Source organism: Euprymna scolopes, chromosome 10 (assembly GCF_053919585.1).
Source record: "Euprymna scolopes isolate OS-2025 chromosome 10, ASM5391958v1, whole genome shotgun sequence".
Classification (NCBI taxonomy): Eukaryota; Metazoa; Mollusca; class Cephalopoda; order Sepiida; family Sepiolidae; genus Euprymna; species Euprymna scolopes.
Window position 1 is genome coordinate 4,354,571 of NC_136491.1, and position 72,089 is coordinate 4,426,659.

At 33.5% G+C, this 72,089-nt stretch overlaps 1 pseudogene; it reads left to right on the forward strand.

The window, feature by feature from the left end:
• The first annotated feature begins 31,622 nt into the window (after nucleotides 1–31,622).
• On the forward strand, nucleotides 31,623–31,742 carry LOC145286575 (5S ribosomal RNA; annotated as a pseudogene).
• Nucleotides 31,743–72,089: the final 40,347 nt, after the last annotated feature.

Below are 72,089 nucleotides of genomic sequence, written 5' to 3' on the forward strand. Positions count from 1 at the left end.
ACCCCATTATTCATCTTGGATGATGGGATGCGTGTCCTAGTGGCTTCGGCTGCAGGGAGGCAGGGTAGTAGTACACGTCAAGGACCCGTTCTTGACACTCAGCCCGACAGGTTGAGGGCCGGGAACCGGCCCAGCACCTGTCAGACTGAGGTACACCGCCTGTTTAATACCTAGGAGGTCCACCCTCCCAGGCCTTGCCACTGGCCTTTCCGATGGAGTAAGTTCATTGCTTACTGCCTGGGGCACCCCTACCGGGGAAAGCCGACGCGATTACTCAAGCAAATTTTACAATTACGGGAGTGCCCCTCCTTTAGGGGAGCCTGCTTAGTTCCCCACTTTCCCGGCCTTGTTCAAAATATTGCTGATGGTTAAATAACTACCCCATTATGACTCTCTCATGATGGGGTGTGTCTCCTAGCGGCTTCGGCTGCAGGAAGACAGCGTAGAAGTACTCATCAAGGATTCGTTACTTGATACTCAGCCCGACAGGTGAGGGGCCGGGAACTAGTCCAGCACCTGTCGGACTGAGGTACACCACCTGAGTAATACCTACGAGGTCCACCCTCCCAGGCCTTGCCACTGGGCCTTTCAGTGGAGTAAGTTTATCGCTTACTGCCTGAGGCACCCCGACCGGGAAATGTCGACGGGGTTACTCAGACAATTTTTACAATTGCAGGAGTGCCCCTTCTTTAGGGGAGCCTGCTGGATCCCCACTTTCTGGCCTTGTGCCACATTTTGCTGAGATGGGCAGCAAATGAATCTCTACCCCATTATGAATCAAAAATATTGCAACATTTTAGTAGCAATATATTAGTGTTTTTGATTATATGCTATCTTGAATTCTGTATAGTAACATTATTTTTCGTACATTGAGAGTTTCTGCACGAGCAAAAAAAATCAATAGTTGTTCGTGATTGACTAGGAAGGTGTGTTTACTCGCCTAAAATGTAACAGGATACAGGTATGACACTTTGCATGCAACATATAAAGAATAAAACCGCGACACAGCTGCACTGATTAAATCCATCCCACTCGACAATCAGCCATTTATAGCAACGCGAAAAGCAGAAATTAACCCTGGTTCCCCGCTAACATTAAGGGTGGCGATATGATCTCAATTTCATTAGTGATAATCGCTGGTTCACGCGAGATTAATATCAAGTCACCTGTGCAGGTGAATCATATTTACAGGACTTCGTGAGTGTAGCAAGCTGAAGTAAGCAACGCAGTTAAAATTGTAGCAAGCTCAACGAGTTATAACGAGTTTTTTAAAAATAGTTTTCTTTGATAAATTTCTATTGTTTGATTTGGAGATATTTCGAGATACCATAATATGATTCAATTTGAGAAATACGAGATACCTTCAATAAGTTTCCAGACTTTGTTCTGTATATTCACTTTTATCGATAGCACAAACATAAAACTCTTGTCCACTTCTTCAGCTGCAATAAACTTGTTGTACCGTACCAACAACTTTTGGAAGGTCTCATGAAAGTCTTATTATGTGAGCTTGCCAAAGACCCTCGTCAAAGCATCTTTCATCTCGTCAATTGTCTGATAACGACAGCCTATAAGGGTTTCCTTGAACTTAGAACATAATCAAAAGTCATATAAAGAAAATTATGAACTATAGGGAGGGTGAGAAACTATATAAATGCCCATTTTCGTCATGACAACGTCTTTCCTTTTAAACCTCTAAAAGCAATAGACTCAACATTAATCGCAAGTCACGAGAGCATCAAACAGTGCGGGATATGAAATGATCAACTCGATCCTTGCTGTCATGGCAACGTTTTCCTTTCTGAACTTCTTTGAGCATATTTGTAACAAACTCTTCATCTTCAATTCCTTGCGAATAATTTTTTGTGTAATTTCCACACTGACATCAAACTGTGCATTTATTTTTTCTATAGAAACATAACAGTCGTTTTCCATGTAATTCTTTATTTGGCCAATCAACTCTGGTGTTCTGACTTCCTCACTTCTCTTACACCTCTCACCATTCCTCAATATCCTCCTTTTTTCCTAATCTCTTATGCCACCCAAAACTGACCCTTGATTCAATCAAGGTTGTTCAAAAGCAGTCTAAAAGATGTCATACGTTTCTGTGGCATTTTAAAAAAATCAAAACGGAATTTTATTGCCTTTTATTATTCTGCTATTGAAATTCACCAGTGTTGACAATCAAACTTTAATAGAGTGTATTCCAGTTCTTACTGTAACTGTTTATTTAAACCTTCAATCATAAAATAAGATATATGGCAATGACATACTAAATTTTCAAGAGTTTACGACAATTTGAAATGTGAAAATCTGAAAACTTATTTAAGATCCCTCGCAGTTTGCTTTCATTAATTTTATTCGAGAAAGTATGCCTTCGTTTATCCTGATTAGTGAGATTAGTTTTATTTATTCAATCGATGTCTCCGTTCAGTCTCGAAGTACAAAGGATACTCCCTGTAGGGACAGCTGCGCGTGTAATTGTGGGGCAAGGGTTGCGCAATCTCGCCACGACACTTTTCCTGAATCGGCACAGTTTGGGTCCAGTAGGAAGGAGAAATCCAGAACGACTGGAAACAATGCCGAGAAAAGCGGAGAGTACACACATCACTTTGAAGTTTAATATATTAACTCATCGTGTACTAGCCAGGCTTATCATTTCTTAACTTCGACGATCTGACGGGAACCGGTGTATGAAACGTGATTATGCCGTATATTCAATAGTTTATAAGAATACAGTAAGAAAGGACGAGCTAAGCCCAATAGTATATCATAAACTACTACTATCATCACCATCACCTCCAATTAATATGAATACTTTAAGTAAATGTCTTACCTAGGTACCAGGTGGCGTCTCGGGATGAGCGTAACATAATGGACTCCGCCTCACACAGTCGTGAGCGATTGTCTATGTTGCCTCCAAACTTTTTTCAAATTTGACATTTATTTATGTTACCCCTTCTCTAGCACCGTGTCTTTGATCATTGCATTACACTGATCAAGCTACCTTATTATATGCCCCTATAGTCATCCCCCTTTTTTCTTTTACTGTGATCAACAGATGTTCACAGTGATTCACGTGTTGCTCTATAGCGTTCAGAACAATGCAATTGATAATATTGTTCAGCATTCGAATACAGAGATTCTCTTAAGACAACTGTTTTCGGTTCTATGTATTTTTCACAGTGTTGAACTGTCAGGGTTCGGGATCGGCGATCAGAAACTTGGTTACGATAAGACAAATAAAATCTGTTATTTTTACTTGAAGAAGGAATGCTTAAAAAAAAACAATATTATTAGATTCTAGCGTTGATCGAAAAGCAGGTATGCAAAGGTCCTAACCGAATCGCGAGGATAGTTATTGCGTTCGTCATTGTGATTTGTATAAAACAGAAGCCACAGAACATAAAGCAGGACGGTTCCAGCAAAATAGATAATGGTGACTTATAATAGATAATGATGACTTAAAATAGATAATGATGACTTATAATAGATAATGATGACTTATAATAGATAATGGTGACTTATAATAGATAATGATGACTTAAAATAGATAATGATGACTTATAATAGATAATGATGACTTATAATAGATAATGATGACTTAAAATAGATAATGATGACTTATAATAGATAATGATGACTTATAATAGATAATGATGACTTATAATAGATAATGGTGACTTATAATAGATAATGATGACTTAAAATAGATAATGATGACTTATAATGGCAATGAAAGTGAGAAATGGAAATTTGCTGCGTTTTTTAGTTTTTTTTGTTGATCCAACGAAACCAACAATTGCAGAAAGACACGTGTTTCCATTAATTGCATGTAAGATGAAATCGTAAACGTACTATTTCGTTTCCTATCACATAAAACTGAAGAATAAAACAACGTACCATCTAATCACTTGAGGAACTTTACAGGCTTTCATATATGGTCGTAACAATGTAAGTTAGAATGTAATGCATTAAAAATGTCTTTGTAAGTTCAGCTGCACGTATAAAAAAATTGAACTTTCATTCAATCATGGACAATAATTCTCTTTGAAATTCATCGTGTTTTGATTGTCATCTTATAGTTAAATCTTAGGAGATTTATAAAGAATAAGAATCGGTAATTGTATTGGTATCGGAAAAATATCGGAATCGTCCCATCACTAATATTAATCTTTGTTTTTATGCATTGACTTTTATGCCATATTGAGAAATCATTCGCTTAGAGTTGTTTAATTGAAGTTTGAGTTTTTCGCTTCTAACCGGGTCTTCGATATTATCAGTTAGTCCTACCTAACTACAAACGCGGAGAATGTGTGAAAGGTTTTTAAAATGAATAATAGCAGGTATTTCAACGTTTAAAAACCAGCTATCTCAGCGTATTAAATCACAGTATGTTTGGAATTTTAGGAGGCTCTTTAATTTTGACAGCTTAATTTTTGACAACTAGATAGTATAACCACGAAAAAGAGAATGGCAATAATTGTGGTAAATGTGTACACAATTTTAAACAAGCATAAATATGCTTTATAAAATATTTTACAAGTTATACAGTTTCTTCTTAATTATAAGTGCTATATATATATATGTATATATATATATATATATATATAGTTTGGAAAGGAAAATCCCAATTCAAATGGAGAACTGCTTCTCTGTTTGTGCACGGAGTTTGAACTGGCAATTACGAACACTTACATCCAACATTTGGATAACCATTACTACTCCTGGGAACATCCCAGGTCAAAGAGACGCCATCTCTTGGACTTTGTTATCACAAGAAGGAAGGACCTCAAAGATGCCAATAACACAAGAGCTATGCGAGGACCAGATTGCCAAACAGACCACTACCTAATCAAGACTACCTTCAAGTTCTCCATAAAACCTGTGTACAGCAGGGCGACAGCGAAGCGCAAGAAAAGGCTAGACATATCAAAGCTCGGAGATAGAAAATGCCAAGATAGACTACAACTTACAATCAACTCAGCATTAGAACAAACAACTGATGATTCTGATTCACCAGAACAAATGTGGGACTTGCTAAGAAGGCCTGTATTCTCCACTGCGGCAGAGGTAAGCGGAATGCGGACTCGTTGAAGGAGAATGGCCAATAGATTAGAGATGTAATAAATGAAAGAAAACAAGCATTAAAATCAAAGCTAAGCAACCCGACTAGAGCAAACCAGAAGAAGCTGAAACAAGTGAGGGCAGAATTCCAGAAAAAAAAAACTAAGAGAAATGGAAAACACCTGGTGGCTGAAAAAGGCTGAAGATATGCAGAGGCAAGCCAAGGAAAACAATTCTGCAGGTTTCTTCAGATCACTAAAGGAATTGTATGGCCCTAGAGCCCAGATGACTAACATCCTCTTATCAGAAGATGGAAACACCATACTGATCCAACCAAAGCAGATAATTCAAAGATGTCAAGAGCACTTCGGCCACTACTGAATGTACACTCCAATACGGATGAGGAGATCTTAAGCCACAGTCTTCCCCAGCAGATGGACCTGAATGACACACCAACTCTGGGGAAGTAAGAAAAGCAATTGACAAAACTAAAATGAACAAATCTCCAGGAATTGACGGCATACGACCGGAAGTATACAAGTTCTGTGGAGAACAATTCATGAGAAAATTTCACCAAATATTAGCAAAACGCTGACACAAGAATTCAAAGATGTCATGATCATCCCATTCCACAAAAGCAAAGGTGATCACAAAGACTGCAGCAATTACCGAGTTTATCTTTGCTGACCATTGCCGGGAAAATAATGGCTAAAGTGGTGCAAGCATGGTTAACCAGACTGGCGGAAAGGATCCTAACCGAATCACAGTGTGGATTCAGGCATGAAAGATCTACAATAGATATGTGATCTTCAGCTTACGGCAGATTCAAGAAAAAAACGGGAGCTCTATATAGTCTTTGTAGACTTCCGTAAAGCATTTGATACGGTTGACCGAAAAATGCTGTGGAAGGTCCTTAAATTGTTGGGATGCTCCGATCACTGTATTAAACAATTTCACGGAAGAACAAAAGGGAGAGTTATAGTAGAGAATCTAGAAAGTGAACTCTTAGAAGTAAACCACGGCACCAAACAAGGGTGCGTACTGACCCCAACACTGTTCACCCGATTTCTGACAGCCATCCTAATGCTGCTTCATCAAAGCATCGAAGAAGGTGACTTCATCAACACACGCTCTGATGGGAAACTGTTCAACCTTGCAAGATCGAAGACCAAGGTCAAGACCAAGACAAAGAAGTTGCTGATAACAGAACTACTGTTCGCAGACGACACTGCTCTGATAGCTCACAATCAAACTCAAATGCAAAGGATAGTTGATACCTTCTCTCAGTCCAAGGATGGATTACTGTTGCCATATCTGGGCAGGAGCTGCTAAAAAGCCTATCCTGCCTTGACAGAGTACAAAATAGACTCCGTGGCTTAGTGGGGGATGCCCTTTTCTCTACCCTGCAACCTCTCTCCTACAGAAGAGACGTTGCGAGCCTATCCTTGTTGTATCGTTATTTCCATGGCAGGTGCATGTCTGAACTCCAATCTCTTGTCCCCCCTCGCCAATCTTTCACGAAAAACACCCGTCTAGCTGAATCCACTGTGAAAAATTTTCCCCCACTCTATATCTGTGCCTAAATCAAAACGCGGATTCCATAAAAAAGCTTCTTTCTTAGAACTGCACGCCTGTGGAACTCTGTTCCGTCTGCCTGGTTCCCACCGGACTACAACTTGGATGTCTTCAAGTCCAATGTTAACAAATTCCTAATGAACCGCCCCCTTAAGTAAACACTTCATCAAATCTCAACACTAACGTAATGTACTTGCAATAACCCTTATCCCTGAGTGGCTTCCGGGCCTTGATAAGTGGTTATCACTGTGTAAAAAAATAGCCGAGAAGATAAGTCTACAAATCAACATAGAGAAGACTGAAGTTATGTATCAGTCCTCACCAGATAACAACGACCTGCAAGAGCTTATAATAACAATCAACGGCAAGGTGCTAAAAGTTGTGAAAACTTCAAATATCTTGGTAGCGCTCTAAGCACTGATAACCGTGCTGACAAAAAAATAAGCTACCGAATCCAAAGCGCATGTGCCTCCTTTGGCAAGCTAAAAAAGAGGCTCTGGACAAGGGCCGGTATCCGGCTAGAGACGAAGTGCACAGTCTACAAAACCATCGGCCTGCCAGCCCTGCTGTACTCGGCAGAGAACTACACTCCGTATAGAGAACACGTAAGCAGATAGGAGGCCGTCCAACAGAGAAACCTGAGAAGGATCATGAAGATCAAATGGAGTGACTACATACCAAATACCGAAGTTCTCAGGAGAGCAAACCCTGATAGCGTGGAACCTACCTTTGCTACTATGCAACTACGATGTACTAAGCACATTACTAGGATAGAAGAAAACCGAATTCCAAAGATGATCTTCTACGGGGAACTGGAAAATAGAACCCGCAAGGTAGGAGGTCAGAAGCTTTGCTACAAAGATGTAACAAAGGGGCACCTGAAGGCAATGAACATCAATGTCGAGAGTTAGGAGGAACAAGCCAAAGAAAGGAGTGGTTGGCGATACAGTCCCCACAAAGGAAAGAAAGAAATAGAGAGAAAGATTTGAGAAACCTTCGAGCTGAGACACAACCCTGACACCAACGTATGCAGTGCCTGTGACCGGATGTTTCACACAGACAGACGACAATGCCAACACCGAAAGATAAAGCGCTGAGGCTCCGACTAGTCATCGTCAAGACTGACGGACTGCATGATATATATATATATATATATATATATATATATATATATATATATATATATATATCATATATATATCATATATATATATATATATATATATATATATATATATATATATATATATATATATATATATATATATATATATATGATACTTACAGACACTAGTGTTTAATCTTTTCGGGAATCATCAGTGCATAGAGTTACAATTACAAGCGGTCGGGTAATTTGACCCCAGCCTCGAAGCAATCTATGTCTCGATTCCCAATGATCAAACAACACGGACAACGTTAACGGCGGGGAATACAGTTGGAAATTACATTTATATAAATGATGACGATAGTGATTTTATGATAATAACATGATGATATGCACACGTGAGCTTAAGTGACCGACTTTTAATTTCAACTCAGAGTCATCGACAAAAAGAACGAGTTCTTAAAAGAGCTGACATAAATATAACTCTCTCACTCTCTCTCTCTCTCTCTGTATATATATACATATATATATATATATATATATATATATGTATATATGTGTTTAATGATAAAAGTTAATTGTGTAAATCAAAATATATAAAAATATATTTCAGTTAAGAATTTATTGTTTGATACAAGGAATATGTAGAGAAAAATTATGTTTCCTTGTATATTTAAAAATATTTAGCTTTACGTTTTTGTCTAGGATCATCCTGAAAGTATTACCTCAATGTGATATCTGACAGGATAATTCACTAGATCTCTTGTGACCTATCTTCTTATATATATATATATATATATATATATATATATATATATATATATATATACATATATATATATATATATATATAGTAAGTTATAGAATATATATGGCGATTAAGCTACACTGAATATTCCGCGTTTTATCCACTCTAGGACTCTTCAGGCTTTGAAGTAAATACTTAAACTTTACGCATAAATTTATACTTTCCTATATTAATTTTATGTGAGTAAATGAAGTATATATATATATATATATATATATATATATATATATATATATATATATATATATATATATGAATATATGAAGCAGTAATTCTAACCACTTACGTCATTTTCCTAAACCAGAAAGTTTAGAACATGAATGGAAAATCGCAACAACAATTTACGGAACGGTTAACGATTGACTTGACAACAAACACCGTCCCTAGAATAATTCTAATTCTCTGGAATCAAATATGACTTATGTCCGATGTTATATAGGATGAGACGGCACGTGAGCTATGGTATTGGACTTACGAGCATAAACGGAATCGCAAATATTTTATTCATTTATTAAACCTATACGAGAATGCGTTTAACCCGTTTTTGCACCGTATACCTCTCTCCTACGCCGTAAATGCATGGAACGTGCATTAATTCTTTTTTTGTCACTATTTAAAGTTAACATCAGACTTGGCTCTTTCTCATCAAATAAATATCGCAAACAATGTAACCTATCTCCAGGTATTAACTATGATGCCTACTAAGACAGTTTAACGTTTATCGCGATTATTTAATTTTTTATTTTGTAAACAACATTTGCATTCTTTTATTTTATTTTCCAATTGACGTATTTGCGAAAAATCTTTATATTTCCAAATAGCTACTACATTTTATTTTTTGGTTTAAATTCTTCTTGTTACTGAATGGCATAAATTAAGATTTTACCTTTTTACATGGGGGTCACCACTTATCAAGGCCCGAAGGCCACTCAGGGATAAGGGTTATTGCGTGTAAAGTAATCAATGGGATAGTATTGTTGTGATGATTAGTATTGTGGTGATGATTAGTATTGGGGGTTTTGATTGAGTGTCCTTATTAAGGGGGCGGTTTGTCAGGGGTTAGTGTATGCTGAACTTGAAGACGTTCAAGTTGTAGTCAGGAGGGAAACAGGCAAGCGGCAGAGTGTTGCACTGGCGTGCAGTTCTAAGAAAGAAGCTTTGCTTATGGAATCTACGTTTGGATTTAGGCACAGATAAAGAGTGGGGAAAATTATTTACAGTAGTTTCAGCCAGACGGGTGTTTCTCGTAAAAGATTGGCGAGGGAGGACGAGGGATTGGAGCTCAGACGAGCACCTGCCATGAAAATAACGATAAAACAAAGAAAGGCTCGCAACGTCTCTTCTGTGGGAGAGAGGTTGCAGGGAAGAGAAAAGGGCATTCCCCACTAAACCACGAAGTCTATTTTATACTCTATCAAGGCATGATAGGTTGTTTTTAGCAGCTCCTGCCCAGATGTGGCAGCAGTATTCCATCCTTGAACGTACTTGGCTTTTATACAGATAGAGAATTACATCAGTAGTGAAATATCTTCTGGAGCGTTAGAAGGATCCCACCATTTTCCCAGCGTACCTGGCAACAGATTTGATGTACATGTTCCATTTCAGATCAGGAGTAAAGGTCAAACCCAGAAGCTTGTCAAAACATGGAGCCTCCCCAAGACGAGAGCCATCCATTTCAATTGATGCCAGATGGGAGCAGAACGGTGATGATGTAAAGATAGAAGCTTGGTTTTGGATGCATTAAAAGTGACCAGCCACCTCTTCCCCCACTGTACCACGCGCTCTAGATCAGATGAGAGAGAATTAGAGAGAACTTTGTCATTTACGACCTTTGATGTGTTGCCATATATGGTCGTGTCATCAACATAGATATCGACGAATGATTTAAGTATGTGTTTTGGGAGATCATTGATGTAGATAAGAAAGAGAATTGGACCCAGGATGTAGTCCTGGGGGACTCCAGCATTAATACTGTGGGCCTCTGATTTCTGTTCTGAAAGTTAATGTACCCTCGTTAATATAATTCTGTTGTATTACCGATGTTGTTCTAGTATTTGCGCTTGAAAGTAAGTTTTGTTTGTGTTATCGTCAGTCAGGTAACAGCCACTATACGATATCCATCCAGCTTCGCCCAAATCGGAACTGACTAAACATTTTCATCGGCATTTCCTCACGGATTAAGACGCCTTACACGAAAAGCTATAAATTGCCATTCTAGAACAAGTGTAACACTATAGATTACCTTATTTAAACATTTTTTCTTTGTTATATTGTACGAGGTGCTGTTTGGAGGGCATAGTTCCTAAATAATCATGTTTGAAAAAAAGGGCCCATGTGTCTTGTTGTATTGCATAGAATACCTGTCATATGCATCATTGTATTAAATTCATTTATTTAGGAGTGGCATTCTATTGATCCTGACAAGAAAACATGCCAGTTCGGTTAAGAGTTTATTAAACAACGTCATTTACAATCTGTGTTTTTTTACCAATATGATTATACTTGACATACTTTCATTTTTTTTGTACAGAACATTTTTCTTTATTATATGGTTGGTGTTCAGTTCATTAAAGAGAAAAATTTTGAAAATTGTAAATTTATTAAGCGTGTTACTTCATATATATATATTTAGAGGTGAATTCTTTACATCAGTATTAGTGATAGGATGATTCCAATATTCTCCGATTCCGATACAATTAACGATTCTGATTCTTTATAAATCTCTTAAGATTTTGCAATAAAATGACCACGCTGTCTCGATTACTGTAAAATATATCTTAATGTGAATATATTTTCTTAAATGTAAAAACACACTTCTGCGAAGGGGATTTTTACATTTTAGTTTTACTGCAATTTTGAATCAGACATATTGTTTTATTGTTACTACCAGCAGTGGAAGATTGTGCTTTAAAAAATCAAATAAAAATTCCGATACCCCCCATCCCAATTTTCTGAGGCCGGATTTCGATAATTTTCTGAACACTTCAAGTAATAAATCTATCTGTCTATTTATCTATCTATCCACTTCTCTCTCTCTCTCTCTCTCTGTCTATATGTATATAAATATATAGTCAGCCACATACACTACTGTTTCGCAGCATCATCAGTGCGGCTAAACAGGGCTAGACAGGCAACTACCTCAAGTCAGGATTGAAACCAGATTGCCTGTATGACAGTCAAGACTCCTAAACATTACGCTAATCGGCGGCTGCCGTGCGAGTCGTGAATATATATGGTGACCCCCCCAAAAAAACGGGCCGGGCCCCACATCTAATTAGGTCCCGTTTCTTAGTGTTTTGTCTGACTGAAATTTAACAAATTGTATTCTTTGTCCCAGCTTCACGGTCGTTGTTTCTGCCATGTCCTATAAAATAAGGGCAATCGGTGAATAAATAATGGAGATATCACGTTTTTTGGGGGTCACCCTGTATATATATATATATATATATATATATATATATATATATTCTGTATATATATATATATATATATATATATTCTGTATATGTATATGTATATATATACATATATTCTGTATATATATATACATATATATATACTGTATAGTACATATATATATTCATTATATATACACATATATATACTGTATAGTATATATATATATATATATAAATATATATACTATATAGTATATATGTATATATAATGAATATATATATATGTACTATAAAGTATATATGCATATATATATATATATATATACATAATATATATATATATGTACTATAAAGTATATATGCATATATATATATGTATATATATAAAGAATATATATACTATACTGTATATATGTATATATATACAGAATATACAGGGTGACCCCCCCCCGCAAAAAAACAAAATCTAAATGGAGGCCATCTAGAACATATGTTGTCGAACCGAGAAAAAAAAAGGCCAAATACCCTAGTGTTTTGATGTGATGTTTTGAATATAATAAACTAGTTATGACCAAAGTTTCATTTCATTCGGACAAAACACTAGGAAACGGGGCCTAATTAGAGTTGAGACCCATTTTCTTGGGTCATCCTATATATATATATATATATATATATATATATATATATATATATATATATATATATATATAATGAAATAAGTGAAGTTTACCAAAATAATCCAAGATGGTAAAACTAATATATATTATAAATATTAAAGAGTTAATATTTATAAAGTAATCTCAACCAGATGTAAAAGCTCGATAAAATATAATAGGAAAAAGAGCTTTCACATGAAATCACCTTTTTCTTCACGATGTTCCCTCTGCTTTACTATTTGTTACCAAGTAATATCTATGAGTTACTTTGTAGTTTCACCAAATACTTTTGCAAGCAAAATCCGATCCTGCATTTTGCTAAATCCTACCCTCTGATAAGAAGGAAAGTATTTCTCCGAAACTCCGCGTATTAAGGACTATCCACTTATTTTGTGCTTCCTTTTTAAAAATAAATATGTTTTTAACTCTTTTTAAAAGTGTTTTTAACATGTTTTTTTAACTACTTGTTCTTATATATATATATATATATATATATATATATATATATATATATATATTTATATATATATATATAGGACATATACTTGTTCTTTTATATATATATATATATATATATATATAGAGAGAGAGGACATATATATATATATATATATATTGTGTGTATGTGTGTGTGTATAACCATCCGGTTGCTTTGTCTTACAGCTCATCAGTGTGGCTAAACTGTCATCTTTCCTAAGCCGGCGATTAAACTTACAATGATTTTGTAGATAGTCTGCAGTTCTACCTATCGGCCCATGGCATCGGTGCTCGCAAATGCTCTCAAAAAATCTCCATTTAAATAAACGCTTCATAGTCAATTAAGTAACGGGTGAAATAAATTTACGACAGTGCTCTAACCAAAGAGGGGGGCATAAAAAATAGTCATCTACATTCAGTACTGTTTCTTTGTATCATCACTCATTAGTGCAGCTGGATTAGAAAAAAGAGGGGAAGTCCTGGATATGACCTTATGGTGAGACCTATGCTTCCGGGCTTTGGAAAGTGTGGAGTCATCCTTTAATTGGCATTGCTCCCAGGTCCACTCTGACCCAGAGTAGTAGTAACTGTTTGGGTCCCAACTATGGGTTAAATAGAAACCGACTTGAAAAAAAATATTCTTTTAAAAAAATTTTCGTCAAAATCACTGGATTCAGCATTAAATAACCTGATAATGTTGATATCTCGTAAAACAAAAACAACCAACCAGAGAGGGGAAGAAAATTCATATTGAAATCTATCTCATTAAATATCTATTGAGTTTCTAATGGTTCCCCTAAAAAGTTTTATTATTTTATTATTTGCACGTTGCATGCAAAAAATTAAATAAAACTGTTAATAGTTTGAGATTAAAATGTATGTTTTGAATTGAAAATAATCGTTACATTAATGATATGTAAACGATTTACTTGCGTACATTAATACGACGACTAAACAATGTTTAAATTTGTAAAAAAAAAAGTCAAGAAACTTATTCAGTTATCGACTTTTGATCGTTATCTTGTTGCTTCATATAAATACTGTTTCCTGTGATGGATTAACAAAACCCCGCCTAACCACTTCATCGTGGTTTGATAGAAAAACAAGATATAAAAATACAACAGCTTTGAGTTCTGTAATATTTTTACGGAGAGCGACAACAATAGTAGCAGTGTCAATATCACACAGTGTTTGTGGTGACAATTCCCTTGTAACTTTATTGTACGGTAAGTAAGCACACGTGTGAATCGATTACTGGGATTAAACATCCTGACCAGTATACAAAAACATAAACTACGACAGGACGACGGTTTAGCTGGTCGCCCCGGAAAAAGTGCACGAAACATCCGAAACATGGATATGAGTTACTCTAGTTGCAACAGCAGTGAGATCGAAGAAAGTGTTCCTTTTCAAGTAAAACTTTTCGATGTCTTCAGCACCGTTAATTCTGGTCACTATTCCAAAAAATTAACTGTTTTTTTAGTCGATTTTGACCGCTTCCCAAAACTTTTGAAAATATGGATATCTCAGCAACCACATGACCTGGTAGGTACATCATTTATATTATTTTACCAAAATTAAATTATGCAATGCATTACATCTATAACATAGATAACTGTCTGTCGGTATGTCGGTCTGCTGTCTGTCTGCCTGTCAGTTTCTCTGTCTGTCAGTCTGTTTGTCGGTTTATCTGTCTGTCTTCATATTTTAAAACTCTATCACCTCCTAAACTAAAAATCACAGAGCAGCGCCATGAATCTCAATTGATTAAATTTTTTACGGACCGTTCTTTTATAGGGATCTAGACGGTAAAATTTGTTCCTAAATAATCCAAATGGGATCACAATTGAAAACATCATTAAAGATTTTATACATTCGTCTTTATTGATTTTTAGTTTTTTACTTCTTAATCACTTTATATATATATATATATATATATATATATATATATATATATATATATATATATATATATATATATATATATATATATATATACGTGTCACGTTGGTAAGGTTAACTGATTTTTGGTCAATTTTGACCGCTTCCCGAAACTTTAAATTCTACAACTTCGATTCTAGCTGATTGCACCTACAGCCTTTTTTCACTTTTGAAATAACGACTCTATAATAAGGCATATAAAATCCGTACACATTAAAATATCATATTTAAGCGCATTTTACGCCCGAGCAAAGCCGGGTGTCCCTATCCCCGCTAGACATAAAAAAGTTATATATCCGTCTGTCTATCAGTCTGTTTATCTCCATTTTTTCAAACTCTACCTTCTCGGAAACAAAAAGTTGCCAAGCGGTGCTAGGGTCCTCAGATTATTGAATTTCTTACGGATCGTTCGTTTATGGGTCTTGAGCCGGTTTACATAGTTTTTAAGGGTCAAAAAAGGGTAAAAATTGAAAAAAAAATCGTTATAAATTTTGTACATTCATCTTAGTTTATTTAAAATCGTATCACGTTGGTATAGAGGTAACGTCACTAGCTTAGAATGTTTCGATTCTGATTCTAACTGATAGCACTTAAATTTCAATTTTTTTTTTAACTTTTGAAATCACAACTCTAAAATAATATTTATGAAATCTAGACGAATTCATCTATTCATTTGTTCATACTTTTCTCAACCACTCATTGATTTTTTTTCACTCATAGTCACCCTTTACAAAGCATATTCCCACTTGGATGTAAGGGCCTACTATTTGGGGCCATGTCTAGAAAAGATTAAGATATTTATTGGTTATATTTAAACTTCTGCATATCAGTACAGCCTGGGAAGCAGGCAGCAGAAAGGGAGTTCCAAGGTCTAGCTGTTCGAGGGAGGAAACTGTTGGAATGGAGGGCTTTCTGGCATTTGGGTACATCACCAGTGAAGAGGTGATATTTTGTTGCTAGGCGGGTTTGTCGGGAATATGTATGTCGAGGGGGTACAAGTGAAACGAGTTCATCAGAACACATTCCATTAAAATATTTGTAAAACAGATACAGTGATGCGACGTTCCGGCGATGGGACGGGGGCTGGGGCTTATTTGATAGAGTGTGACCTATTAAATTAGCAACTCTTTTTTGGACCCTATCTAGTAGGGAGGAACGAGTGGTAGGTGGTAGATGTTTTTGCACAAACGTAAATTCCATGAACAAAGCTTCTTTGAACTGCACGCCTGTGGAATTGTTTTCCTGCTTTACAGCTGACTACAATATGGTTGTCTTCAAGTCTAATGTAAACAAGTTCTTGATGAGCCGTTCCACTCAAGTTAACAAATTTAGCGAATTTCTATTACTAATGATTACTGTATTGACTACTGTACACTCTTAACCCTTATCCTCGAGTGGTCTCTGGGCCTTGATAAGTGATTATACCCATGTAAAAAAAAAAAATTAAAACATCATATTTACGCGTATTTTACGACCGGGCAAAGTCGAGGGTATCGCCCCGCGAAATCTGGATAAATTAAAATATCAGATTAAACCGTATTATATGCCGGGAAATAGGCGGACACCCCCTCCCGGCTAGTATATAACTAAAATTTTATGTATATGGAAATATATTATAAAGATATATCATATATTACGCACATATTTCAACAGTGCTTAATACTTGAGAAGAAAATTGTATTCATATTAGTATGAGAATTATTTACATCATTATTTATACAAAGTTGTAGGCAATTAAATTGACAGGTATTTGCGGGGATTAAGTATAGACGCCTCCGTGAAAATTACTTGTTATATAACTATATTAATACTACAAGTATTAAATCACATACACACACACATCCATATATATATATATATATATATATATATATATATATATATATATAAATACATTTCCAATATCTATACATGCCTTTATGTATATTGATGGTAAAAACTCTACACTCACAGAAGTTTATTTTATTTCAAATTCATATTGTTTTATTCCTAATATGTTACCTCTTACACGTGTTATATTGACAAGTAAAAATCACCAGAGGAATTCGCAGCGACATATATAATTTCCTAGGAAAAATAACACCCCCCCACACCCACACCCACACACACATATATATATATATATATATATATATATATATATATATATATATATATATATATATATATATAGAGAGAGAGAGAGAGAGAGAGAGAGAGAGGAGAGAGAGGGAGAGAGATATTTGTATGTAATGTATTGAGTTCGTGTAATCCAGTAAATTTTCATATACAATTAAGTTTTAAACCAAAAATAGATGACTAAAATGTAAGCTACAAAATTATCATATTTCATAATTGAGCATTAAGATACTGTATAAGCAAAATCAAGACTTCAAAAAAGTGGTTGATAGCAACAGAAAGTGTATTTCATTAGTCGTTCTGGCATGGAAACAATTGTAACGTAAAATGAAATATACTTTTTGTTGCTATCAACCACTTTTTTGAAGTCTTGTTATATGTGTGTGGGGGGGTTGTGTGTGTGGCTGGGTGTGTGTGTATTAGTGTTGGAAGGATTAATCGAAATCGGAATCAGGAATCAGAAAAAAATCAGATATTTTGGGGTATCGGAATCGGTATCCGAAATTTGTGCCTTATGTCTTATTCTTTAAATTCTCTTTTTCTTATTTGAGTTTAAATCTCTCTCTCTCTCTCTCTATATATATATATATATAAATATATATATATATATGTATATATATATATATACATACATACATATATATATATACATATATATATATACATATATATATGTATATATATATAGCTTTACAACTATGAAATATTTACGGCAGTGATCCGTAGCCGAATGGTGAGAGCTGGCGATGCGACGGTTGTAGGTTCAATCCACGGCTGGGGAAAGGCATTTGTTTGTCTAGCCGCACTGACGAGTTGTGATACAACGAAACAATACTGTATGTGGATGAAAATTATATATATATATATATATATATATGTACGTGTGTGTGTGTTATTAACTTGAAACGCAAATCAGTCTGTATATACCAACCGTAATAGACTTTAAAAAAATATATATATGAAGTATTTCCCCTTTATAAATTGCTTAAAAAGAAGACTTTAAACGTTTATGTAAAAGTAAGATTAAAGCTCAATATATGTATTTTCAAAACATATATAGGTGTGATATAATAGCTTTCAACGCTTCAAAACAAGTTTCAACAGTTGGCAGTTTATTGTATTTCAAAGATAAGTATTACAAAATCGTTTCGTTTGCAAGTAACAAGGCAACAAAATTAAGTGTTTGTCGCATTTTTATATAATTTTAGTTGCTCCTCAGATATATTCATTAATAAACAAAGAAAAACATATTTTTGAACAAATTGTATGGTTTATGTAACCGATACACATCGCCAACATTTTTATAGTTATGTTATATATCCTACTGTTGTTTTAATTCGTCCTTTCATACGTCTTACTGTTTCTTTTCCCATATTTGTTTTATAGTCTTTTCTATTGAGTCCGTTGTCTGCATTAATCATGTTTATAGTATTTCCTTGGGCGGTTATTAACCTTTATGTGTAATCCGTTGTCTATTGTTCTAGGGTTTTTTTTGTGTGTTTTTCACTGTTTTTTCATACAAACCACTCCTCTTCCTCACGTAGAGTTTGTCAACATCCCATTTGAGTGTAGTTCATTGTGCATAGTCATAAGTTTCCTGGTCTTCTGTTTTCCTCGGTCCAGTTTATTATCACTCTCGAATAACTGATTTGTAATACTAGCCATGTGTTTATATAGTTTATAAGGTTGCTACTGTATAATTTAGGTTCTAGAATTTTTCTTGTTCTCTAGGGGTATTCTTTTCCAATACTCTTTTCCTCGTAGGTTAGTTTACTTACAACTCTGCTGCTTCTGCTTGCTTGTGATTTTCCTCTGTTTTTTTTTTATTTTACTTCTGTTGCCGTTTCTATATGACTTGTATCCATTTGTCGCTCATGTGTATTCATTTACAGATTCCAGAGATTGCTTTAAGATTTCAACTGGTTTCCTCATTGGCTTTTGTCGAATAAAGTCAGTCTTTACCTTACATAAAATTTTCTTATTTTGTTTTTCAATAATAATAATAATAATAATAATAATAATAATAATAATAATAATAATAATAATAATAATAATAATTATTATTATTATTATTATTATTATTATTATTATTATTGTAGTCACACAGACCATCATCAAAGATTTCCTTTTGAAAGCAACTTGTAGCGTCCTCTTGTGTCTGAGTAAATCTCCCCAGATTCCCAGTATTGCTCACTTTATTCGATAAGCATCGCAGGTAAAATATGCGTTATCGCAACAATTGCTTACCATTGATTTCTTGTTGGCAGTAACAATTAATTTTCACTGTAATTGGGTGGCAAAAAGCCTTTCCAAGGTTCCGGAATTCCTTGCACTCATTCAACGGAGGACTGGCTAGTGCTATATCTCCTTTCCATATTTTTTTACCCTTCTAACTTTTTTAGTGTGGCGTCAGTTTTTAGTGACATACGCAGAAAATAGGGGGACGGGAATGGGGTAATCTAATAATATTTAGCTTCAGTTTTCATGATGTCCAGTTTATGTCATGTGTATTAGTCTCCACATTCAAGGTTGTTTTTATTACTGGAATTTCTTGTATCTTACCAGGCATCTCTTTGATTCCAATCTTTCCCATTCTCTTTTCAAATTATTTTCGGTATTTTCATAGCGCTCCTACTATTAATGGTGTTAACTTTACATTGTTCATCTTCTACATTCCTTTGAACTTTCTTGTCAGTTCAGTGTATTTACTCTCCGTTTTTTTCATCTCCATTCTGCAGTCTGCAAATCTACAGCAAAATCTACAATCTGACAGGTCGTTTCCTTCTTGTTTTCTAGTATGGCATCCGGTCTTTTTGCTGGGAGTGATTTATCCGTATGTATATGCATGCCCCAAAAGATTTGTACTATTTCCGGTTTATGCTTGTACTATTTGTCTTGATTGTGTCTATTCTTATATTCATTTGGGTCTAGTTTGCTGCATTCGCTCTTTGAGAAGTTTATTGTTTCGTCTCCTTGTCCGCATGTCTGCATTTGCTATTTTCCTGTGTATTGTCAATATTTGTATTTTTGTGGTTGATTCTAATCGCGTAGAGCGGTTGTTTTTAGGGATTCAGTTTCTCTGTCTAGGTTTTCTTTTTTATGGCCAGGTTCATGTGTTTTCTTTACTCTCATCTTTTGCATTTTTATCTCTTCACATTTTTATTTTCTCGTCTCATTGGTTTTTCTATTTATTTCTTGTTTGTTTATCAGTGTTTTTTGCTGGAGTAATTCTTCTGTCAGTTGTCTGCATTATGCATTTTTAAAATTCTTTTCTTTTGTCATTTACGCATTCATCAATACACACCAGCTCTCTACCTTCGTCTTTTTCACATAGTCGGTCAGTATAATTCTTCGGATGTCTTGCCTTAATTCTGTTTTAGTCCAACCTACAAATGATCCAGAGTATATTTCTTTTGACACTGCCGGTTTGTTTATACCTTTAATTAGGTGTCTACTATATAGCTTTGTTATTATTATTATTATTATTATTATTATTATTATTATTATTATTATTATTATTAGTAGTAGTAGTAGTAGTAGTAGTAGTGATGTTACATGATAGGGGCTGTCCCCTTTTCATGTAAGCAATAGAGAGATTTAGTTAAAATGAGAATAAAATGAGAGAAAGCAGGAATCGAACCCTGGATATAAGTTTTAAAGAACAATAGGTTTAAATGGAATGTCCAGTAAATTGTTGATTCTGATGAAATAAATAATTAAGAAACTATCATTGTTAGAAAGAATGTGAATAATAAAATATGGGTTAAATGAATTAGATATGTAGGTTGAATTCCTTTGTGAAAACAACAAAGAAAAAATGGGAAATCAGAATGTTCGGAAACGTGCAGGTCGCGCATGTTGATGGCACGTTAATTGTGGTCACGTTGGCCGGACATGCATGGATTTCTCAATATAGGAAGTGAGAGTTAGTTAGTTAGTTAGTTAGTTAGTGAGAAACTCAGAGAGTGTTTGGAATTCGAACGTCTAGAAGCGAGACGGTAACTTTGAAACTTAATATGTGAAGCTTTGAATTCTTGATGATGAAAACCACGGCCCGTCGTGAAGAAATAAACCCTTCATGTGTTTTTATAAAACGTCATCTTGTGTTGTGATTCTACAAAAAGGTAAATTGAATTGTTATTATATGTCTATATGCCTGTGTTATAAAATGTCATGACATACACATCTCATATCTACAATGTTAACTCTACATCTCATATCTACACTAAGACTGTCTGAACACTATCTCCTCACTCGAAGAGTTTCCATATTTCACTTCTAAATAATGAACATTATTAAAATATATGAATCGTTATAAACGAACAATCTCTCTGAGTCTACACAGACTCCCTCTTAATACATCTCTCTCTAGGTCAACGACAAACTCTCTCTAAGACTCTCATTTAATGAAACCCCTATATAACAGCAGCAGCAGTAGTAGTAGTAGTAGTAGTAGTAGTAGTATTTAACTTCATTTTTGAAATTCAATCCGAATACCAATAATACCGTATTTGGCTGTAATAAATACACATTATTTGGGATAATATAATCATGTTAGCAAACATTTACACATGGTTTCAATTAATGAAAGTTGATACTATGTTTTGTAAAATTGCTATAATTAAAAACATGATCAACAAAGAAATTATCACCATATCTTTCTTTATTTTTGTTTTTATTACAGAAGCAGCCAATGAGCTTTCAACAATTGTTTATAATAATAATTTCCTGATTATACAATGAGAAAAAAAAGGAAAAGTCCTATGCTTTGGGGCTGAATTGAAATAGATAATGACATTATAAAAACGATTGGTTCATAAGTCAAAGGAAATAATAAATAAACGAAAGAAAATTATTGATATTAATTGACTTTTGATTTCTCAGGTGATCTTAAAACGATCGAAAACAAAATGGCGTTGAATAATCAGTTAGAAAAAATACGATGCACAACAGACAGAAAGTACTTAAGGGAGGCTTAATTTGTATTCACGTATTAGATTTGTAAACTTTTTAGCGTGACATACTCATCAAAATTAGGTTTATTCTCCCATCTTTCCTACTTTCTTTTTTACTTCTCTTTCCCCTTTGTATGTCTATTTTTCTACTTACTTTTCGCTTTCGGATATTTAATATCTAGGTTATTTCGCGCTGTTTGATTCACCATAAGACTAAATCAAAGTAGAATTATATTATAGAACATTCCTTGAGTATTTCGAGTATTGAGTAAATTTAGATTAAACTTACAAAGTTCCAAGTGGCTTATTGCGTTAATGTACGCACCTGTCAAATATAGGGAATTAAACAGTATTTTATGTAGTATGTACTTCTTGTCAAGTATTTTACTATATTATTATTCATTTATTGCTTCAGCGTTTATTTAAAATTATTGGCCGACCACAAATAACTAAAACACTCTTTAATGCATTTCTTTTTTTTACATCGTTTGTTATCCCTGAACCCATTTGTTTAAAGGCAAAGTTAATTTAACGCATTCCAGTGATAAAGATACTAAGGAAGATTCTGAAGCGCTACTAAAAGCAGTAATAAAAATATGGAGGCTTTAATAGCACTACAAAAACAAAGTTTTGCTCCCTCCTTCTACAAGAGAAATTATATTTTAAAGTGATCAGTGGGAAATAACTAAGGACACCTTTTTTTTACACAGTGATCACCACTTATCAAGGCCCGGAAGCCACTCAGGGATAAGGGTTATTGCAAGTACATTACGTTAGTGTGGATATTTGATGGAGTGTTTACTTAAGGGGGCGGTTCATTAGGAATTTGTTAACATTAGACTTGAAGACATCCAAGAGAGTGTTAAAGAAAACAATACATAATATGCAAGCCTACAATTTACAACTAAAATTAATTTTTAATCTTAACCACACGAATAAATATTTTTAAGTACACAATGAAAAAAATTAGACTCAGGAGGTCTCCAAACACACACACACATGCATGCATACAGTTGCTGTTTTATTTATACAGATTAAAGTATGCCCTTAAATAATGTAACAAAAAAACAGTGTGAAAAGCAGTTTCAGCATAATATAGATTTTTTACTCTCTATTTGTATATACGAGTCTCATACTCTCTCTCTCATCATTGCATTTTACCATATTCTGTTACTATGCAAACAACGCATTCTATGTAATGAATAAAACAAAAACCATCTTATAAGTGAGCAGTGAAAAAAATCTAGGACCTCCATAACACTACAGAACACACTAAATAAAAATTAAGAAAACCTCCACAGCACTGCTGGAAGCAAGTTTATAAGTGTCCTTGTCGCAGTACAGATTTTTAAAGCGAAAAGTGACCATAGATAACAGTCAGGTGCGCTAGTGTAAAGTACTAAATAAAAGTCAGGAGGCGCTAATAAAACCAAGTTTTTAGCACTTATTTCATATTAAATATGTCCCCAAACGCTGTAAACGTCAGACAGACGTAGTATATTAATTAATCACTTTCTGTTGTTTAATGTCTATCCATCACTCTCTTTCTCTCTTTCATCGTCTCCATGTTTCGTTTTACGACCACAGTGCAACTAATTATAAAATAATAAAAATGATTATAAATATGATTACGATATAGAATTTATTACGTTAAGGAACATCTAAAATGTAAAATCGATTAGAAAATGTCAGCTAAATAAGAAAAATAACTAGTAAGGAGTAAATAAATAATTTTAGATTTAACGAAATAAAAAGTTCAAATATAATTTATAAGCTGTAAATGAATTTAGAAAAATCGAATTAACATAGATTGTTTCCCTTTAAATGTTAAGAAACTTTCATGAAAATGGGGAAAATCTACATCTAATACATATTGTAAAAATCAACTGCTTTAACGTAAATAACGCGATATGAAAATTAAAAGCATTAAGAAATGCAACAATTAATCTTATATTTAGAGTCGAAAGTTAAATAGATTTGTTAAATTATTTAATTTAACTATCAAACCAATCCCTTTGTAAAAGTAACAAAAAGAAAATCTAATGAAACCTATTTGACTGTATTAAAAGTATTTAAACAAAATACTAAATTATAAATATATCAAGTAATATAACTTAAAAACAGACACGAAAGTGGTAAAATTAAATGTTAAAAAGATAAAATATAAAATAAAAAGATGATATACAAACAAGTAAAATCTTTAAAAATTAATAATAATAATAATAATAATAATAATAATAATAACAATAATAATAATAACAATAATAATAATAATAATAATAATAATAATGATAATAATAACATTTTTTAATTCAATTTTCACCCAAAACAAGGGACAGTGTCACTTGCAAATAGGGAGCTACTATCGGGGACATAAGTTGAAGGGACATTATGAAAGGAGATGAGTGGCAAGATCTCTGTTCACATTATACTTGAACTTCTGCATGTCAGTACAGTTGGGAAAGTAGAATCCTGGAAGGGAGTTCCAAAGTCTAGCAGTTCTGGGGAAGAACCTATCAGAATAGAAGACTTTCTTACACCTAGGGATTTCTACTGGGATGTGGTGGGATTTAGCTGCTTGTCGGGTTTGTCGGGCCTGTTTACGTTGAGCGGGTACAAGTACTTGCAGTTCGTCAGCACATTCACTATTAAAGTACTTGTAGAACAGGCAGAGGGATGCAACATTTCGTCAATGGGACAGAAGCTGAAACCTAGATGACAGTTCAGGTTGGCGACTTTCTTTTGAGCCCTGTCAAGAAGCGAGAGACAACTAGTAGATGCCCCAACTCAAATGTGACAACAGTACTCCACGCATGAGCGAATCGTGACCTTAAAGAGGTACAGGATACTATCAGGCGTAATTAGTTTTCTAGCACGGTAGAGAGAGCCCACCTTCTTCGCAGCAGCCTTGGGAATGCTCTCAATATACAGGGTGTCCGTAAAGTTACTATACAGTCGAATTACATCCTGTGCATTTTCTGTTTTCCAATATCGCTTCAAAATAAATTTGCGCTCTTCCAAAGTTAGCTTGCGTGACATGCTTGATTAAATAAACCTGTAAAAAAATAAATGTTAACTATTAATACAAATATAATACAATAAAACAAGAAGACTGTATATTAACTTTACGAGCACCCTGTATATATATATATATATATATATATATATATATATAAATATATATATATTCCATTTCATGTTCCCGTAAATGTTAGGCCGAAAATTTTAAAGCAAATACTTTCGGGTAATGTGTTCCTGGCCATTGCTATTGGTGGCAGAAAAGGTTTCTTGTAAGTATTGAAGGAAACAAGATTTGCCCTGGCATCATTGAATGTGGCCCTCCATTTTTGTTCCGATTCCACTACAGATTGGAGGGCATCCTTTAGTGTTTCTGTTATTTCTTTAGATATGTGTTTATTTGTTTTTCCCTCGTGCCTGATATAGAGTGAATATTTCTTATACTTATGAAGGATTTAATTACACTATGTATTCTTCCAGTGATACCATATGATCTAATTTTCCTTAAAAGACCATCGTGCCATACCCTGTCAAAAGCCTCAGATATATCTAGGGTTACCGCTGTACCCTCCCCTGTTTTTTCCAATGAACGGTATGTACTATTTTTTTTATTGGAATTCATTATTGAGATAAGCATTATTTATATTAATACATTTATTGCGGACAATTATTCTCATCTTTATTAGTTGTTGTTTCACGACGTTTCGGCCAACTATTCCATTAGCCGTCGTCAGGTGGTAATCGTGACGGATAGGAACGCCGAATCTCCTAATTGCATTCTCAGCAATCACTGCCATCCGTAGTTGTTGTCGTCTCACCATGTTTGAGCCAAGTCAGCCCGTGGCGCAGTTGATAGAGACGTTGAATCTCTACGGTTTCAGATGAGCATTGTCTGAAAATAGCGGTTTCAATCCTACCTAAAGCCGGCCAGAGGCTGACTTGGCCAAAACTTGGTGATACGATAACAACTACGGATGGCAGTGATTGCTGAGAATGCAGTTAGGAGATTCGGCGTTCCTATCTGTCGCGGTTACCACCTGACGAAAGCCAGAGAAATAGTTGGCTGAAACGTCGTGAAACAACAACTAATAACGGTGAGAATAATAGTCCGCAATAAATAAATTAATATGAACGGTATATACGTTCAGAGATTACAGTTAGGACATCTGCTGTGGGACGGGCTTGCCTAAATCCACATTGATTGTTGGTCAGGAGTTTTGCAGCGGTAAGGCGATGGACTAGAGCTTGAGTAATTATCGACTCAAATATTTTGGCGAAAAGCAGGAGAAGGCTAATGGTGCAATAATTTAATTTCGCCAGAATTCTTGAAAACTGGTACCACAGAAGCGGATTTCCAGCAGTCAGGAAAGCAAGATTTGTTAAGGCATTTATTGTAAAGTTTGGAGAGAACTGGAGCAAACGCAGCGGAGCATTTTTTTAATAGCACAGCCGGGATGAGATCAAGTCCACATGATTTTGAGTTGTCTAGGTTTTTATGATACTATGTACCTGAGAAGGTGTCATTTTCAAATTATCTAGTGTGGCGTCTGTTCGCAAAGAAAAGTTAGAGAAGGAATGACGTGCCAGGTTTAATGTGGAGTTAGAGGCAAACTGACTGGCAAGTAGGTTAGCCTTCTCGCCTGATTGTTTGATAGTGGGAGAATAGTTGACTGCCCATTATTTACTACACTGTCGTAGATTTTCCAAAAATCACGGGTTGTAATTTCTGTACTTCGATGCGTTTTCTGGTGATGTTACTTTATTCTGTCTTAGCTGTCGCTATTTCTCTCTTACAATTACTTCTAGCTTCAATATACTTCTGTCGGTTTGAAGTGAACTTATGTCGGTTGAATCTGCGGTACGCATGCTGCCTTTGATCCATGACAGCTGTACAAGTAGAAATAAAACATTAGGGAGAGTGGGACTTGCTCTAGACTTTCCGTGTGGGAGCATGTGCTTTAGTTGCAGTTTAGAACCATTCAGTGATATCATTTGCGCACTGTTGAGATCCATGGTGGCTTCCCAATCAACCTTTTTTGTAATACCTCGTTGTTTTGAGTTGTGGATCTTCAGTTTTGGGTCGAGAATTTAGGGCGATTACTACAATAATAATAATAATAATAATAATAATAATAATAATAATAATAATAATAATAATAAATATTCACAGAAATACGCAAATATGAAAATATCAATTGAGATAAACACTGTACGATGGTATTTTTTCACAACGAGAAGAATGTTGTCGGTTATATAAACCATGTAAGTTTTACAAAATAAATGTTTTTCTATGCTTATTAAGTAATATATATATATATATATATATATATATATATATATATATATATATATATATATATATATATATATATATATGATGAGTAAACCAGTAAATCGTTTGGAATTATTAGTGGTGAAGGAAACGATATTGTAATAATTTTTCTTTTCGAAATCTTATAAATTACCAATTGAAACTTTAAAAACAATCATACTGAACTATATATACTCACGAATTTATTGAGCTTGGAATTTATTACATATTTATAAACATGGAAACTTTTCTAGTTAAAATTTTTTAAGGGAAATATTTTCTATATAATTTTTTTGGAAATCTATTACGATTGGTATACAAAGTCATTTACGTTTAAAATAAATGTTATATAATAATTTTTATTTTTTTTTAAATAAGAATTTATATGTAACTACACGTTCATGAGATTATGTCAGTCAATTTGTTAAAGTCACTTGAGCTTTCTTCAGGCGATATTACTTTAATAAAAGTCGAGTCTGTAATAGAAATTGGAAGAAGAATTCGAAATTGTATGACAGAAGATGTGATTCCCCAAAACACCTGGGCCTGAATACGAACACGACAAGTACACAGAGAAACTGAATCACTAATAACAACCGCACAAGATACCTTGATTAAATAACAAAGAAAATATCGATAAGACACAAGAAAACATCAAATACAGACTTTGTGGACAGTGAGATGAAACAATAAACCACATAATATATGAATGCATGAACTAGCCGTACAAGAATATAAGAATAGACACGACCATGGGAAGAAGAGAGCATACTAGGGATAACACAAACACTGCATATTTAACCCCCAGTTAACTTGATACAAGCGCAAATCCGTAAAAGTAATTGAATTTCAAACCAATTTATTTGCTGTTTACCCACTAACAATAATCTGAAATAAACTCTGAAGCATCAAATTAATAATAATATAGTAAAATACTTGACACGAAGTACATACTACTAAACCGTGTAAGTACTACACGCTACATTGTTCGTCCGATGGTATTGCCGCGTTCTTTAAAAGAATAACTGCAAGTGCCTGCGTGATTGCCGCTTTTTGGATAAAATGATGATCACGTTTCTGAGGACAATACTTTTAAATGGCTCGCAGAGTTTAAGTTTTAGAGACAGTCAAGTTTGCCCTTTCATTTACGTTCCGATTAATCTCGTCCATTAATAGGAATATTCGCTGCCAAAGTTCGCGCACATCTCCAGAATGAATTAACACGCAGAACGGCATTGCTTTAGAATACAGTTTAACTGGATTAACCTTTTACACAGTGACATATCAGACATTCTAAAGATGATTTCTCTGCGGTAGATCGGATCGAATAAGTTGTTTCAAATGTGTTAATCAAGTATAAATTTAAGTCAATGTAGCAATGTATTATCCAGATATTAGGGAAATAAACGAAAATGTGAAAATTTGAATACTTCATTTTGCTTTAGTTATATGATATGTTTAAGCATTAATTGAATTGTTCAGATCACTGTTCTCATTGTCATTTTCAAAACGTTTCAGTCGTGTCTTATTGAACACTGGAAATTTTCTCTCGAACGGAACTCTTTTTTTACTTCACGGGTGTACCATGCTCTAGTTATGCTAGCAATGACTAAATAAAGGTTCTAAGCATTTCATAATTGTATTTTTTGGTTGCCCACATTGAGAACTGAACCTTAAATCTTTACGAGAATATCACTTTTATAACTGATTTTTTTCAACCACTGCGCCACGGGGTAAAATGTCGTTTTTGCTGAAATATGGGTGACAGCATGTCTCTCTCAGATTCCTAACATGCTTCATCTTTTTCGACAACCATTGAAAATAACAGATGTTACCTACTGATCCATCGTTCATAAAGCCTATTGATCTTATCTAGCATTTTAGGGAAACAAGTTTGCTTCCGTATGCTGCATGCTTTATCGAAGGATTCGGCTCCACTCATCCTGAGTGACTGCCGCCCAAAAATTAAAAAAAAACTAAGTCATTTTTCATTCACAATAACCAGTAGTGTCCTGTTGAGAGCGAGTGACAAAACATCTTCTCAGCTTTTCTCATGATCATTTGTTCTCACCAGCATTTACAACAAAAGTTATCAACAAATATTATTGTCGACAACCAGAGACATATATACACAATAAAATCTACGCCATTCATAAAACACTTCAATAATATTCCAGGTTTTTTTACAGGCATAAAATCAGTATGTTATTGCTATGCATCTTATAAAATGACTGACACAAATGTTTATGATCTCAGGTTCAAATTAACAGCTACACTAAGAATAGGAATACACCCTAGTAAAGCCTAATTTTCACAACTGATGAATTTTCAAAATGCAATCCCGACGTGAAGACAGTTTAGAAGAACGATATGCAATAAAATTCTGTTTTAAACTTGGAAAAATGTCACAGAAACGTATAGAATGCTTCAGCTGACTTTTCGATAAACTTGCGTGAATCCAGCATCAGTTTTTGATGTCATGAGAAATTCATGGAAAAGGGGAATCTGTGAGGGATGAAAGCGGTAGGGAGACAGAACACTAGATTTGATTGGCCAAATAAAGAATTTCATGGATTAGGACCATTATGTGTATATAGAGGCAATAAGTGGAAAGTTCGATGTCAGTCTGGGACTATACACGAGCTTATTCACGTAGAACTGAATATGTCAAAGATTAGCGCAAATTTTGCCTTAATGCATCAGTTCATAACTCCATCCTTGTCACAGACTATTTCGGCAAAATGGACATATAAATGTAGTCACATTATATAGACGATCACAGATATACAATAAAAATGAATATGCATACAAATCATATAGATGACATAGATATACACTTATAAATATGAATGTATACACGTACATAGACGACAGTAATAGATTACTTAACAACTCGTTATTCATACACACACGTATGTCTACTATTTTATTAAAGAGAATTTGTCTGTCTCTCTGTTAGTTCGTCTGCAATCGACTCCATAACGACTGAGCCAATTTTAATGTAATTTCACTCAAAATTACTTTATGTAACTGGTAGTGATCTTAGATAAGTTTAGTATCGGAAGGCTTTCAATAATGCTCAGTGATTAATCGTCGAAACAATCCGATAAAAGAAGGAATAGGCGATTTTGACCAAAGTTAACCCCTTACACAGCCTAATGAGACCTTTTATATAAAATAAACAGTAAGTTTTTGCTATGACAGGGACCCGTTAGACATATTTTTTTCTGTTAAAGCACAATTGCACTATGATACTTGAGTTTTTCTTTTAAAATTTAATTTAAGCCATTATATATAAAAAATATAAATGCTAATCAGGTCTAACAAATGCCATGCTGCAAAATGCTTTCCATTGATAAGAAAGAGAAACAAACACAATACATTATTAATACAAGTATCAGAAACCAGACCTAGATAGCACTGTGAACACGGAGTGAGGCAAACTACGATCAAAATTGAGGAAACTGCCTGCCAGGTTATTCGTGGCACAGCAGGGGTTGTCCTGATCAATGCACAGATTCTAAGATCATGTTTCGACATATGTATAATCCGTACATATGTTTGCAAGGCTCCGTTGCGTACCGCATAAAATACAAGGTAAAATAGAGGTCAAAGTAATACTCGACTGGAAGTTTAAGGTTCAATACTCAATGTGGGCTTAACAAAGAAGACTATTGCGAAATACCTTGGTTTACAAAACGAACACATTCTTCTTTCATGAACTTAATAACAGATTCCGTTTTAAATCTATTTTTTCAGTAATCCCTTACAGTTCAATTTTTACTCATAATCATTTTCTATGTTGTCGAATTATCTCATAAGTATTATATATATATATATATATATATATATATATATATATATATATATATAGTAATTTATAAAATATATATGGCGATTAAGCTACACTGAATATTCTGCGTTTCATCCAGCTATACGATTCGTCAGGCTTATGCGCGAATTCTGTGGTTGCTTCTTGTTTTTATATATGTTGAGGATTTCTAATTGGCCAATCAGCTTTCTAGTATCCACCGCGACCCTTTCTATCAGCCAATGGGCATGCATTTTATCAAACAAAGGATCTGTTTTAGAACTATATATATATATATATATATATATATATATATATATATATATATATATATACATATATATATATATATATATATATATATATATATATATATATATACACACACGGCATAATCACGTTGACACACCGGTTCTCGTCAGATCACCGAAGTTAAGCAACGTTGAGCCTGGCTAATACCATATGATGGGTGACCATCTGGGAATTTTAGGCGCTGTATGTGCTCTCCGCTTATCTCGGCATTGTTTCCAGTCGTCTTGTACATCAACTTGCCACTGGTATGCCACAATGTTGACTCAGGAGAGGCGTGGTTGGGGATTGCGCAACTCTTGCCACACAAATTTCACGCGCAGGCACCCTTACAGTGGGTATCCATAGTCTATCAAGACCGAAGGAAGCCTTGTATATAACTACTTAATTTACTCACATAAAATTAATATACGAAAGTATAGATTTATGCGTAAACTTTAAGTATTTACTTCAAAAGTGCTCAATACGTAGGTAGAGCTAGTTAGTAAGTTAACAAATGTATATGGCGATTAAGCTAAACTGAATATTCCGCGTTCCAACCACTCTAGGACTCTTCAGGCTTATACATAACCCTGAAGAGTCCTAGAGTGGATGAAACGCGGATATTCAGTGTAGCTTAATCGCCATATACATTTTATAACTTACTATATATATATATATATTATATATATATATATATATATATATATATATATATATATATAAATGAATATAATTATTTAATATAATAATTATTAAACACACACAGGCACTAGTTTTCATCCTTTCGGGAATAATCAGTGCATAGTGACACGATCACTACCGGCAGGGAGATTCGAACCCGGTCATCTCTGACTCCATTATCAAGGAACAACCCATATCGACCAACATTAGCTGCGAGAAATGTCGTTGAAATTTAAACATTTATTTTTAAATGTTTTAACGTCTGTCAGAGTGATCTAATAAGTATATCAATATTCATAACATCACGATCTGCGCATAAACTCTTTTAAACTAGAAAAAATTGTCCATCGTTGGAACATTATATTGTCATTTAATGAAAAACATTGGGACATTATATTGTCATTTTATGACAAACGTTGAAATATTATATTGTCATTTTATGACAAACGTTGGAGCATTATATCGTCACTTTATGACAAACGTTGGAGCATTATATTGTCATTTTATGACAAACCTTGGAACATTATATTGTCATTTTATGACAAACATTGGAACATTATATTGTCACTTTATGACAAACTTTGGAACATTATATTGTCATTTTATGACAAACGTTGGAACATTATATTGTCATTTAATGACAAATGTTGGAACATTATATTGTCATTTAATGACAAACGTTGGAACATTATATTGCCATTCAATGACAAACGTTGGGACATTATATTATCATTATATGACAAACGTTGGAACATTATATTGTTATTTAATGACAAACCTTGGAACATTATATTGTCACTTTATGACAAACTTTGGATCATTATATTGCCATTTAATGACAAATGTTGGAACATTACATTGTCATTTAATGACAAACGTTGGAACATTATATTGTCATTTTATGACAAACGTTGGGACATTATATTGTCATTTTATGACAAACGTTGGGACATTATATTGTCATTTTATGACAAACGTTGGAACATTATATTGTCATTTAATGACAAACGTTGTAACATTATATTGTCATTTAATGACAAACGTTGGAACATTATATTGTCATTTAATGACAAACGTTGGAACATTATATTGCCATTTTATGAGAAACGTTGGGACATTATATTGTCATTTAATGACAAACGTTGGAACATTATATTGTCATTTAATGACAAACGTTGGACCATTATATTGGCATTTAATGACAAACGTTGGAACATTATATTGTCATTTTATGACAAATGTTGGAACATTATATTGTCATTTAATGACAAACGTTGGAACATTATATTGTAATTTAATGACAAAGGTTGGAACATTATATTGTCATTTTATGACAAACGTTGGAACATTATATTGTAATTTAATGACAAAGGTTGGAACATTATATTGTCATTTTATGACAAACGTTGGAACATTATATTGTAATTTAATGACAAAGGTTGGAACATTATATTGTCATTTTATGACAAACGTTGGAACATTATATTGTAATTTAAGTGAATTAATCTGGATAGTTTTACTTATATGAACAAACAATACTAACAATATTCTGAGAGGATGTTCAGTTGTTTTCCATGACACATTGTTTCCGGAATTTAATATATATATATATATATATATATATATATATATAAATTAAATAAGATACGCATTACATTGAACAATTTAAAGCCAGATAGCTGCAATGTTATTTTTTTTACCTATATAAAATAAACGAATGTCTATTTTTAAATATATATATATATATATATATATATATATATATATATATATATATATTATTTAATTTTAAAATTTCACTCAATGCCTTTTAATGGATAACCTACCACATTTTTCAAACCACGCACGACCACCCGTATTTATCCAGCTACAGTAATCCGCAGCTAACATCATGTGGACTCAACTCAATTTCTCCCATTCAACACTATGGCGAAAAATAAGAGGAAAAAATAGACATATATATATATATATATATATATATATATTGTAAAAGGAGAGTATATCTTCGAAATATATCTCTTTAAAAATAGACATTTTTTTATTTTTTAAAGGTAAAAAAAAAATTCGCATTGCAGCTATTTTGCTTTTAAGTGGTCAATGTAACACATATCTTATTTAATTTTCAAATTTCACTAAACGTCTTTTAATGGATAACCTACCCATATATATATATATATATATATATATATATATATATATACATACATATATATATACATATATATATATACATAGCAACAATACAACCCCTACTTAACCATAATACATCTACCCCTTAATCTCAATACTATGTTAAAGACCATATATATTCTTATATATCATGCTATATATAATAAGCTTCTCCTTATTTATTTAGAATTCAATAAAGCTTCCCCCAACATTCTATAATTCCTCTTAATTTTTTTCATCCCTAATGAACCTAACGCTAGACGCCACATCTCCCCCATGCTACCTAGCACCTTCTCTACTCTTCTGATGAGAAGAAATAGGCTTCGAAATGCCCTGATATAAAGAGTCCCTTCTATCCCCCAAATGTTGTCTCTATTCCATCATTCAATAAATGATCAATTCTATATCTACCAATATATAGTTTTGTGTCTTCATTTCATACTCTTGTTGTCCTAATGTATAAGCTCCAATAATTACTGTTGAGCTTGGCATTATCTGGATAAGTCTCCTTTTGTGGAATTGATCTCTCTCTTTTCCTTTTACATTAAGCTATATATATATATATATATATATATATATATATATATATATATATATAAGTATCCGAACTATTGGCATTTTTGACGCAGTGAAGACTTATTTGTCTTTGTTTTTTAAATCAATTAATTGACTATTATAAGTATTTTAGTTATGAAATTTCAATTTTACATCAAATATGTGTTGAATTAGATAAATTGAAGCAATGTACCACATGCGAGTCGATTAAATCAAACGTATTAGACTAAATCTAGGGGATTCTTTTTAAATTTGGCGGAAGTTTACACTCATGATAATGAAAGAAAGAGTTGAATTGATCGACAGTGATAAGAATGAATAGTGCCCCCTTTTTTTTGGCGAGAGGGTTTCTTTTACACAAATTCAGTCACAGCAACGCGTAGCCGTGTACGGCTGGTATTTAAATAAAATACCACATTTTTATAAATTTATATAATGGTTAATAGTAGGTATAATAATTCTGATTTCGTTTATCAACGTATCCCTGGAAAGGGATGGGATTCATTTCCAGAGGATTTCCCTCAATCCCGGCTCCAAACTAGGAGCTTCAAAGATCAAGGATTTTCCTAAGTATGTTGGTGGTACCTACAATATCAGAAGTCTGAGGGCCGCCTAAAATATCGGGGATTCGTAGTTTTTTCAATTGTTCTTCTAGATCACTTGATACTACTTCTAGCATTCCTATTATGATGGGGATTATTTGTGTTTTAACTTCGTGTATACGCCTTATCTCCAAGGTCAACGAGCATAATTGCTCCACTTTTGGTTCTCCTCTCTCACATTCCTGTCCCACGGGACTGAGAATCTACAATCAACCAGTTTTTTTTAGACCTTTTTAATGACGACCAAATCCCGTCCATTATGTTCTAATTACTGGGTCGTTATGACACTTGTCCCACCACACCTCTACATTTCCATCCTCACTTCATTAGGCACCCCCTCAAACAACTTTCTAGCACACTTCACCCCAGCCTTCTTGCACACCTACCAATATATCAAATCCGGCATTCTGCAGCAGCTTCCTCTCCTAAAACCACTTTTTTTAACAATCGTGTTCCTAATGCCTGCTCTCGTGCAAATCAAACAAACGCTTCAGTACGCTTAGCCAAATATCCAGCTCATTAGTCACTTCGTGCATTTTCTTTCTAGTCCATCTGCCTTTTCTCTATCCATACGTTTCACATGCTCAGCCTTGTTCTCACATAACACGACTTCATTGGCCACAAAAGCATCCACTCTTGACTTCTAACCACATGCTCCTTCAATAATTCTAATACAATCTTTTACAATTTTCAATCTTCTCCCACCGTCTTCCCTCTTTTGATACAGCCTCGCTCCGCTACTTCGAATGTAGAATATACCAAACATTTCTAAAACTTTTCTTGTTTTGATATCCATGGCATGCAAATCCTTGTCAGACCATTCTAAAGTTCTCCACTGTATCCAAAAACACTGACTACCCATGCATTCACCGCTTTCATTAGGTTCCCTCCCTACAGTTTCGACTTCGCCATTAGTTTCACTCTTCTAAGATACTCCTGACTTTCTCTTTCATTTTCTGTTCATAATGTCTACACCCTGCAATGCTCCCAAATACTTATACCCTGTATCTTCTATTTCTTTCATAATTTGTTTATTTGGCACCACTATCCCATTCGAATAAACCTTTACTCTCCTTTTCATCACCAGCACTGCACATTTACTAATCTCAAACTCCATCCCGATGTCTTCCGAATATGTTCCTACAAGTTCTACCAGTCTCTCTATTTCCTTTTCATTTCTACCGAATATCTTCAAATAAATAATAATAATAATAATGATAAATAAATAAATTAATAAATTAATTAATAAATAAAATAATACAGCTGATGAATGAGGAAAAACAAAGCTCCCATCGTTAAGAAACCAAGAGCAGAAGAAATTAAAAACAGAAACAGAGACGGTTAACAAGTTCCTCCCACACATCCCAACAAATACAATCACAGACTTAAACAACCCCGTTTACGCAGGCGCCAAAATGGTAAGTATGAATCTCAAATCAGAAAAACAACCGGGGACAAGCGGACCGACAAAACCTGGTTGGGAAATAAGACTAGAAACTCAAATACACAAACATAAAAAAGAAATCAAACTGATCAACAGGAAGAAAGCAATGTGGAGAAAACGGAATATTGGAAACGTAACTGGCAGGGAGAGGCTAAACAAGAAACATGAAGAACTGGGCCAAAAAATAAAAGCAAAAGAAGCGAGATTGAGACGATATAGATATAAATCTGAACAATGCAAACAAAACAGAACATTTGAAACTAATGAAAGCCAATTCTACCAAAATGTGAACGGAGGAAAAAAAAAAAAAAAGAACAACCAAATCCGACAGAAACAAAACTCTACTGGAGTAAAATATGGGAAGAGCGAGGAGATCACAATAGAAATGCCTAATGGCTGAAAGACATGAAAAAAGAGTTACAACAAATAGAAAAAGGAACAGTGAAAACCATAGGAAAAATGGCAAACTGGAGATCACCAGGGCACGACGGGATATATGCATACTGGTTCAAAAAATTCACAAGCTTACGCGAAAGACTAGCCCAAAACCCGAGAAGATGTATACAGGAAGCAAGCGTACCAGACTGAATGACAAAAGGTAGAACTACACTGCTACAGAAGGACACGGAGAAAGGAACCGTCCCCAGCAATTATAGGCCAATCACGTGCCTACCCACCATGTGGAAGATACTGACAGCACAACTGAGGGAACAAATCTACCACTCACTGAATAACCGTGGACTCATCCCCGAGGAGCAGAAGGATGCCAAAAAGGGAAAAGAGGAACACATGATCTGCTGTATGTTGATCAAAAGTTCCTAAAGGAGGTAAAAAGGAGGAGAAAAAATTTAGCCATGGCATAGATCGACTACAAAAAAGCGTACGACAGGATCCCTCAAGCATGGATAATAGAATGCCTAAAAATGTATAAAATACCAAGCGGGATCACCAATGTAATAGAAAATGCAATGAAAACATGAAGACTAGAACTGACAGCTGATGGACAACACATAAAAGAAATTAACATACAAAGATGCATCTTACAAGGAGACTCATTATCACCATTACTGTTCATCATAGCCATGATGCCCTTGAACAGTATTCTGAGAAAGTGCCAAGCCGGATACAAGTTCTCCAATACAGAGGAAAAAATGAACCACCTGATGTACATGAACGATCTGAAACTTTTTGCAAGGACCGAAAAGGAGCTAGAGACACTAATTAACACTACAAGTATCTTCAGCCAAGATATCCAGATGGAATTTGGAATGGAAAAGTGCGCACTACTAGTTGTAAAAAAGGAAAAACTGGAAACGACAGAAGGCATAGAACTACCCAAGCAAACAGAAATTAGGGCACTAGGGGAACAAGACGACTATAAATACTTGGGAATTCTGGAAGCGGACACCATCAGAGCAACAGAAATGAAAGAGGAAATTGGAAAGGAATACCTCAAGAGAACAAGAAAACTCCTGGAAGCGAAATTATATAGCAGAAACCTAATAAAAGGTATGCATACATGGGGAGTATCACTAGTAAGATACTATGGCCTGTTTATAGGGGGGACAAAAGAAGAACTGAGACAACTCGACCAGAAAACCAGGAAACTCATGACTATGCATAATACACTACATGATATTGACAGGCTCTACGTGAAAAGGAAAGACGGCAGCAGAGGACTGATCTGTATAGAAGACTGCTTGAAGGACACGAAAAAAGAACTAGAAAAATGCATAATGCAAAATACTAAAAGGATAATTATGGCAGCGAGAGACACTGAAAAAAAAAACACCAAAACGGAAAACAGAGAGACAAATGACAAAACGAGAAAAAAGAAATGAGAAGAGAAACAACTCCACGGAAGCTTCATAAGAATGACAAAAGATGAGAATAAAGAAAACATCTTGACATGGATGCGAAAAAGACATATGAACCGAGAAACTGAATCTCTAATAACTGCAGCACAAAATAACTCGATAAGAACCAACCATATCAAAGTAAGAATCGATAAAACACAAGACAACAGCAAATGACTCTGTGGACAAAGAGAGGAAACGATACACCATATAGTAAATGAATGCAGCAAACTGGCCCAAAAAGTATACAAAAACACGCATTACCAAGTGGGGAGGGCGGTGCACTGGAAATTGTGCAAACGACTGCATTTTGAGCGTACAGACAAATGGTACAAGCATAAACCCGCAACAGCACTCGAAAACGAGAACCACAAAATCCTATGGGACATGAACATTCAGACGGACAAACCCATTCAAGCAAGAAGACCAGATGTCGTAATTATTAACAAGAAAGAAAAATCCTGTCAAATAGTAGACGTTGCTGTCCCAGCTGACCACAGGGTGCGTATGAAAGAAAGGGAGAAATGAAGCAAATACACAGAGCTAGCCAGAGAGTTAAAAGGGATTTGGATGATGAAGAAAATTAAAATAGTACCGATAATAGTTGGAGCGCTAGGAACAATTTCGAAAAACTTCGAAAAAAGAATGTCAGAAATTGGAATCAGAGGAATAACTGCAAAAGTACAACGACTAACGATAATGAAAACGACTGAAATATTAAGGAAAGCCCTTGAATGCGGAGAATAATACAAGAAGACAATATAACAAATAAGCGTTACAGGGAATGAAGAACACCGAAGCTGCATATCTACAAGTTTTACACCCTCATCTTGCATCCCCCCATAGTTTCACCACTGCTCCTCCCAATAAAAAAGTGATACCAAAGAGCTGAGAAGGGTCCAGAAGGACTGAAAGACTGAGGAGAAAGAGCCAGCCAGACATCGGTAAAACAAGCGTAAAGAGAACTGGGACTTTGGGGAGGCTTAGTGCCACTCAAATCCCAGTATAAACCAATGGTCACTGCCGGCGAGAAATCAATGGTAAGAGGTTGTTGCGATGATGCAAATTCATTTGTAAATGCTATCTAAGGAGGTGGAGAGAACTGGACGTCTGAGGAGACTTGTCACTCAGCCTCCAGAGAACACCACAAGTTTCCAATCAGATCGTTTGTTGACTTGTGTGAAAGCTCCATGTGAGCCAATAATAATAATAATAATAAGAAGAAGAAGAAGAAGAAGATGAAGAAGAAGAAGAAGAAGTAGAAGAACAAGAAGAAGAAGAAGTCACCGTTACGAATCGTTCCTGTAGCTGTTTTTCTTCACATTTTTTTAATCTTTTTCTCTGTTTATTTTTCTACTTTGTTGCACTAATTATTCTTTCGGTGTTCTGCATTATGTATTTTTCTAAAAAAAATTTCTGTTATTTACAGTCTTCTATACAAACCAACCTTCTTCTTCGTCTTTCCTTTTCACGTATAGTCGATCAGTATCATCCTCTGGGTGTAGTGCATTATGCATCGTCATGTGCTTCTTGGTCTTCTGGTCGATATTCCATAGTCCGTCTTTGGTCCAGTTTATAAACGCTTCAGATTATCCTTCTAGTGACACTACCTATGTGTTTATTTCTTTAATTAAGTTTCTACTATATAGTTTAGTCTCGATGAGTTTTCTTGTATCTTTGAAGTATTTCTTTTCAATTTCCTCTTTTATTCCTGTTACTTTGATAGTTTCTGCTTCCAGCACTCCCAAATATTTGTAGCTGTCATGTTCACCGAGTGCTCTCGTTGATTGGATAGTATTATACCTTCTGTTACTTTCAGCGTTCTTCTCCCAATGATCATCAGTGCGCACTTTTTCATACCGAATTTCATTCTGGCTGAAGATCCTGCTCGTGTTTAATAGTGTGTTTATTTCTTTCATTGTTTTTGAAAGCAGTTTCAAGTCATCTATATACATGAGGTAGTTAATTCTTTTTTCTGTATTAGTTAACTTGTATCCGGCTTGGCATTTTCTTAGTATATTGTTCAGGGGCATTATAGCTATGATGAACAGTAATAGTGGTAGAGAATCACATTGAAAGATTCCGCTTTGTATTTTAATTTCAGTTATGTGTTGTCCATCAGCTGTCAGTTCAAGTCTCAATGTCTTCATTGAATTTTTCATCAAATTAATTATTTAATCTTGTATTTTGTACATTCCCAGGTATTCTATTATCCATGCTTGCGGAATCTTATCATATGTTGTCGTTAGTCTATCTATGCCATGGCTATGTTCTTATTACTACTGTAAACTTCCTTTAGAATCATTCGGTCTATGTAAAATAGGTCGTGCTCCTCTTGTTCTCCCAAATGTGAGGAAAATGATAAAATTGTTTTACCAGTTGTTCTGTAAGTAATTTTAACATTGCACTGAAACATGTTATTGGCTGGTAATAACTGTGGATGTTTCCTTCTTTCGCTGTCCTTTTGAACTCCATTCTCGCACGTCTGCTTCATAAATATATTTTCTCCAGTTTCTGTATTAATCTGTCGTATAATGTTGTGAATATCCTAATACAGTATGCGTGCATTCCACTGGCGTGAGTGTTTCCTTGCTCATTACCTTTTCTGTCCCTTCTTCGATTTGCTGTGACTCTTCCTTCCTCACACAACTCTCTTATTATAAGGTCTCTCTTCCCATATCTGGGTCGAGTAACGTTTTGTTGGGTCAGGTGGTTCTGTCCTTGTTTTTACTCCGTTCACATTCTGAAAGAATTCGTTTTGTTTTTAAAGGTCCTGTTTTTATTGCAATGTTCAGATTTGAATCGGTATCGTCTTAATCCCCATTCTTTTGCTGCCATTTTTTACTTCAATTCTTCATGTTTCTTGTTGAGCAACTCACAGCTAATCACATTACTACTTTTTCATCCTCTTCTAGTCGTTTTCTCTTTGTTTATCGCTTTGCCGTTTTTTTTAAAAAAAATGTTGATCTGGGTTTCCAGCCTCAGTTCCCATTCAGGTCTTGTTAGTCTTTCTCGTTCCTCGTCTTTTTTAAACTTTAAACTTCATACTTACTGTCTTTGAATCTGGGCAAATTAAATTGTTTAGGTCTGTAATGGTATCTGTAAGAATGCATGAAAAAATTTGTTCACCTTTTCTGTTTAAAATGTTTTCTTCCATTCTTGGTTTTTTAGGAAGGGAAACTTTGTTTTTTTCCTCCTTCACAAGTTGTATGATGTTTTCTACTTCAGCTTAAATTATTTTCGTTGTTTCATAGATCTTGCTTTCCATGTTTCTCATATCCCAGTTTAGAACTCCTATATTTGAAACTCCATTGCGGTTTGGTCTGTTTCATCAGTTGTTTTTTGTTGTATTTCACTCAGTTCTAGATTTGTAAGACACCCTCTCTTGAAAATAATTATTGCTTAGTCTGCAATTCTTTGTTCCAATGTATGATATTCATTGGCCATGCCCCGTAACCCTTTAATCTGTTTGTTATATCCTCGGTCTTTGGAGGAACTTCTCTAATAGCATTCAACTATTATTATTATTATTATTATTAGCAGCAGAAGTAATGGTAATACTAATATTTATAGTAGAAATATTTGCATTACACAGTTATGTTTAATATAACCCCTATTAATATTACACATTAGGAAATACCACTTATTTAACATATTATAGTACAGTCCGTAATGTATTAAACTATTTTAACTTTAAACAATTTAGATCATAAAGCATCATTTTCATTCTTACTTAAAAAAAATACTGGTTGTTTGCATTTCTTTTAAAAATTGCAAAACATTAATTAAATTCAGGTACTTTATTATTCAGAAAAATATTGTTTTTGTATCATTCCCCTGTTGTATATTGCTTATGTGGAGGCCATCTTTAAAATCGTTGTAGAAGTTTGTGGTTCTATGGAAGTTTTGTGTGAATGCTGACCTCGAAATATCACTGTAAGACCTTTGTTAAAACTGAAACATATTATTTATGCAACTTTCAAATATATCGTATCATGTCTAAAAAGCTTTAGAAGTTTGTGATATTTTTAGGGGTTTACAGGGCGCCCACATACCCAATCTATTATTCTCCCATAATTACGCAGAACAATATAAATATAATCCTAGCATGAACTCCTGGAAGAACATCCAATGACAGCTGTTAACAACATATGATTTGAGAAACATTTATTCGACTGAGAATAACACCAAACTCTAGTGAAATTTGAGTGTTTTGTACTAGAAAATACTTCAAAAGGGAAATAATGAAAATCCCAGAGAAGATGACTCTCAATGCTTAATACAATAGCAGAAATAATACTTTTAATTTCTTGTTCTAAATTCCACATAAAATAAAGATACAGCGTTAATTTAAAGATGACTCAATGATTATTTGGTAACCAATGGTGACGTATACTTTCTAAGTCCGTTGCAAAATCTTGATGGCGCTGCATTAATCCTGACAAATGGAAAGTTTCGCGAAATTCAAAGGTGTGCGTAAAATCAGTCATATACTCTATAAATTGACATAATTTGACTATCGGAACTCGAATTACAATAGACTTCTGCAGGGTTTACAGATTTTTTTTGTTTTTGTATTACGTGTGGGTGTTTATGTGCATAAATTATAGCTACTATAAGAAATGATACTGTTGAAAAATGTATACATTTTACTCGGTTTTTCTGCTGATTTCAACGATTATAAGAAGAAAACTGAAATTAAAGTTTTACTTAAACTTCACATTAATTTTTATTTGGAGATCACATCTTGTCGGGTACAAAACGTGACAGTAGAACGCAAAGAAGAACAAAGAAAGATTTTGCATGGAATTTATTCCTGATAATTGTTTGCAACAGATTTTGTATATTTAAAATTATAGGACCAATTGAGCGATTAAAGGAAAGACTTCGTGCGTTGCAATATAAAACCGACAACTTTATCATGGAATGTGCGATTATCGATAGATCCCTCTGTAACCTTATGTTTGCTAACACGAAATATCTAATTTAAGTTACTTTAAAAAACAAAAACAAAAAAACACGCATTACTGTAAAAGTGCGAAACTGATAACACATAAAATCTGAACTTCAAATGCATAACTATGGAAACGTGCACTATTATAGCAGAAAGATAAGCAAAACGTTTCAACCAATAGTAGTTGTATCTGACTTATAGTAGATAACAATTATTGAACGCGTTTCAAAGTGTACGTTATTTCCTGTTATGAACTCCAATAAGTATTATTATTATTATTATTTGTGTTATGACATAGCTCTAACACATGGCTACGTTTCAGGTATATTTATGGAGAGAAAAACGGGCAGCTGGAATTTAAAACTGCGAATTGGTATTTTGAACTGGATGCGAACTATTAGCGGTTTGCTTGTTATCTCAACCACCAGTTTTGCTATCCGACATATACTTCTGTTATTCTACTCTTGAGAATAAATATTTGCTACATTTTATTTGTGCATTGTTTTTCACTTGAAGAAACAACAGTTTTTGAATAAACTCGTTTTCAGAGAATAATCACAAAAAATGAAATATTAATTTGATTACTGCATTTCAAATATCGAATGCTATGCCCCAAATTTGATCAATTTGCAGGATTTAAAATTAATACCCGATATTATTATGACATGAGGATAGCGTTCAACTTTTTACATATTCTGTTACGCCAGTGTAAAACAGTGTAAGAAAATTCTATTTGGGATCACCTTGAAACCAGTGCAGATGAGTAGAAACACGTCATCATTTTATCAAAAAGATTGTCTGTTCTTTATTCTATTATGCTGTTTTCCCTCTTTGTGCAATGTTTTGCTAAGTACAATTGGAATTGAAGAGATATAAAGTCAATTTGTAATCGGAATTTATGCATTTATCTTTGAATGCCAAACCCCATTTATTGTATAAAGTACATAAATAAAACGTCAAATTTGAAATAGTCATTGATTGAGATTGTCGGACTGACTTCCTCATCTTGGTTGTTATAGTCACAACGTTTCGGCCTTTTTGCCCTCCTGCCTTCATCATGTGTTTTGTATCGAACTGGGGAACCGTTTGTTAGGAGTCTCGAACCCAACCCTTTATTATTATTATTATCATTATTATTACGGGGGTACCGTGTTCGGACTCCAGCTAGGCTCTGGGACATAGTTGCTGATTCTCTGTTTTTGAATGTTACTTTTCACTGCCTTCGTTCTGGATTGAACTCAGCACCTTTGGGTAGCTGTAAACTTTGATACAACGTCTAGGACCACTCGGCCATATGTCATGTAATAATAATAATAAAGGGTTGGGTTCGAAACTCCTAACAAATGATTCCCCAGTTCGATACAAACATCTGATTAAGGCCGGATGGCAAAACGGCCAAAACGTTGTGACTATAACAACCAAGATGAGGAAGTCAGTCCAACAATCTCAATCAATGAAAACAGCTCATCTAAACAATACAGACAATTACTATTGAAATAACCATGTTATTATGTTAGTAATTTTTATTAAAATAAAGTTACTATTACACTTTGAAAAACAATGTAAATATGCGAATCCTTGTATGTTAAGAAAATATTGCTTTTTAATAGGAAAAATGCTTTTCAAACAAGGCAACCATTTAAAATGTTATTCATGTTCTTCTCTGTCGGAAACAACAGTTGAGACGTGACACGTTAGCATATAACAGGAATGTACGAATACAAATTATGCTATGCGCTTTGATCGCCAAAAACTTAATTTGGCCGATCATAAATTTCGAAAGATGGCTAAAGAGTTGAAACTAGCAGAGATTTGCAGCACGTGTTCTGTTAGCAAACCCTTTCGTGAAACATATCTGCAGAATAGTAAGCGGCTTAACTACAAGGACATATAATTACATTTTTCTGAGTGAAATCTGCATCTCATATTTGATTGAATTTAAAATCATTTTTTTTTTTAATGTGATGACATTTTTCCTAACACGTTCAATAGTCATACTAGCATTTAACCAAACATATATGCACTTAAATTTTAAAAAAAAATCTATTACCTCTGTGAACGTTTAATTGAATTAAATTACGTAGTAAATATTCCTAAAGAATATCAAAACAACGCTTTCAAAAGTTTTAATAATATATCTGTTTCGTATCGCAAAATCAATCACTTAAATATTATATATAATAATTAAGTTGTTGATTTTGCGCTACGAAACAGATACTGTCAAGAATTGTAAATGTCAACTGAATTAGAGGAATAAATAATAAGATGGTCAACATCATGAATTTTGGAATATAATTTTTTGTCATTTATTCCCTATATTGCTCTGCAATTACATTGAGCTTCTAAAATAAAGATTGGTATATATTATAAGAACACATATTTCTACAGATATATATATATATATATATATATATATATATATATGTATAGCCAGTAGAGTTTAGTTTCCTAGACGTACATCCAATGAAACAACATGTGTCTACCAAAGAGTGCTCAATGAATGAACAGAGCAGGTATATTAAATTTATTAATACAAACATTAATGGCTACATATGTGCATACATGTTTCTGTAATCACCCGCGTTGGGGGACTACATATTCAGGTCAATAATTACCGTCGAAAACTGATATTTCGATCAAAGACATTTTCTTATTTCGTTTGTAAAGTTAGAATGTAACCTGGGTTGGAGTCATAAAGCGGTGAGAGGACAAGTGAGGTCTTTGAAGATAATAAACATCTTCTTTTTCATTTTCCTTTTCTCTTTATCCATCCCATCTTTCGGTTTTTTATGGCAGAAGGTACTTGAGAATTTAGGTTTTTTGTCTTGCAGTCTGTAAATTAAAAACATTTCCTATGGTCACTGAGTACTGACCGGTGTCTTTCAATCTAAACCCATCCACACACATACACGCACACACACACACACAACCACCCACACACTATTCGGTAATTCTTGGCCTGAAGACGTAGTCCCCCAACGCGGATGATTAAAGAAACATGTATGCACATATGTAGCCATTAATGTTTGTATAAATAAATTTAATATATATATATATATATATATATATATACTTGATGCTAGAGTGCATGCCATTTTTCTTCTCACAAAAAGACAGATAATAACGTATTCCTGTAATTATTATCTTGATTTAATAATTATGGAAGTGTTTGTATTCGTTATTAGAGCAGGAGAGGAAGCGAGAGAAAGGGAAGAGGAATATCAGCAATAATATAGTGAGACTCCCGTAGAAAAATGAACGACGATGATAATAATAAGTATGCTAGATCTTACGTTCAATAATAATACATGGAAATGAAGCAGGTGATATATTAATGGAGAAAGGTGTGTAAATTAAAAAAATAATAATAAGAGATGAAAGAAATAAAACATGTAAAAAAAATTATAAAAAAGGTAGCGAATAATACAAAACATAATACGAAGAAAAATCGAGGAAAAAGAAAAAAATACGAAAAGATGGATAAAAATATTTAAACAAAAATATGAAAAGATGGATAAATCTTTGAAAAATAAAGGTAATAGAAAGACGGTAAAATTGAGGAACAAGCAGAAAATTACAACAGTTAGTACTAAAAAATAAATAAGTATATGCAGAAGAAGAGGTTGGATAAGGAGCATAAAGTAAAGCAAGGAAAATAAGCCAAACAGGAAAGAGGACAAATATATGACGAACAAGAAAAAATAAAAAAAAAGTTTTAAAAAAGTATAAATGTACATAAATATATTAACAGCAGATGGAAACCTAAACTGGATTTTGAGGAAGTAATGAATTCAATATCAAACACAAACAGATAAAACATCAATTCCAAAAATAATAAATAATAAAAAAAACGTTCAGATATTTTTTTTCACAAACCATTTCTAAAATACCTCGTTTTTACACAAACCGATAATGGCAAGCACGTATTCAAGCAAATGCACGCACCTGCATGTGAAATGCGCTGCACCCAAATGATGATAGGGATTCATTAAATCTTTCAGAGGCCTTATGTGTATGTACTCAGCCAACACACAATATGCGCGTGTATTTCAGTGCGTGTCTGTGCGACCTTTGCGTGAAAAAAATGACTTCCTGGCGTTAACCGTGTCTGTATTTTCCAATCACATGAGTTTTCTTGAAGTGGATAATCAGCAATCGCGTGTAACTTCTCGTGTTACTATTATGCACGTACACTGCCGGCGTAAGAGGCAAACCACTCCATCCACCCCATTTCACTCAGAAGGGGGCAACCCTATGTGAATAAACCAGAGAATTATGCAATTTAAATTATATTTCAGAATTTATTAAATAGCTTGCATATTTTATAAGGAATAATATTTTTTTTTCGAATTTTTTATCAGTATCACTTTTAAAAATAGTGGGAATTAAATAGAACACTAAGCACATGTTTAATCGAAGTACTTTTAGATAACTTTTTCAGTAATACATTAAACAAGATATACACGAAGGATGCGTTTAACTTTAACTATGCAGCAGAATACTCCTCATGTTATATTATGAATGTATGAATGTACATGTCGGCAATATTTTTTTTCTTTTAATAATTTGCTCCGTCTTCACTTTCAACCTACATATTGTTTTATAGTTTTATTCATTATCGAATGTATTAAAACCAATATACGTGCGCTCATACAAGCGGGTTTTCTCTTAAAACGACGAAGATTGTCTGATTTTCCTAGGCATTCTGCTTGGCATATACGGTGGGTTGTATTCCAAGATCGTCATCTATCGTGTGCTGGTCAGTCATAACTTGGGTATCTAACAAGAACAGATGTAGCCACACGATGCTGTCATAACATATATACACACTTGCATACATAAATCCATACATATATACACATAAAGTGTGTTTATTGAAACTGAACTGCACAACATGTTATTGATTAACTTCCGGGGCAAATATTATCATAATAATTAATCTATCTAAATATTTTATTTCTATACCCGCTTCATTTTAATCATTCCGCTTATAAAAGCATCACCCGCGGGTATTAAATTTATTAAGTTATTAATGCGCTCTGTTGGGAATCTCCGGCGTAATGCTCCCGGAAAAAAAGGCAGTACAGGTAGTATTCAGATAATTTAGAGTTCTATTTCATTTTTCTTTGAAAATATCTATATTTATAAATGCTCCTAATGTGCTATTTTTGTCTATAAAGATGTTTTACACGAGCTATGTTTACTTTCACTGGATATAAATTATTTACCATACAGAAAAGGTTTATCATGTTCCCGAATTTTATTTTCTATAGGAAAATGTTAATTTGATTAATAATTTTGCAAACCAAAGGTTCTGTGATGCATATAATGGGGGCAACAATAAAATCGACACAAAATGTTTTTTTTTATAAATTGCAGTTATTTGATTTTTCAAAAGTATTTTCTTTAACGCATCTCATTTTATACTTATACTGCCCACATCCACGCCAAACAAGACACATTGCCGCTGGGATATGATGCATTACTGTAAAGAACCATGTCTACAGTAAAACTCAGTAGCGAGATGAGCTGCGATATATTTGTTGGTCAACTAGAGATTATAACAAGGTTTTACAGTTTTAGAGAATACGCTATAAGAGTAGATAGGTTTCCGGCGTTAAGGTACCTCTACTGTGATCCCATGCAGTAGATCTAACAGAACGGAAACCATATTGCATATCAGTAAAAGGGTTATGTTTTCTGTGGTGGTTGACTATTTCTCTATTTAGCATTAATTCCAGCAATTTACTCAAATCGCACAGGAGATTATTGGTCTGTACTGAGAGGAAGATGACCAGTCACCTGAATTCTTAGATACAGGGCATACTGACGAGGTTTTTCAGGGTGTTGGGAAGCAACACAGCTTTGTAAGTATGGGGGCTTGTTCTCGTTGAAGCATTTTGTGCACTACAATAGGAATGCCGTTAGGCCAGTTGCTTTTGATAAGCTTAATAACACCACACACATGTATTTCTATGTCGCATAGAGATGCAGAATTAGCTACAAAATTCTTGGCAAAGTGCTTGGGTGTGTCTGATGCTGACGAGTTATGTCAGGTCCATTGACGATGGTTGGGGTAGAGCACATGCTTCTATTCAGGATCCTGCTTGTCATTTGCCAAAACTGGTGCTCAGATACTTTGGACTTAAAAGATTGAGCATATTTTATTACTCTTTTACAGTGGTTACTGGCAGTCCTGAAAGCGATATTAGTCTCAGTGCATCTATTACGTTGGAAGCAATTAGGTTTTTGCTAGAATATTTTGGAGGATATGCAGTAACCAGTCCGTCAGCTCTAATACTACCGAGGCCAGATTAATTTTAAACATGGAACGCAGAGACAAATCTGATATAAATGTACGGAAGCTATTCCAGTTAGCTATAGAATATCGATATATTGCACGATGAAGATGTATGTCTGAGGACAATACATTTGGTTTTTATCCTAACTGATACAAGAGAGTGGTTGGAAGATCCCAGTGGAGACAGAACGGAAGATGGACATAGCTCAGGGCAAGTTTTGGGAAAAAGGTCTAGAAGACTTGCATAATGACCGTCAGTGTCGGACACACCAGTTGGTTCGTGAACTATATAAGTGAGGTCAAAAGCAATGGAGAAAGTATGGCACTACCTCCACTCATCATCTGTCTTGTTTGAATGGGTTAACGATTTCACATTGTAAACATTGAAGTCTCCAGAAAGGTGAATGTTACCCGAAGGATGAGCACACAAGATGCGGTCAATTTACACTGATATGCTCTTAAAGATAGTAACTCCACTGTTGTCGGACGATAAGGGCAAATATAAACGCAGTTGTGTAAGCAGATGCAACCCGGAAGCACATATAAGGTAAACTAGTTTTCTCTGGAGATGGTCCTAACACATAAAAACCACTCTTTCATGTAGGTACATACTCCATGCCCATGGCGATCTTGTGGTGGGGTCAGATTTGGGTGGCAAGTTAGAGTATCCTTTACTTACAAACTAATCTAGGAAAATAGTCGGTCCGAGGCCAGTTTCACTTAGGAATAATATGACTGGTTTAATCTCTTGTATTCGAGTTTCACTATCTGGGAGGTTATGGGTCTATTCGCGTTTTATTTCCTGAAGACTTTGCATGATTTAAAAAAAAAGTTTTTCTTTTTGTATTTGTGAAATAGGTTGACATAATTGGTTAGAGTAGGGCAGAGAAGGAAAGTAAGAGAAGTAAAGAAACTAGAAGATGTTATAGTAGCACATGATAAGGTAAAGTCGTAACAATTCCTTAGCAATATCGCCTCGAGAAATCCCACCTGAAGCTACTGCATAGTCCAGAATCCCATGTTTTTATCGGCAAAATAGCAATACAGAATCCCTAATACTTTGCACCTGTTGATAGGGAAGCCTTCTTAGTGGTTAATGCAAGCTTCGGGTCCCTGACTATCAGGCGGCTAACCTCAACCCAGATAATGATAGTCCGCTATTAATTAATTTGATATGAATTCGGGATATTTTCACTATGAAGTCCAGGAAAAAAACAGGTGATTTTAAATTAATTACATAGCCGAGAACAGAAATTGCTTTTGTTCTATGTGTGTGAGAGCCAGCGTGCAGTTAGTATACTGGTTGTATAGCTGGATCCCCTTGTTGTAGGCTGCGAGTTCAATAAGCTAGATTATCGAAGGTCGTCAATATACGCGAAGACGAAGGGCAGTCCACGAAGGACTTCATCGATAAATCGTTGAAATGCCTGGGCGGCATTACGCAGTCAAAAGGGAAGGCGGGTTAACTCGAATAGTCTGGTGTGTATATCGCTGTCTCAGGAAACGCATCAGTTGTCGCCCCTGTGGTAACCTCCACTTTGGCCACCAGGTGGTGCTCCTTTTCCTCTTCCGTTTTCTCTCTGTCCTCTTTCTCTTTCGTGCTAGACCTTCCAACAGTCAAGATATAACAAACACCGGTCCGGTGGCCTGCGCCACCACAGCGCTCCTGACTAGCCAGTCACCCTTTCGCAGCCACCAAGCGCAAGTAACGAACTCTCATTCTTTCTATCTCTTTATTAATATTCCTCATGTACATTTATGTAAATAAATTGCCTTTCTTTCGCTGATATATAACGGTATGTTTTCGCCCTCATTATGCGAACTTTTACTTGTCAATTCCTATACCATTATACTCACCCAGCATCACGCATGAGGACGGGGTCGTCTATCACACAACAGACATCCTGTCCCCAACATATGTACAAGAGGAACGCCAGCTGAATCAACAAAAAAATTTTAACTTGCATTAAAAAACAGTATTTTCTGCATTATTCTTCAAGCCTATATTGCTTTTGGAATATAATTTCAATCCTTTCTTTCAGAGTTTGTCAGATTTTTCATGCACGACAAAATAATTCTAAAATTTTAGTATTGAGTTTATGTGAAAATAATAATATTTATAGATTACATTTGAATTACATTTTGCTAAATAAGTTTCCTCTAAGAATATGAGTCATTTATTGAAACTCTATAGAATAAGGAAATATTTTTAAAAAATTCATAATCATTGTCGAAATATATTTATTGTAACGTTTACTTTACGATATTTATATTCAATTAATCTTAGATGATTACGCTGTCTTGAATATTGATCATTTTCGCCTAGTTGGAATTGTCATATAAATATTAATATTAATATTGCTAAACGAAGTGAAATAAAACATCTGAAACGCTTCCGACAAACAAAATTAAGGGAAATTGTGAAAATACTCTGGCAGAACCATACCTCCAACTCTGAGGTACTGTAACGTGCCAAAATGACAAGTGTTGAGGCCACTATTATCCGCCACCGCCTCAGCTTGAGAGGCCACATCCACAGAATTCAAAATCAAAGGCTTCCCAAGAGCATGATATACGAAGAACTGGCAAAAGGAACCAGACCACGAGGCGCACCAAAAATGCGCTACAAAGACCAACTGAAACGCACTGTAGCAGTAACTGACATCGACCAGTCCTTGTGGGAAGAGGCTGTCAGGGACAGAGAGGCGTGTAGGAACGCTGTACGCCGTGGCAGTGCTTACTTTGAGGAGGAAAAGAGAAGAAGAGAAGATGCTGGGAGAAGAAGGAGAAGGGAGCGAGGAAAAACTCATCTCGCTACCCTCCCTTGTGATCACTGTCCGCGGCTCTTCCGCCATAGAATCGAACTGTATAGCCATGTATCACATAGGCACCCACCCATATGACGACAGGACCCAATGTTCGGATGCGAGTAGGAGCCGATGACGACGACGAGTAATATTATCATATAAAATTCATACTGAATATTTATTTACATATCTATTAAATTTGTATATTGAAATTATACACTTTTTCTTCTTTTCTCTCTCTCTCTCTAACACACACACACACACATATATATATGAGACAACAGATTGAGCTTAGATATTCGTACGATGTCAAATCATCGTTAATTCAGTACCCGTACAGCAGCTGCCGATTAGCGCAATGGTTATAGGCCTTGACTGACGTACTGGAGGTCGAGTTTCGATCCTGGTTTGAGGTAGTTGCCTGTTTAGCCGCACTGATGAGCTGTAATACAGCGAAACAGTAATGTATGTGGATGACTACATATACATATATATATATATATATATATATATATATATTATGACAATATTTGAAATATTATTTCGACGAGATAGAGAAATAAAAAGAAGCCTTACAATAAAGACGAAACGTTGATGGACATGTGATTTGGTTTGTTCCTTTTATATATATATATATATATATATATATATATACATATATATATATATATATATATATATATATACCATTTCGGAAAATTAAGTATATATTTTTGAATTAATCCTAGATTTTTTGAGTTCGTCAAGATGAACCTGAAGAAGGTTCACGTACGTTTGCATCGGCCTAAACGTTGTAAGAATCATATCTTCGATAAGAGCGGTAACTTTCATGATACAAATAATATTGCGCTTTTTTTCCTATGAAATGGCACGTAAATGCGTTGCTGCGTAGTCACATTAGCAATTGTGGAGATCCAGAAAGAAACCTTCACTTTCGAATGCATAAATAACCTTTTTAATTTGCTTGATGACGATATGATTATTATTATAATATTGCCTTTTATCAACGCACTCTTTACCCGATATGAGTTCATTGTTGACTAAAGGCCAATGCAGGTGCGAACATAATAATTATTTAGTGCAAAATGGACTTTGAAGAACTTCTATACGCATGCGTACACCGGCGAAACCACATTAATTACTTCTTGTGACACGCCGGCTTTTGCACTCATAATTGTGCGCAGCTTCCCCACATAGAAATAGAAACACACTTTATGAAGGTAGAAACACACAGTGACCATTAAAAGATTGAAAAGGTTGCACTCGAAAGATGTCTGCGGAAATAATTATGATTTTTACATAGAAACCACATTAAACCACATTAAACCGGCAATGATATCAATAAATATTATTATTTTTTCTGAGTTCAATGATTAATACAATGTAATTTATAATGTCAACTCCATGCGATGTAAACAAAGAAATGACATTTCTCGATGACATTGGGTGCGCGGTGTAATGTTATTATTAAATTCATAGCGTGTCTGCTTCAGTCTCTATGTGAAGTACTTCACGCATTCTTATTTAATTTGGGTGAAGCATTCTGGTAACAGAGATCGTGAATTGCATTATCAATGATGCCAACTTCTTGATAAATCGAAAGACAGCTTTAAATACCTGATATTTTACACTTTCCATAAAATCTTCCACTGTCGAATGAACTGTTGGGTACGACTGGCAGATAGAAATAAACTACGTGTTTATGGATAGCTGTTTTGATATGTATAAATATTTGTAAAGCAAAAGTCATCTGTTATTGTTTCTTGACATTTTTTATAACAAAAGGCACTACGTTAAGGCTTTCGTAGCAGTGCCTGTTTTATATTGTTACGTTTTTAGTTCTTCAGAAAATGTTGGGTTGCCTGATTGTGAGTAATGGCCAGTGTTTAGTAAGGAGTAATACCTCACTATTGAACAAGAATGTTTATATATCAGAAAGAATGTTTTAGAAGCGAATTAGTATTTAAAGATAAACATTTCTAGTTTAAAAAGTGGATGAAAATTATTTTAGCTTTCATAACAAACATAAAAAAAACTTACGCCACAAGATTGAAGAGATTGTTCTTTTTGTACTACGAAACTTCATTATTAGTCACGTGGCACGAGAGTTAAGAAAATATAGTTTAGAAATACAAGTAAAGAGATTAGTTCGGTATTTAACGCGTTAGCGCATAGACGGGGGTCTCATATTCCAAGGTTTGAACATGAGGCCAATGGAAGATAACGGAGTGAAATAGTAGAATGTACACATGCTCCAATTAAGAGATTCTGCATGGGAATAAATGATTATATCCAAATATAACACCCATCTTGGGGTTTCCCTTTTCGAAACTAAAGTATCTTTTATTGCAGCAAGCAGGTAAAACCTTTGAAAAGGTATGTGTCTTTTGTTGGTGTCCTCAACGACAATGTGATTCGTCGATTTTTTTTAAAAACTGCCTGTTATGTACTGTTCCGTTATGAAAATGTAGGGAATGAATATACAATCACAAATGACTTTTATATAGACCTTATAAAAGATGCACTAATACACGTAAGTATTTATACACTTATTATACTTCTAAATCCAATATAGACGTTACAAATCTATAGACTCGGAGAACGAAAGACAAAAAAATCGATATAATCAATTTTCTTTACTGTACCTACGGATTCATCTGATGTACTGTTTTCATAGCTTTAATTACAAAAAGAAATTCTATACAGTTGGATATTAGCCGAACAATTTTAACAGATAAACAATAACAATAGAATACAAGAGATATTCCACTAATAGGTCCCGAACTGTCATTTATATTCAGCCTCTGTCCCATCGATGTAATGTTGCACCCCTCTGCTTGTTTTACAAGTATTTTAATGGTGGATGCTCTGACGAACTACACACCCTTGTACCCCCTCGACGAAAATACTCCCGATTAACCCGACAAACAGCGAAGTCCCACATCTACATTAGGATCCCTAGATGTAAGAAAGATTTCTACTGTAATAGCTTATTCCCCATAACTGCAGGACTTTGGAATTCTCTTCCAGTTTTCTTCTTTCCCAACTGTACTGGCATGCAGAAGTTCAAGTGTAATGTGAACAGACATCTTGCTGCTTGCAACTTAGGTCTCTGATAATAGCCCCCTACATAAAAGTGGCAATGTAACTTGTTTGTGAGTTAAAATGTAATAACTCTGAAAAACACTCGTCCATATATGCCATTGACATATCGCACCTCTCCTATATATCTCCATATGTCTATAAATCTAGAATTAGTAAAATATAAAGTCTGACATCTTAAGGTAAGGGATGACTTTCTGTTATCAATTAAATGTAAAACACTGGTTTCTCAAATGTTAGAAGGAAACATTTCGGTGGCGGATTTTTTTTTCGGCAATTTTTCTGTTTTAAATATTAATAGGAAGGCGGTTTACTGTAAAACAAATTACAGTTATTTTAGAGACGCGTTTAACCAACACAACTGAAAGGTAAGACTACGATGTTAGATCTTAGTTATTCACGAAGGAGAAATGACGATAGTGACCGTTTATGACATTCCCAGACTACCTTTCCATTTTTAATCTGAACTATAAAGTAAACGTAGATTAGCCTTAACATAAACTTAATACAAACCTATCCTACCCCAAACACTAAAGCTGACTTAAATTTTCTATTTTAAAATCGTTTCAGTTCCGCTCATAAGAATACAGAACCCTGCAAACGCATTACTGTCGCACTCTAAAGTCTCCAATATTTCACAACTGTTTTTTATAGATAAATTTTAGTTTTGATATTCAATTCTGGCAAAGCAGGGACATTTGTTCTGCTTGTTTCATATTAAAACGAATTGATTTTTTTTTAATATTCATACTTTATTTTTTGTATAATCCGTTTAGATGTGAAAGCCTGCGCGCACGTCTATATTGTGTTAAATTCGAACCAGTACGTGAGGTGATAAAGCCTAGCAAAGTTTCATTTAAAATTTAAATGGAGATTAACGAAAAAAAAAATTAATTCAAACTCTAGTGGAGAAATAAAGAAAATGTTTGAACTGTTTTTGTATCCGTTGATAGAAATCTTATTTTATTTAATTTTCTGCAACAATAGTTAATAGGATTGAATAAGAAGAGATGTGACTATTTAGTATTCTACCATATCTGTAGTGTGTAATAACTTAGTTAAATAAAGCTATATTTGAATATGTTATCCTCAATAAACACTAGTGAATATTATTGAGTTCTTTTATATAAAAACAACAAGGCTGCACTAGTTTATTTCGTTGTGGTAGCAAACTTACCTTTTTATTGTTAGTCATTTTTTGAACTGTGATATATTGCAACAAAAATAGTAAGAGCATGTTATTTCTTAAAAGCAAATAATAAAATCGTGGCAAATTTTAGGAAGCGTGCAACAGAAGAATATTTTATCTGGAAGTTTTTACAAAGAATTACTTAGTATTTAAAAGCAAAAATTGTATTGATTTTGTCGGTTTTCAAAACCACCTGCTCATCATAGTGAAGGGCATTAGCTTCTATAAGAAGAGGAAGAAACTTGAATAAATAATAGTTGTAGAGTAATGAGGAAAGGAGGTGAACCATTAAAACAAGCGAAACTTTGTGCTGCAGAATTTATTTTTTTTGCATTCTCAATTCATTCTTGTAAGCAATGGTGGGTGTTTACATGCGATCGAACACCGCTTCGTCACGCATATTTCTGCCTCTACTTTGACATCGAGGAAATCATCTTCTTACTCTGTTCACATTAACTTCATCGACTTCATAAACTTTTAACAGGCGCCGATCACTCTTGCTCGGTTTAGAGTCTCACACCGACAATATCTGCAACATAAATATTAAACTTTCAGGCCATGAATGCATAACGTCTGTCATCATAACAATGCAATTTGCAATCCCTCAGATTCATTCGGGTTGATAAAAAATATGAGGTATTTCTTTTGCAACACTCTTCGTACAAATAAAGACTATAAAAATGTACGTATTAGTATATTTAATAATGTATTATATATATGTACAATTATATACACCATTATATATATATATATATATATATGTATATATATATATATATATATATATATATATATATATATATATATATATATATACGGCATAATCACACTGACACACCGGTTCTCGTCAGATCACCGAAGTTAAATGTACGTATTAGTATATTTAATAATGTATTATATATATGTACAATTATATACACCATTATATATATATATATATATATATATATATATATATATATATATATATATATATATATATATATATATATATATATATATATATATATATATATATATATATATATATATATATATATATATATATATATATATATATATATATATATATATATATATATATATATATATATATATATATATATATATATATATATATATATATATATATATATATATATATATATATATATATATATATATATATATATATATATATATATATATATATATATATATATATATATATATATATATATATATATATATATATATATATATATATATATATATATATATATATATATATATATATATATATATATATATATATATATATATATATATATATATATATATATATATATATATATATATATATATATATATATATATATATATATATATATATATATATATATATATATATATATATATATATATATATATATATATATATATATATATATATATATATATATATATATATATATATATATATATATATATATATATATATATATATATATATATATATATACACACGGCATAATCACACTGACACACCGGTTCTCGTCAGATCACCGAAGTTAAGCAACGTTGAGCCTGGCTAATACCAGATGGGTGACCATTTGGGAATTCTAGACGCTGTATGTGCTCTCCGCTTATCTCGGCATTGTTTCCAGTCGTCTTGTACCTCAACTTGCCACTGGTATGCACCAATGTTGACTCAGGAGAGGCGTGGTTTGAGGTTGCGCAAGTCTTGCCACACAAATTTCACGCGCAGGCACCCTTACAGTGGGTATCCATAGTCTGTCCAGACTGATGGAAGCCTTCATATATATATGTATATATATATATTATATTATATATTATATATATATTATATATATGTATATATATATATATATATATATATATGCTATTTTATTTTAATAAGCATATAAGCATTCCTAGACAAAAAATTAACCAAAACCATGAAAAATCTAATTCTTGGATGAATTAATAAACCCCAGGGTATTTATTACGTTAGCGCCCAGACCTCCATTGTAGTAGCTCGAGTTCACCTGGCAGCTGACGGAAACCGCCGAAATATTCCAAGCACTGATCAAATTTCAAAACGCTAGGAAAAATACAACACAGTTACTTATTACAATGAACCCTGTGTTAAAATACAAGGAACTAAAATATAACAACGACCTACCGTAAATTTCATGAATAAATAATATTGTTTAATAGCACATATCATTTGTCTTTTTTTAAAAGAAAATGTGTACGAATATTAAGGTAAAACACATGATTTTTTTGTCGTAAATGTTTAATGTTGATGTTTTTATTCAGGAAATGTAAGAATGTTTCGGAAAACTTTCGATTTATTTTTGGTAAGTGTTTAATGTTTATGCTGTTTTTAAAGAACAGTTGTAAAACTATGTTTTTTTTATTTTTAAACTTTTTTTGTTATTTTGGTGGGTAAGGAAACTGTTAGTAGACAAGACATTATTTTGGATCAACTGAACGGACAAGGGATGTAAAGAGTTAGAGGTAATGGAAGGAAGCTCCCCTACTGGGTAGTTTTTTTACGACGTAATTAATGATGATTATTTCAGAAATTTAGTTTGCGCATTACTGATATTGTATAATTTTGTTTGGCTTCCTCTCCTTGTGATTTGAGTCTTTATTTTAGCATCTACAAAATCAAGCCTCGGATTCATCGTTAAATGACAAACCCTTATCTTACAACTTTGTTGTATTTTTTCGAACAGTCATATTTATTATCATACAAAAGGGGGTTCAGTGATTTTGTAGTCACTAAGAAACCATATTCCTCAGTATCGTCATATCTTCCAAAAACCTTAAGCGGTTCATACAGTCTCCAGACGTTATGTTTTCTTCTGTTAAAGAAACTCTTCTATTTCCCCCGTTTGTCGTCGACCTCAGTTCTTCCGGGAATTCTTTAGAAAATAATCTTGACAAATGTTTCTCATAATGTTTATCTAGTTCGTATCTCTGTGATCTTACATATTCGCTGCAGATTTTTTCTCACTGCCATTATTTTATGACAACAAGTAAATTGTTTTAATAATTTGAAAGATGTCCAATCTTGGTTTTATGTAAATATGTCTCATCAACCAAACAGGTCTGCAGTTAGAATTAGTGCATCATCAAGAAAAATCATCGTTTAGAGAAGCTTAGTTCTTTACTCATGACGTGCATAAATAGTCTTTTGTGTCTTCAATTTATTTTGACTGATTAAATTTGTGCGTGATTAAAAACTACATTTTTTTCTTTAAATCTATTAAAAGTCGTCTGCTAGAATTTTTTTGTGAGGGTGAGCACGTGTTCTATAACTTTTGTATGAACCCCACAACTTGATCAAAGCTCTGGCTATTCCGATGTTAAACGTCAACTTCTGGGCGAGCCCCGGCCATTATTTACGAAAATCCGAGTCGAAAAATGTAGAAATCCCAATTCCAAGTTAAACAGATTAAGTGAATATTAGCGACATAAAATGTAGAGACAAGGATTTATTCCAATAAAAATATCTTTACTCCTTAATCCAATTTGACGAAAACTAGTAACTTTAGTAAAATAATTTTAAATAATTAAACGGACGAATTAAGACTTCAGCTAATATATGAACATTGCGATTTTAGAAACAAAACTCATAGTCAATTTTTCCGAATTACATCGTATATGTTTAGCCTGTCTATAAAAAAACCATAATTTTTAGTGCAATGGTTTCTGTGTGCACTTTTTCAGACATCTCAGAAAATTAAGTTCATATATGTTTTTTATAAAAGTGTAAACAATTTACAAGAAGCTATTTCACATTTTAGTTGGTTTTTGGACTCAGTATATTATTTAGTATTTATGTATATATATATATATATATGTATATATATATATATATATATATATATATATATATATATATATATGTATAAGCTTACCATTGACGTCTATGTAAAAACATTGATCCAAGCAGAGTCGATGGTTTATTGATAGCTGGAGATTGCATGTGAAAAATAGGATATACTATTTAAAACATGAAAAAGTTGCTTTACAAAAAAATGTAATGTCAAGCCAGTTGACTACCTCGTTGTAACATTTAATTTATTGAAATGTTAAACAAACTAAACTATGTGTATCGCTTTATTGCCTGTCAACATTTTTAAAAAAATTGAAATTGCTATGAAATGCAAAGAAGTGAAATTTAGTACAATCTAAGAGTATAACAAGGTGCCGTATTTCCCTGATTTTTGTGGAATTTCAATAGAGATTTTTAAATTTATGTAAATTCTTCAATTTTATGGTATTATTCAGTGTGGATCACTTTATTGCAGGTGTCTAAAAATGTATATTTTCGATAATAAAGAATATTCTAACTTCATATTTCTATTTATTATGCAATAATAAATATATCCATATTAACCAAAAGCAAGAACGAATTTCACATTGTTTTGTTTAAGGAAATATTTATTTACCAAAAAAACGCACATGCTTTAAAACCACGTTGACCAGCCTCTTGTCAACTGATGATGTAAATCGGTGGATTTGAGTTGATGTGATGCTGTGATAAACTTCCAAAATCTTCATCAAAAGTTCATACTTCGACGGAAATTGAACGCCTACTTCATAAACTTCCATCTTTATTATTAACCAGAGCTGCACAATTGGGTTTATATCTGGAGAACAAGGTGCCCATGTCATCAAATTTTCTCCACTAATACCTAATGACTTAAGGTAGGATGTCGTAGCTTTGGCTGAGTGGGATAGCGCATTGTTAAGCTTACAAATCAATTTGCGATGACGCGTCAATGGGAGGTCATCAAGCCATAGTGACAAATGCTCATTTAAAAATAAAATATAAGATCGGCTAGCCTGTTTGACACCTTCTGGCACTCAAAATGTTCAAAATACTTCATCGCCGATTATTCCAGCCCAAAACATGACACCGCCACATCCCTGTTGACGACGGAATGGATGAGGGGTAAGGAATCCAATAGGGCTCCAAAGTTTTCCCCACTCATCTGATCCATCAAGGATTGCTCTCGCCTCATCGATAGTTTTCATGTATTTCTGAGCCCAAGCCAAACGTTTTTCCTTATGAGTTTCATTTAAAACAGGTTTTCTATGGGCTTAATATTTCTTGCAATTTCTTTTAAGATATTGAAGCGTGTCGTTTTGGACAAAGAAGGTATTCCAGTTTTGCACAATATAGCAACACTGTTGCTGCCTGGCTGCCTGATAAGTTTGGTGATACACACTTAAAATTACCAGAAAATAGAAGAATAAACATACTTTTCAAAATATGGGATAAAATCTCACAATGATTCGGAAAAAAAGGCCCCTTGTTATGCTCTTTATACGTACTAAATTTCACTTCTATACGTTTCATAGCATTTTCCAAATTGAAAAAAATAACATTGACCTGCAATAAAACGATACACAGGGTTTATGTATAAAAGATAACGTCATCCCATGTATGTTGACTCACTATCCAACCGCCCATACATAATTATTACGACTATTTACCGACTTGAAGAAAGCTCGATAGTTACATCGGTAGGAAATGCTTTAGTTTCGGTTCTAACTGATAGCACCCAAGTCAGTTAAAAAAGAAAAAAACTTTTGTGATCATTACTATATTAGGTGCAATATAATTTTAAATAGAGAATTAAATCGGTAATAATTAATCGTCATGAATTAAATATATAAAAGAGTACTTTACGACCTGGCTGTGCAGGGCTTTCCTACGAGTGAATCAATAAATGCATGCGATATTAATCCTCTGATACTTAATGACGTCATATAATCAATAAGGTAGCGATAAGTTTAGCTTACTTTCATTCTTATTTGATCCTATGAATTTAAGCATTAATTGATTCTATCGATTTTCTTCTTATATAGCGGCATCTTTAATTATAACTCTCATGTACATGTTATACAAGAATGATTAAACAGATCTAAGGAGAATATCTCCACATATATATATATATATATATATATATATATATATATATACATATATATATAGATAGATACGAGCAAACAGATAATAAAACATGCAAAAACACTTTGAAAAATTCATCATTCAATAGGATAAAAAGCTATAGCAAACATCTAAATGAGTATTTTAACCATAGTTCCTGATTTCAAAAAGCGAAAAATTAAAAGATTCATCTGCCTCACTTTTAATGCTAGGTTTATTTATGGTGTCTTTTAAATTCAATAAAAACCCTTCAAAATTTGCTGACGAGGAGACCTTGCTTATTAAAAAACTATATGTAATTATTGTACGTAACTTGATGTATACCACAATAAAAAGCATTGTTTTCCGAAACGATCGTACAGATAATTGATTTTGTTGTTGTTCCTTCTTATGAAACGGATTTTTTAATTTAATTATAATTTGATTTTTAAATTTTAAATTATCAATCACATTACTTAATACTGAATTAGCTCTAGGACATTTAAATATCGAGCTTATTATATATCTAAATTACAACGAGCACTTTCTCTTTCCTGTATTTTAATTAAACTAGTAATTTCACTGTTACATTAAAATACACTCAGCTCTTACGACTATTGTTCTAATCTCCTTTAAATCATATATATATATATATATATATATATATATATATATATATATATATATATATTATTCATCTGATTTGGTTGGCTGTTTTGCTTTTCGGCATAGCAACCCTTTTTAGGTTATTTAGTGCCAAATCCTGTGATTTTGAAGAAAAACAATTAATAGAATATATATTTTTTTATTTCAGGTCAGTTTCTATTTAACACATTATTGGGACCCTAACAGGTACTACCACTTCGAGTCAGAGTGGACCTGGGAGCAATGGCAATTAAAGGGCGGCTTCACACTCTCCAACGTTGGCAAGATGTGGCCTAACCAGCGGATATAGTTTAAGGTCATATCCAGGACCTCTTTACACAGTTATCACATTGCATAATAATATAAATGATAATAGAAATAGTACTTAATTTAACTTTAAAAAGTATGTGTGCTCATTTTTGTGTCGTCTATACTTACTTTTACATATATTTGCTTGTTTTATGATTTACTATTTCGCTTGGCGTAAGGTACAGATAAAGATATTCAGTTGTGGTTGAATTAAAGGTTGTTTACTATGAATAACTTTTAAAAAGTGACCGGAAATTCGAGCATAATGGAACACCTTCAACATGAAAAGCATAGTGTAACGAAAGTCTGACAATACTGTTTTGTGAGAAAAAGGCTATAGAGAATAATTATTCACCTTCTGTATTGCGAAATTAATGTTTTACTCTTGCAAGGAAAGTAGGATTAGTTTATCCCTTCAGAATATAGAATGCACAGCTCGTTATGTCATATAAAACACATTTGGAAAAATTGCATCAGATGTATGGTACAGCGTAAAAAGGAAAAAAATAATATAAAATTATTTGAAATCAGTCTTAGCAACACATCTATGTATCTGTTTTTGTTTTGCAGTAAAAATCAATTGATCGAGATTATCAAAAAAATCTCTCTTCATTGACAAAAAGGCATTGCACGTTCGGGATGAATGAGACAAGTTTTGTTTACTTTTTCCATTATATAGCGTGCTACTAATCAGAACATGTTTTACGAAGTGCTACTAATTAGAACATCTTTTACGAAGTACTACTAATTAGAACATGTTTTACGGAGTGCTACTTATTAGACAATGTTTTACAAAGTTCTACTAATTACAACATGTTTTACGAAGTGCTACTAATTAGAACATGTTTACGAAGTGTTACTAATTAGAATATTTTTAACGAAGTGCTACTAATTAGAACATGTTTTACGAAGTGCTACTAATTAGTATCTGTATTACGAAGTGCTACTAATTAGAATATGTTTTACGAAGTGCTACTAATTAGAATATGTTTTACTAGGTCCTACTAATTAGAATATGTTTTACGAAGTGCTACTAATTAGAATATGGTTTACTAGGTCCTACTAATTAGAATATGTTTTACGAAGTGCTATAAATCAGAACATGGTTTACGAAGTGCTACTAATTAGAAAATGTTTTACGAAGTGATATTAATTAGAACAGGTTTTACGATGTGCTACTAATTAGAACACGTTTTACGAAGTGCGACTAATCAAATCATGTTTTACGAAGTGCTACTAATTAGAACATGTTTTACGAAGTGCTACTAACCAGAACATGTTTTACGAAGTGCTACTGATTAGAACATGTTTTACGAAGTGCTACTAATTAGAACATGTCATACGAAGTGCTACTAATTAGAATATGTATTACGAAATTCTACTAATTAGAACATGTTTTACGAAGTGCTACTCATTAGAATATGTATTACGAAGTGCTACTCATTAGAATATGTTTTACGAAGTGCTACTAATTAGAATATGTTTTACTAGGTCCTACTAATTAGAATATGTTTTACGAGGTGCTATTAATCAGAACATGTTTTACTAAGTGCTACTAATTAGAAAATGTTTTACGAAGTGCTACTAATTAAAACATGTTTTACGAAGTGCTACTAATTAGAATGTGTTTTACGAGTTTTACTAATTAGAATATGTTTTACGAAGTGCTACTAAATGGAACATGTTTCGCGAAGTATTACTAATTGGTATATGTTTTACGAAGTGCTACTAATTAGAATATGTTTTACGAAGTGCTACTAATTAGAATATGTTTTACGAGGTGCTACTAATTAGAAAATCTTATACAAAGAACTACTAATTGGAATATGTTTTACGAAGTGCTACTAATTAGAACATATTTTACGAAGTGCTACTAATTAGAACATGTTATACGAAGAACTACTAATTAGAATATGTTTTACGAAGTGCAACTAATTAGAATATGTTTTACGAAGTGCTACTAATTAGAACATCTTTTACCAAACCCTACTAATTAGAATATGTTTTACGAAGTGCTATTAATGAGAACATGTTTTACGAAATGCTACTAATTAGAAAATGTTTTACGAAGTGCTACTAATAAGAACATGTTTTACGAAATGCTACACTATTAGAATGTGTTTTACGAGTTTTACTAATTAGAATATTTTTTACGAAGTGCTACTAATTAGAACATGTTTTGCGAAGTATTACTAATTGGTATATGTTTTACGAAGTGCTACTAATTAGCACATGTTTTACGAAGTGCTACTAATTAGCACATGTTTTACGAAGTGCTACTAATTAGAATATGTTTTACGAAGTGCTACTAATTAGAACATGTTTTACGAAGTGCTACTAATTAGAACATGTTTTACGAAGGTCTACTAATTAGAATATGTTTTACGAAGTACTACTAATTAAAAAATGTTTTACGAAGTGCTGCTAATTAGAATATGTTTTACGAAGTGCTACTAATTACAATATGTTTTACGAAGTGCTACTAATTAGAACATGTTTACGAAGTGTTACTAATTAGAATATGTATTACGAAATTCTACTAATTAGAACATGTTTTCCGAAATGCTACTCATTAGAATATGTATTACGAAGTGCTACTCATTAGAATATGTTTTACGAAGTGCTACTAATTAGAATATGTTTTACTAGGTCCTACTAATTAGAATATGTTTTACGAGGTGCTATTAATCAGAACATGTTTTACTAAGTGCTACTAATTAGAAAATGTTTTACGAAGTGCTACTAATTAAAACATGTTTTACGAAGTGCTACTAATTAGAATGTGTTTTACGAGTTTTACTAATTAGAATATGTTTTACGAAGTGCTACTAAATGGAACATGTTTCGCGAAGTATTACTAATTGGTATATGTTTTACGAAGTGCTACTAATTAGAATATGTTTTACGAAGTGCTACTAATTAGAATATGTTTTACGAGGTGCTACTAATTAGAAAATCTTATACAAAGAACTACTAATTGGAATATGTTTTACGAAGTGCTACTAATTAGAACATATTTTACGAAGTGCTACTAATTAGAACATGTTATACGAAGAACTACTAATTAGAATATGTTTTACGAAGTGCAACTAATTAGAATATGTTTTACGAAGTGCTACTAATTAGAACATCTTTTACCAAACCCTACTAATTAGAATATGTTTTACGAAGTGCTATTAATGAGAACATGTTTTACGAAATGCTACTAATTAGAAAATGTTTTACGAAGTGCTACTAATAAGAACATGTTTTACGAAATGCTACACTATTAGAATGTGTTTTACGAGTTTTACTAATTAGAATATTTTTTACGAAGTGCTACTAATTAGAACATGTTTTGCGAAGTATTACTAATTGGTATATGTTTTACGAAGTGCTACTAATTAGCACATGTTTTACGAAGTGCTACTAATTAGCACATGTTTTACGAAGTGCTACTAATTAGAATATGTTTTACGAAGTGCTACTAATTAGAACATGTTTTACGAAGTGCTACTAATTAGAACATGTTTTACGAAGGTCTACTAATTAGAATATGTTTTACGAAGTACTACTAATTAAAAAATGTTTTACGAAGTGCTGCTAATTAGAATATGTTTTACGAAGTGCTACTAATTACAATATGTTTTACGAAGTGCTACTAATTAGAACATGTTTACGAAGTGTTACTAATTAGAATATGTATTACGAAATTCTACTAATTAGAACATGTTTTCCGAAATGCTACTCATTAGAATATGTATTACGAAGTGCTACTCATTAGAATATGTTTTACGAAGTGCTACTAATTAGAATATGTTTTACTAGGTCCTACTAATTAGAATATGTTTTACGAGGTGCTATTAATCAGAACATGTTTTACTAAGTGCTACTAATTAGAAATTTTTTTACGAAGTGCTACTAATTAAAACATGTTTTACGAAGTGCTACTAATTAGAATGTGTTTTACGAGTTTTACTAATTAGAATATGTTTTACGAAGTGCTACTAAATGGAACATGTTTCGCGAAGTATTACTAATTGGTATATGTTTTACGAAGTGCTACTAATTAGAATATGTTTTACGAAGTGATACTAATTAGAATATGTTTTACGAAGTGCTACTAATTAGAAAATCTTATACAAAGAACTACTAATTAGAACATGTTTTACGAAGTGCTACTAATTAGAACATATTTTACGAAGTGCTACTAATTAGAACATGTTATACAAAGAACTACTAATTAGAATATGTTTTACGAAGTGCTACTAATTAGAATATGTTTTACGAAGTGCTACTAATTAGAACATCTTTTACCAAACCCTACTAATTAGAATATGTTTTACGAAGTGCTATTAATGAGAACATGTTTTACGAAGTGCTACTAATTAGAAAATGTTTTACGAAGTGCTACTAATAAGAACATGTTTTACGAAATGCTACACTATTAGAATGTGTTTTACGAGTTTTACTAATTAGAATATTTTTTACGAAGTGCTACTAATTAGAACATGTTTTGCGAAGTATTACTAATTGGTATATGTTTTACGAAGTGCTACTAATTAGCACATGTTTTACGAAGTGCTACTAATTAGCACATGTTTTACGAAGTACTACTAATTAGAATATGTTTTACGAAGTGCTACTAATTAGAACATGTTTTACGAAGTGCTACTAATTAGAACATGTATTACGAAGGTCTACTAATAAGAATATGTTTTACGAAGTGCTACTAATTAGAATATGTTTTACGAAGTGCTACTAATTAGAATATGTTATACAAAGTGATACTAATTAGAACATATTTTACGAAGTGTTACAGGTAAAACATGTTTTACGAAGTGCTACTAATCAGAATATTTCATATGAAGTGCTACTAATTAGAACATATTTTGCTGTTCATGTAAGAAAAATATTAGATAAGTGAAAATGAGATTAGGATAGACCGAGATTCGAACTTTGTAAGCAAGGTTCAGAAATGGAATTTCTCATTGTTCAGTTTCACATAAAATAGTTTAGATATGTTGTTGTAAAATGAATTTAATCGTGCAATTCTTTTTATGAAAACTGAATTCAAATAAGGTTAGCTAGAAAATGATGAACAATGCAATTTAAAAATGTTGAAAAATAGGTAAGGAAAAATATTACTTGGAATTATTTGTCTGCAGAAATGGTTTGGAAACAATCCGAACCACGCATGTTTAGGCCACGTGGGTCGATCACGTTGACAGACACACGTATGATGTCATTGCAGAAATGAATTCTTAATATAGGAGCTAGTTCAGTCGAAGAAGAAGGAAGTCGGGGCAGTCTGGCAGACAGAGCAGTCAGCAAAGGCAGTCAGAGGGGGGCCCTTTAGAAGCGAAGGGAAAACCTTTAATCATGTAGTCGACTTTGAATTCCTGGACGTAATCATCAATTCCACCGGTCCAATAGAATAAAGAACATGTCATATTTTTGTAACTGCCGACTTCGTGTCATCATCCTACCAAATTGAAGGTAATGTGAAATCATCATCTTACATGAAGTTTGTATACCCCCCCATCCTAAGTAATGCGTCTCTCCAACATAAATAATGACTGTCCCCTTCTGTGTTAAAAGAATTGATCACCCCCTCTCTCAGTCGTCTAATCTAGGTTAAGAATCTACGGAACTGTATAAATGTCTCTCTCTTCTCTTCTCTCTACCTTCATCAATGTGTACCCCGTTTCTCTCCAATGTGACACCCCCTATGCAACATTACGAAGTGCTACTAATTCGAAGATGTTAATCACACACATTTTGAAAGTGTTTAATTTGGCAATGTATTGTTTACATAGATGTAAACTGAAATTCCCAGTATATAATATGAAAGATTATTGATGAATATTATCTATTTTCCGTTTATTTTAATTTAAATATTTTTGTTTCGATGGTAGTGCCTATTATCACGGATCACATTAATGTAAACATGCTACGCCTATAAGAAGATTCAATAACAATAACTGATATTGTTGGATAAACGTCGGGTAGTGTCGGATTTTGGAATCGGACGACGCCGGAATATACTAGCTTCTCAACGATAACCATCGGAACAAAGAACCGGCCTGATTTGTAAATATGTTCTAAAATTAACCCTGTGACTTCGATACTGGAAGAACAAAGAATTTAAGTTATATAGTCATATACAATCCTGGGAGAACAAAGAACTTTAAGTTATGAAGTTATATATAAACACGTTATTTGTGGCTCTACCAGAGAGATAGACGAGAGAACGCAAACCAGATGCGTGTGATCGCATTCCTCCTCTGTCGCTAACCACGCCCACGTCTGTGAAACTCTATCTCCATAACCTACGAGTATGATCTGTCAAAATAAATACAGTTATTATGATTTCAGCTAAATGATTTATCATTGGTAATAAAAATGTACATTCGGACGCATTTGACAAAGTTAATTCGATAAATTTCTACATTTTGTGTTATCACATAATACGACAATATTAGTCAAACGTTCGCTTGACATTTGCTCTACAAAATGCATAATGATCGATTAATTAATTAAAGATTAAATTCTATACATACACACGTACTTAACATTTTATGAATAGATATACAAGAATGTTAGAAAAAAATAATCAATTTATGCGCATGTCTTTAATAGTTTAACCAGGATAATTTTGCACATTATATTTCATTTATTTTTTTAAACATTGTCTTGAAGTCTTTCAAACGAGTCTTGGTGAACTCGGCAAACCGTTTCATTGAATACCATTAGAGAGTCACCCGAGGTCATAGACACCTGAGTTTCATTTATGTGTTTTCCTTAGTGTTGGTTCGTTTCATCAGCTATTGCTTTTTAGAAATAGAAATAGATTTCACTGAAACGACAAATACCAAGAAAAAAGACACAAGAACATAAAACTAACGTAAAAAAACATGCGTTTAAAAGAGAAAAAGAAAAAAAGAAGAAGAAAAGAAAAGAAACAAACCAAAACACGTAACACTGGAATTTAAAAAATGATCGGTATTTGCTGCATCATTAATTTGATTTGATTTATTTCAATTCGAGCGTCTGAAAAAAACCCAGACATTTGCAAACTTTAACCATGTCTCTTTCTCCATTGTCCTTCAATCAACGACAATTATCTTATCTTATCTATCTATCTATCTATCTATCTATCTATCTTTCTCGCTCTCTCTCTCTCTCTATATATATATATATATATACATATATATATAAGTTGTAAAAATATATATAGCAATTAGGCTACACAGAATATTCCACGTTTCCTCAATGCTAGCATTCGTCAGGCTTATGCGAAGAGTTGTGGTTACCTCGCGTTTTTATATACGCATATTCTATTACATTTTTAGTAAGCCAATCAGCTCCTAGTTTCCACCATACCCCTCATAATCAGCCAATGGGCAGACATTTACAGGAAAAAGGCCCAGTTGACCTTAGGTCCAACCCTTCCTTTGTACGTGGTTTTTTAGCGTAAAGCGTAGATCTCTAGTGATCTGACCTGTTTTAAAACTAGGTGTAGTTTAATGTGTTCGAGCCGTTGGATGAACAAATTGTAAAGGCTCTATGCAGTAATGTTTTTATAAGACTAATTTTTATAGAGGAAGACGCAAGTGAGCGTTAATCCATAGAAAGGCATGTGAACATCGGTTTTCGATAAAATATAGTTAGAAAATAAATCTTTTATTATTCAATTAAGACATCAAGGAAAATCAAGCAAGCTTAATTCTCTTTCTTCATAGTAAATGATAATGCTGTATGGACAGAATTGAGATTATCAAAGAAGACGTTTGATTCACTCTCAGAAGCAAAGGCTGCAAAAGTGTGATCGACTCATCTAAAATATATTGAGGACTACAATACATTACGAAACAGAGATGATTCATAGAATCCTTCAAAATATTAGCTAGTGCAGGGCCCAGGGATCTTTCCAGCTGAACCCCATCGATCTGACTGTACATAAAGTTATCAAAGCTGAATTCCACTGATTTGTACAGATCAACATGAGTTCAAAAATTATAATCTTGGGG